The 72,089-nt window shown below is 44.6% G+C and overlaps 1 long non-coding RNA gene across 1 annotated transcript; it reads right to left on the reverse strand.

Moving 5' to 3' along the window:
- Positions 1–5,963: 5,963 nt before the first annotated feature.
- Positions 5,964–58,262, reverse strand: LOC135175732 (uncharacterized). Its single transcript, XR_010302463.1, has 5 exons — positions 58,183–58,262; positions 56,050–56,168; positions 38,784–38,884; positions 8,933–9,009; positions 5,964–6,076 (listed from the first exon to the last, which is right to left on the reverse strand). It is a non-coding gene; the product is annotated as an uncharacterized LOC135175732 (long non-coding RNA).
- Positions 58,263–72,089: the final 13,827 nt, after the last annotated feature.

A 72,089-nucleotide genomic window follows, 5' to 3' on the forward strand; every position in this document is an offset into this window, starting at 1 on the left:
TAAGAGAGAAAATTTGAAAAGAAATATTTGTTGGAATTTTTTTATTCTCGTTTTTAAAAGGTAAATCCCTATGAAATTCCTCAAAGTAAAACTGGCTATGCAACCTGATTTTAGTAAAATACCCCAATGCCCAAATTTTTGGCTTGTAGAAAAATAATTCATAGGATCATAGAATCAGCCAGGTTGGAAGAGACCTCCAAGATCATCCAGTCCAACCTAGCACCCAGCCCTATCCAATCAACCAGACCATGGCACTAAATGCCTCAGCCAGGCTTTGCTTGAACACCTCCAGGGACAGTGACTCCACCACCTCCCTGGGCAGCTCATTCCAATGCCAATCACTCTCTCTGTGAAGAACTTCCTCCCAACATCCAGCCTAGACCTTCCCCAGCACAATTGCAGATGCAGGAGCAGAACAAAGAAGGGGAAAGAAGGGGAAAGTAGGGGGAGGAAGAAAGAAAGAAAAGAAAGAAAAGAAAGAAAAGAAAGAAAAGAAAGAAAAGAAAGAAAAGAAAGAAAAGAAAGAAAAGAAAGAAAGAAAAGAAAGAAAGAAAGAAAGAAAGAAAGAAAGAAAGAAAGAAAGAAAGAAAGAAAGAAAGAAAGAAAGAAAGAAAGAAAGAAAGAAAGAAAGAGGAAGGAAGGAAGGAAGGAAGGAAGGAAGGAAGGAAGGAAGGAAGGAAGGAAGGAAGGAAGGAAGGAAGGAAGGAAGGAAGGAAGGAAGGAAGGAAGGAAGGAAGGAAGGAAGGAAGGAAGGAAGGAAGGAAGGAAGGAAGGAAGGAAGGAAGGCAACACAAACCCAAACAGAGCAGAAAACCAAATTCCCAAGTGTTAGTTCTATCAAAAGAGTTAGTTAACATCGCAGTTCCCAGTGATTATCTCATTAGAGCTCTGCATATTGCAAGTATTAAATAGAATCATAGAATCAGTAAGGATCAGAAGGGACCACAAAGATCATCTAGTTCAAAACCCCCTGCTATAGGCAGGAACACCCCAGCCTAAATCCGGCTGGCCAGAGCCTCATCCAGCCTGGCCTTAAACACCTCTAGGGATGGGAGGATAATTTACTATGGGAGGATAATTTACTATGTCACTTGATTTTGTTTCAAGCACTGGAGATTTCACCCTCTGAGCCTTTTCTTTTGAAACTGAAAACATCTTCTCCCCTGCAGCTGTAAGGTGCTTCCATCATCGATTGTCTCAGTGTGATGAGAAGCACTCACAGATAAAGCCCTGGGATTCTATCTGGTTGGTTTCCCACCTGTGGGTTTGGTTAACAGTACTCTGACCTCATCCATGTCAATATGTCCACAGTGATACTTGTACTAGAATGGGAGATTAATATTAGCAAAGAACTTGCTACTCAAGGGGGAAATCTCTCTTCAGATATGCACATATTAACATACTGGTTCTCAGTTTGTCCACAAGCCCTATTAATAGTTTTCAGATAACTTCTGAATGTTTAGTGCAGATGCTGACAGACAAAATTCTCTCTTTTTGTATTAATAAGACTCTCAGGGATTTGTCCCTTATACTGGAAAGTAAAATCAGAATCTAATGTGTTATCCAATGACTGTCAGAAGTTTACCCATGTAGTTTTTAGTGCATGTGGATTCATAAGCTTAGAAAGTATCCAACCCAAACTTCTCTGTGGAAAATGAAGGACTCCGTGATGTTTCTATATTAGGTTTATACCAGAACATTTTGTAACTGGAAGGAATAAAAAGTGTAAATATTATAATTAGAGATCTAAGTTTAGGACAGCTGCTTGACAGTACAGATGTGTAACTGAGTCATTTTAAACTCAAAGTTCTCATTGCTGTTAAATCTATACACTCATTTCATAGAATCATAGAATCAAGCAGGTGGGAAGAGACCTCCAAGCTCATCCAGTCCAACCTATCTCCAAGCCCTATCCAGTCAACTAGACCATGGCACTAAGTGCCTCATCTGCTTTCGCAACTAATCAAGTTGATATTTCATGTTGAAGCTTTGTACAGATCTGAAGTGTAGTTGCTGACTCCTTTAAAGGTACATTAGTTGTGAGTGTGATGAAATACTGCAGTTATGTTATTGTGTGTGTTTGAGGCTAATTGGAATATTGCAATGAGAGAAATTAGATTATTGGTTGTGGAAAAAAAAATAACCATAGGATCATAGAATCATAGAATCAAGCAGGTTGGAAGAGACCTCCAAGATCATCCAGTCCAACCTAGCATCCAGCCCTGTCCAATCAACTAGACCATGGCACTAAGTGCCTCATCCAGGCTTGGCTACAACACCTCCAGGGATGGTGACTCCACCACCTCCCTGGGCAGCCCATTCCAATGCAAATCACTCTCTCTGCCAACAACTTCCTCCTCACATCCAGCCTAAACCTCCTCCAGCACAACTTGAGACTGTGTCCCCTTGTTCTGTTGCTGATTGTCTGAGAGGAGATACCAACCCCACCTGGGTCCAACCTCCAGTCATTGGTTTGCTGAGAGGGATAAAAAGCCAAATGTCAACAATTTGTCCCACTCTGGTCTGGAATGCTGGATCTATTCACTTCCTTCTCACTCTGCTTTAGTACCTTTTCTACTAAGCTCAGCTAACAGAAAACAAAGTAAGCTTCATTGGTTGGTTTGTTTGTGTGGGAAAGCAGAGAGAGGAAGAGAATGTAGCTTTGAGCCCTTTTTGTCTGACTTTATTTGTCTGGGAGTGAGTTTAGATTTCTTATTTGTATATCATTGTAAATACTTGTAAATATGTTGTGTATATATAAATACTTGTAAATATATTGTGTATATATACACATAACTTTTGCTTTGCTGTAAATATAACTTCATCTCTACTTCCAAGTCACCTGAGCTAGTCTGGTAAATCCCATTAATGTGTATGAGGGAAGTTAGGAAGCCACCACAGCTATTAACACTGAAATGAATGATTACAGAAACACCAATAACACAAACTCAAAATGCAGAACTTTTTTAACATCTGCATGCAGCATTGGATGAAACAAAACTTTTTAGATATGAAAGCAACTCAGGTAAAATTTAATTGTAACAAAACTGCATTTTAATCCATACCACAACAGTTTGGTTCCTTTCCCTCTCTACTAACATATGGTATGACCATGAAATAGAATAATATCTGCAAAAAGAGTTTGATAGATCTTGTGTGACTGATACAGTTTTTAATCTTAAAGTTTCTATATAATGTATGCATCTAGGCCATGGCTATTTTTGCTCATTTATCTTTTAATTGGAAGAATAGGGAGGATCCTGACTGGTACTAAAGTTGTTCCATCTCAAGACTAGATATTTTTCAAGTGTAAAATTATCCTGTTGAAAGGTCTGTGTTTTGGACACAAGCAGAAAAACCTGAACATTTGCTTAGAATCATAGAATCATAGAATCATAGGATCATAGAATCAACCAGGTTGGAAGAGACCTCCAAGATCAGCCAGGCCAACCTAGCACCCAGCCCTATCCAGTCAACCAGACCATGGCACTAAGTGCCTCAGCCAGGCTTTGCTTGAACACCTCCAGGGTCAGTGACTCTACCATCACCCAGACTAGATTCAGATGATCTTGAAATTGATTGAAGCTTTATACTTACAGCTTAGCACAAGAGCCAAGCAGGTATTTACAATATCTATACAGCTAGAGACAGACATAGACAAGTTAAAAAGTAATACAGAAACACAACAGCCCTCACAGAAACCAGAGTGCCCAGGAGGGGCTGTCAACCACCCTTCCACCTTCTTCCCACCCCTCTACCTTACCCCAGACTTTGCCTTCTGTTCAATATGAGTTTGGAGGTTCAGACTGAGGGGTTAGGAAGCAGAAGGGTTAGCAACACAGACAGAAGGTTAGATTAGAGAGAAGTGCAGCCCCAAAGACAGAGAGCAAACTCTCTGTTATCTGTGTTTGTGTTCTTGTTACTATACATCTCAGCAAGCCTATGAGTGCAGCAGACATCACCACTGCTTCCTTTTCACAGCCTAGCATCTAATTCTTCTCACCCAAATATCCCAGCTGGGCTTAAACTAGCAGAATAGATTTTACAAGTATTTTTTAAGATATTTTTGGGGTTAATAAATTAATATTTTTAACTAATCCTTCTGCCAGTTATTAAATATTGATAATTCCATAACACTATCATAAGAGAATATGCATGTACAGTAGGCATAACTATTACTATTGTAAACCAAACATATTTTCTGACTAACTAGAAAAACATTCGTGAGCATATTTGATATTTAAGAAATATGATTGTGACAGCTATCCTAGTGTGTGGTAGGCCTGAATAGGCCAAAATAGGCTTATACATGTCCTGGCTTGCCCAGACATGGTTTTCTGCACTCCCTCCTTTTGTTTTGTGGAGAAGCAACCGTGGGAAAGAAGACAAAATAACCTGGAGCCACTGAGTCTAAGGACTCAGGCTTGCACAGACTTGTTTTACTCCTGTTTACATCCTGTGGTAAACCAGATACACACACTTGGCTTGTGATCTCTGACCTGATCCTGGTTCCTCTTGGCATGGAGGTTTGCAGGGGTTCAGGCAGGATCTCTTCCAGATGTACAGAGAGCACCGTGTTGGTGGCACTTTTCGCTACGTTGTGAGGCACTCAAATGCCTTCTCCTGGGAAACTTGAGGCAAAAAGGACTCTGTATTTCTTAATTTGATGAAAATCCTGTCCATACCATATCTACTGGGTTCAATAGCTCCAAGTGCTGGGTGCTGCACTTTGGCCACAACAACCCCATGCAGAGATACAGGCTGGGGTCGGAGTGGCTGAGAGCAGCCAGACAGAGAGGGATCTGGGGGTACTGATTGATACACTCCTGAACATGAGCCAGCAGTGTGCCCAGGTGGCCAAGAGAGCCAGTGGCATCCTGGCCTGCATCAGGAATGGTGTGGTCAGCAGGAGCAGGGAGGTCATTCTGCCCCTGTACTCTGCACTGGTTAGACCACACCTTGAGTACTGTGTTCAGTTCTGGGCTCCCCAGTTTAAAAGGGACGTTGAGATGCTTGAGCGTGTCCAGAGAAGGGCGACGAGGCTGGGGAGAGGCCTTGAGCACAGCCCTACAAGGAGAGGCTGAGGGAGCTGGGATTGGTTAGCCTGGAGAAGAGGAGGCTCAGGGGAGACCTTATTGCTGTCTACAACTACCTGAGGGGAGGTTGTGGCCAGGAGGAGGTTGCTCTCTTCTCTCAGGTGGCCAGCGCCAGAACAAGAGGACACAGCCTCAGGCTGCGCCAGGGGAGATTTAGGCTGGAGGTGAGGAGAAAGTTCTTCACTGAGAGAGTCATTGGACACTGGAATGGGCTGCCCGGGGAGGTGGTGGAGTCGCCGTCCCTGGGGCACTTTAAGGCAAGGTTGGACGTGGCACTTGGTGCCATGGTCTGGCCTTGAGCTCTGTGGTAAAGGGTTGGACTTGATGATCTGTGAGGTCTCTTCCAACCCTGATGATATTATGATACTGTGATACTATGATACTGTCTGAAAATAACAATAATTCTTTTGGGTTATTTCCAATATAGAGGAAGAAGCTCTCAATCAAAAATAGCAATCAGCAATGAATGAATAATCTGAACATTAACTCTGATTATCATTGATGTTCTTCAGTGGTACTCAGCTGCCACTGAAGTGTGTGGCAAATAAAGGACTTTCTATGAAAATAATCAGCCACAAATAGCTAAATAGATGATTCTGTGTCGATGTACAAATAAACCTCCCTTCTCTTGTCCAACTAATCAAGTTTGACTACTGGAAAACTATGAATGCAAAATGCTATTCTGATGGTTTGGGAGTTACCCACTCCTCCTGTCCCCCCACTCTTATGAAATCACCCAGACTAGACTCTGGAAATTAAGGAATGAAGCTTTATGTTCACAGCTTAGCACAATATCCAAGCAGATATTTACAATATGCATACAGCTATAGACAGAAATAGACAAGTAAAAAGCAATACAGAAACACAACAGCCTTCCCAGAAATCAGAGCCCCCAGGAGGGGCTCCCAACCACCTTTCCATCTTCTTTCCCACCTTATCCCAGACTTTGCCTTATGTGCAAGGTGAATTTGGAGAATTGGCTAGTGGGGGATAGAAGCAGAAGGATTAGTTAACACAAATCCAAGCAGAAGGGAAATACACACTCCCAGAGACAGACATACACTCTGTCATATCTATGTTTGTCTCCTTGTATTTATACATCTCAGCAAGCCTATAAGTGAAGCATACATCATCACTGTTTTCTTTTTTACAGCCTACTACCTAATTTCTCTCATTAAAATCTTCCAATTTGCCTCAAATTAATACACATATAAAAATAACTTTTTTTTCCAATATTAGTTTCTTGTTTTCATTTTGATTCGTCTTCTGGGCTGTGCAAGTTGGAACCCAGAAAATTCATGGTACAATCATAGAATCATAGAATCAAACAGGTTGGAAGATATCTTCAAGCTCATCCAATCTAACCTATCACCCAGCCCTGTCCAATCAATTGGACCAGGGGTCCTCAAACTTTTTAAACAGGGGGCTGGTCACTGTCCCTCAGACACTGTCAGGGGCCACACTATAGTTTGGTTCCAGCCCAGTAGTGTTGGGGGCTGGACTATAGTTTGGTTCCAGCCCAGCAGTGTCAGGGGCAGGACTATAGTTTGGTTCCAGCCCAGTAGTGTCAGGGGCAGGACTATAGTTTGATTCCAGCCCAGTAGTGTCAGGGGCAGGACTATAGTTTGGTTCCAGCCCAGTAGTGTCAGGGGCTGGACTATAGTTTGGTTCCAGCCCAGTAGTGTCAGGGGCAGGACTATAGTTTGATTCCAGCCCAGTAGTGTCAGGGGCAGGACTATAGTTTGATTCCAGCCCAGTAGTGTCAGGGGCAGGACTATAGTTTGGTTCCAGCCCAGCAGTGTCAGGGGCAGGACTATAGTTTGGTTCCAGCCCAGCAGTGTCAGGGGCTGGACTATAGTTTGGTTCCAGCCCAGCAGTGTCAGGGGCAGGACTATAGTTTGGTTCCAGCCCAGCAGTGTCAGGGGCAGGACTATAGTTTGGTTCCAGCCCAGCAGTGTCAGGGGCAGGACTATAGTTTGGTTCCAGCCCAGCAGTGTCAGGGGCTGGACTATAGTTTGGTTCCAGCCCAGCAGTGTCAGGGGCAGGACTATAGTTTGGTTCCAGCCCAGCAGTGTCAGGGGCTGGACTATAGTTTGGTTCCAGCCCAGTAGTGTCAGGGGCAGGACTATAGTTTGGTTCCAGCCCAGTCCTGGCGAGTGCTATCACCCAGCCCTATCCAGTTAACTAGAGCTATTTTTAAAGGAAAGTCTATATTTTTATACACTGATGGATTTCTTAAGGTTAAAAAGTAGAGGTTTACTTTTTGTTTTTTTGATATGAGAGATAAATAAATTTTCATGGTAAGATATTGAGTGCTGTGTCCAGTTCTGGGTTCCTCAATTCAAGAGAGATGTTGAGATACTGGAATGTGTTCAGAGAAGTGCGACGAAGCTGGTGAGAGGCCTGGGACACAAGCCCTACGAGGCTGAGGGATCTGGGGGTGTGCAGCCTGCAGAAGAGGAGGCTCAGGGCAGACCTCATTGCTGTCTACAACTCCCTGAAGGGAGGCTGTAGCCAGGTGGGTGTTGGCCTCTCCTGTCAGGCAACCAGCAATAGAACAAGGGGACACAGTCTCAAGCTGTGCCAGGGGAGGTCTAGGCTGGAGATTAGGAGGAAGTTGTTGTCAGAGAGAGTGATTGGGGTTGGAATGGGCTGCCCAGGGAGGTGGTGGAGGCACCATCCCTGGAGGTGTTCAAGCAAAGCCTGGCTGAGGCACTCAGTGCCATGGTCTAGTTGACTGGCTAGGGCTGGGTGCTAGGTTGGACTGGATGATCTTGGAGGTCTCTTCCAACCTGGCTGATTTTATAATTCTATGATATTCTGTCAGGTATCACTGCAATTTATATTGCTTAAATGAACATGATAGGAAAAAATAAAATAATTTTTTTTAAAAAGAGCCTATCTACACAACTGTAATTTAAGAGTTTTCTCTTCTGTCTGTGTGGAGCTCAATTACTTCTTAAAGACTTCATGGGCACCACCACACATTTCATGTGACCGTAACTGATGCAAGCTTATTTACACTGCCTGCTACAATATTACCATTTCCATGGATGCCAACATCAATTACCATCAGTGATTCTGAACAACATTGCAGTATTATCCAAATTACTTAGATTTACTGCAAGTCCAAGAGAAACATTAAGACAGAGGAGGTCTAGGCTGGATGTTAGGAGGAAGTTGTTGGCAGAGAGAGTGATTGGTATTGGAATGGGCTGCCCAGGGAGGTGGTGGAATCACCATCCCTGGAGGTGTTCAAGCAAAGCCTGTCTGAGGCACTTAGTGCCATGGTCTGGTTGATTGGAGAGTGCTGGGTGCTAGTTTGGACTGGATGATCTTGGAGGTCTCTTCCAGTGTCCAGCTTTTTTTTTTTTTTAATGACCATAACAATTTAGATGCTCCAACAGGAAGATAGGAGACAAAACAACTGCTTAAGGCAGTGGGCAGTTGAAGTCACTGTTTAGATAGGTCTTTTTGACTATAAGCAAAAAAATGGTGGTAGATAACATCTTGATAGATTGGATAATAAAAAGCAATTGGATGTTAATGAAAATTAGGTTAGTTAGGCAACATATAATAATTTACTTTAACAAGAATCCATTGCCAATAGATTTTAGTTCTAGAGAGAGGACTTCATTGTTTAAAGGCTGATTGGAAAACCTGTGCAGGAATACAGTAGAATAATATAACACATCATAGCTCTCCAGATAGAGAAATATTGCTAATAGTGAAACCCAAGTCTGATCATAGACACAGATGCCAAGATATTAAGCTTGCAGTTTTCATCCCCTATGAATGTTTGCATCTGAACAGATGATGTGTGATTTTGGACTCACCCTTTTGGCAGATCTGATCAGTAAAGATCTAAGAGACAGCTAGGCAATATTGTGCAAAGTGGTCTGGATGCAAATCCCTGTTAAAAGCAAATTGGAAAGAGTGGGTGAGTTGCAACAGAAAGTAATAATGATATTATTCTGCATGAGGTGTAGATACATTTTTTGCAACACACTGAAACACACAAACACATTTACCATTATCATTCTTCATTTATCATTAAAGAACTTGTGCTAGTTAGAGCCTAGCTGGGATGTTTTGATAAGAAGAATTAGATGCTAGGCTGTGAGAAGGAAATAGTGGTGATGTCTGCTGCACTCATAGGCTTGGTGAGATGGATAAATACAAGAACATAAACACAGATAACAGAGTTGCTCTCTGGTTTTGGCTGCCTCCCTTCTCTCCCTAACCTGCTGTCTGTGTGACTAATACCTCTTCTTCCTAATCCCCATAGTTTATCCTCCAAACTCACCTTGAACATAAGGTAAAGTCTGGGATAAAGTAGAGGGGTGGAAAGGAGAAAGAAGGGTGGTTGGGAGCCCCTCCTGGGCACTCTGGTTTCTGGGAGGGCTGTTGTGATTCTGTATTACTTTTCAGCTTGCATATTTCTGTCTAGAGCTGTATAGATATTGTAAATACCTGCTTGGATATGGTGCTAAGCTGTAAGTATAAAACTTCATTCTTAATCTCAGCTCAGCTGAGTCTAGTCTGGGTGATTTTCTTAAGTGGGAGAGGGGCAGATAATACCCAAACCATCACCATACTGTAGATACTTGCTTGTATATTGTGCTAAGCTGTGAATGTAGCTTCATTCCTTAATTTCCAGCTTGGCTGAGTCTAGTCTGGGTGATTTTCTTAAGTGTGGGGGGGGGGGGGGCAGGTACACCCAAACCATCACAGAAGTGATGTTCACTATTATGAAAATCATTTATGCATAGCTCTGACTTCAGTGTAAACCTGACCAAATAATGAAAAGAAATCTGTTCTTATTGTAAAAGAGCAGCGAATTGCTTACAGATATGTTAGAGTTTATTGGTGTTGCACAGATGTATATAATCACTGCTTTGCTCTGCTTGAAGAGCTGCCATCTGTCTTGGGATGTTTGCAGCATTGAATGGATACAACTCTATTTGTGTCTGAGAAACACTTACTCTTTCCCTGCCAATGTAAGCAGGATGGCATGACACATAATGAGATTCATCTTTTAATACCACTAATGTATTTATGTATTATAATTGCCTGTTCTGGGTTTGGCTGGGGTAGTGTTAGGTTTCCTGTTAGTAGCTGCTATGGTGTTGGGTTTTGGATCTGTGGTGAAAACAATGTTGATGTTACACTCAGGTTTTAACTATTGCTGAGCAATGTCTACACAGCATCAAGGCCTTTTCTGCCTATTCCCATGTTGCTCCACCAGTGAGGAACCTGAGTGCTCAAGAAGCTGGGAAGGGAAACATCTGGAACAGCTGACCCCAGGTGCACCAGGAGAGGTTCATAGAATCATAGACTCAGGCAGGGTTGGAAGGGACTATGCAAGACATTACAAAGTACTTCTTCACTGAGAGTGTTATCAAATGTTGGAATGATCTGTGCAGGGCAATGGTCGAGTCATTGTCCCTGGAGGTGTTTGAGTACCATATGGACTTGGCATTTAGGGACATAGTTTAATGTTGACCCTTTGGTGCTGTGTTGAGGGTTGAACTGGATGATCTTTGAGGTTTCTTCCAACTGGATGGACTCTGTGATCACAGAGAGATCCCCAAGCAGTGCTACAGTGGGTGTTGCAGCTGGGCTCCAACCCCAGCTCTTGAGTGTTATCTGCAGATAAGGGTCTCCCCTTCCCTGTCTGAGCTACAGTGCAAGCTAGGCCTTGACAGGCCCTGCTGAGCCAAGCCCCATTGTTGGGCTAGCCACTTGGCCTAACCTTCAACAGTCCTGTTTCCATGGCCCTGTATGACCATCTCAAGGCTATGTTTGACCCTAGTTTCCCTCACTGAGCTTGAATCTGAGCCCATAGCTCCCAGCACCTCAGACCTAGGGAGCTGCCAGCTCTGATGGTCTGCAAATTGAAAATATCATAGACTCACAGACTCATAGAATCAGTCAGGGTTGGAAGGGAGCGCAAGGATCAGCCAGTTTCAACCTCCTGCCTTGGCCAGGGACACCCTACCCTAGAGCAGGCTGCACACAGCCTCATCCAGCCTGGCCTCAAACACCTCCAGCCATGGGGCCTCAACCAGCTCCCTGGGCAACCCATTCCAGCCTCTCACCACTCTCATGATGAACAACTTCCTCCTCACAGCCACTCTGAATCTCCCCACCTTCAGCTTTGCTCCATTTCCCTCCAGTCCTCTCACTCCCTGACACCCTAAAAAGTCCCTCCCCAGCTTTTTTGTAGCCCCCTTCAGATCCTGGCAGGCCACGAGAAGGTCCCCTGGGAGCCTCCTCTTCTCCAGCCTGCACAGCCCCAACTCTTTCAGTCTGTGCTCACAGCAGAGCTGCTGCAGCCCTCTCAGCATCCTCCTGGCCCTGCTCTGGACACACTCCAGCATCTCCACATCCCTCTTGTAATGGGGGCTCCAGAACTGGATGCAGTACCCCAGGTGAGGTCTCAGCAGAGCACAGCAGAGGGGGAGAATCACCTCCCTCCACCTGCTGGCCACACTTCTCCTGATGCAGCCCAGCACCTGGTTGGCTCTCTGGGCTGCAAGTGCACACTGCTGGCTCAGTATATGTGTATGTATGAAAATGTATATGTGTGTATATATATATATATGTATATTTACAGGTACTATTTGATCTCCTGAACTGGATTTAAGTTCAGCTTGAAACTCAGACTTCACACAATCAGTGTTCTGCAATCTACTTAAGATACATGCAGATCTTCCTGACTGTACTTATTGTAGCAGTGCACATATTAAATGCTCTGTATGTTAATAAATTAAAATAGCTCACTTTTCATTACATCATAGTAGAACATTTTCTTGTGATTATCTCCTAAATCATGCAAACACATTTTATTCAATCTCTTGTGACAGAGGGATATTTTATTCATCATGAAGTCTATATGTAGCTTTTTTTCTCAGGTTTTAGTCACTCAAAATGCTCTTCTGAGAAACTACTTCTATTTGCCAACCACTTCACTGGAAAAAATATTTGCATGGATTAGGGGAAATCTTTCTTAAAGTTGCAATGTGAATTCTGATACTTAAAATTAAAAACTAAGATATTGAAATGGTCTCTTTATTATAACTTAAGCATCATTGTAAAGACTAAGAAATTGAAATTATCTTTTTATTATAACTCAAGCATCATTGTCAGAACCACTAATTTACAGGCTAATTGCCTACTGTATAAAACTAGTGTCCAACAGTCAGAAAATATCCTTAAAACCAAAATAAAAGACTAAGAAATTGAAATGATCTCTTTATTATAACTTAAGCATCATTGTCAGAACCACTAATTTACAGGCTAACTGCCTACAGTACAAAACTAATGTCCAATAGTCAGAAAATATCCTTAAAATCAAAATAAAAGATAAGAAATTGAAATTATCTTATTATAACTGAAGCATCATTGTCAGAACCACTAATTTACAGGCTAATTGTCTACTGTACAAAACTAGTGTCCAGTAGTCAGAAAATATCCTGAGCTTCTCTTGATCAAAATGATGCAATATGAGTCTACAACTACCTGAAAGCACATTGTAGCTAGGTGGGGGTTGGCCTCTTCTCCCAGGCAACCAGCAATAGAACAAGAGGACACAGTCTCAAGTTGTGCCGGGGTAGGTCTAGGCTGGATGTTAGGAGGAAGTTGTTGGCAGAGAGAGTGATTGGCATTGGAATGGGCTGCCCAGCGAGGTGGTGGAGGCACCGATGCTGGAGGTCTTCAAGAAAAGACTGGATGAGGCACTTAGTGCCATGGTCTGGTTGATTGGCTAGGGCTGGGTGCTAGGTTGGACTGGATGATCTTGGAGGTCTCTTCCAACCTGGTTGATTCTATGAGAGAAAAATTCCATCTTAGTTACAGGATGTCTGTCATTCAGGAATCTGGATGTCAGGAGCAACATCTCATGATCTTCGAAATCAAACTGGGAGGCAAGTGGATGAAGACTTAGTCGATGAGTATATATATTGGCAGCTGTGGAAATTCAAACACCCACTACACATGAAAGAAACTAAATTTAGATGAATTAATGAGGAAGTCAATGGCATCTCTAGGGAAACAGTAACCATGGTCTGCTGTGATGACATCCCAGAGGACTTCAGTGATTGCTTTTTCCTTGTAAAGTCATGCTAGATCTTACACTGAAGGGGTTGGAGATAACTTTATTAGTAAATATGCAGACTAGAGAGAGAGAAGAAATCCATAAGCCAGTCAAAGCTTCTCTCCCCATTGTGCCCTAGCTGTGAGACAGCGCAAAGGAGTATTTCAATCAACCACTTCTCTCCGAGCAACCAGGGGTATTAGAAGACAAATGTGCTGTTCCTCATAACTTTCTGGTTTTCTTTAAGAATTGGTGAGCCTTTGCTGTGTCCCAGCAATCTCACACTGATGTCTCCCCCTGTTCCACTCTGCTGACACCTCACCTGGAGTACTGTCTCCAGTTCTGGAGCCCCTATTACAGGAAAGATATGGACACCCTGGGAGTGTATCCAGAGAAGGGCCACAAAGATGATCAGAGTGCTGGAGCACCTCTCCTATGAAGATAGGCTGATACAGTTGGGGCTGTTCAGTCTGGAGAAGAGAAGGCTTCAAGGAGACCTTATTGTGGCCTTTTGGTATCTGAAAGGGGCCTACAAGAAAACTGGTGAGGGACTTTTTAGGCTATCAGGGAGTGACAGGACTAAGGGGAATGGAGCAAACCTAGAAGTGGGTAGATTCAGATTGAATGTTAGGAAGAAGATCTTCAGCACGAGAGTGGTGAGATCCTGGAATGGGTTGCCCAGGGAAGTGGCCAAAGCCTCATCCCTGGAGGTGTTTAAGGCCAGGCTGGCTGAGGCTGTGTGCAGCCTGCTCTAGGGTAGGGTGTCCCTGCCCATGGCAGGGGGGTTGGAACTGGCTGATCCTTGTGGTCCCTTCCACCCCTGACTGATTCTATGACTCTATCTCCATCTCCTTCAATATCCAAACTAGGATATCTATTGCACCTATTGTGATCCTTTCTTAGGCATCAGATTCCATTTTATTTTTTCCTGGAGGGACCTGAGTAAAAGCTGAGGCCTTTTCTCAGAGTATGGTCAGGATGTAGTTAAACACCTAGGGAACAAGAGGTCACACACCCTACCTTGCAGCGCACATATAACCAGCATGAAATAGGTTTGGCATTTAAATAGATAAAGCATCCTTGTGTGTGTGTGTGTGTGTGTGTGTGTTTCTGTCATCCTTTCACTTAAAGTATCAAAAATACTGAATACATTTCAGGCTTCCACTGTTATAAGGAGGTATTATGTTAATTTTTTAATCTGGGGTTTGGATGCCTTTCACCTGATTATTATGTACCTGTGACAGGTGAAAAGAGAGGAAGAAAAGTGAAATACAGAGATTAAAAGAGATGATTAAGACCTTTTTTCTTTCAGGCTTGATTCAATAGCTCTGGGGAATCTGGTGCTTTTCTAATGAGTGCTGCTCTCAGCCATCTTACTCCTGTCTAATAAGACAAACAGGTCCAGAGAGATCATGTCAAAGATAAATGGTTCAGAGGGAGATTGTATTTAAAACAGTTCTCCACACAGCTTCCCTGCTCTGTCTCCATTATTTCTTCTGTGTTATAGTGTTCTTGAGCATAAACTGTAGGAAAGGCATGAAAGTAACATTTATGTTAGGCAGAGAAATACTTCTTTGGATGGTTCTCTGCACTTAATATCTCTCACCATGTGTGGGAAGCTTTCTCCTGCAGCGGAGCATGAAATGTAAACATCAGGCCCTGTGATGGGAAGTGTCCTTGGGTCTTACTGATTCCCAGGGGCCTAAGCTGGCAACCATGAGCAACCCACGCACAGCTGTCAGGGGGTGGAATCTGCCGGCCCCTGGGGCGGACGCAGCCCCAAGGGGGCTGACCCTGGCCAGCCCCCCTGGGTGGTACTCACAGGTTGTTTACCACAGGTAACCTATCTCTGCCTTACACATAACTTGGGGCCAATCTGTACTGTCCACTTCTGCCAGCCCCAGGCTGGCTGGAAACACCTCCTCTGAGCACTATATAAGATGCTGCACTACCCTAATAAAGCTGTACTGATGTACTGATGCACAGATGCCTGGAAGCTGCTGTCTCGAGTCGTCAGTACCCCGATCTCGCCTCTCGCCAGCCTCCGTACCCCGACAACCATGTTTAATGCCTCTCAATAGCATCCTGGCCTGCATCAGGGGCAGTGTGGCCAGTAGGACAAGAGAGGTTATTCTTCCTCTGTACTGCTCACGCCACACCTTGAGTGCTGTGTCCAGTTCTGGGCTCCTCAATTCAAGAGAGATGCTGAGGTGCTGGAAGGTGTCCAGAGAAGGGTGACAAAGCTGGTGAGGGGCCTGGAGCACAAACCCTGTGAGGAGAGGCTGAGGGAGCTGGGGGTGTGCAGCCTGCAGAAGAGGAGCCCATTCCAATGCAAATCACTCTCTCTGCCAACAACTTCCTCCTAACATCTAGCCTAGACCTGTCCTGGCACAACTTGAGACTGTGTTCCCTTGTTCTGTTCCTGGTTGCCTGGCAAAAGAGACCAACCCCCACCTGGCTACAGCCTCCCTTCAGGTAGTTGCAGACAGCAATGAGCTCTGCCCTGAGCCTCCTCTTCTTCAGGCTGCACACCCCCAGCTCCCTCAGCCTCTCCTCACAGGGAAGGTTTAGATTTGAAAGCTTTCTTTTGTTTTCTGTCAAAGGGAATCATGTGCTCTTGTTACATACTAAATCGTGATTCATCCAGAGACATTCATTAGCCTCACTTTTTCCTGGCATATACTGACCTACAGGTGTATTGATAATTTCATTAGCTGGGAGTTTGTCTGCATGAGAGGGCAAAGTTTTACCTTTCTTTCAGGATTCCTGTAAGTGATGCTTTCAGTGTACAGTAATTCTGGAAACGGCATTTTTTTAGGCAGAAAATGCTGATCTACTGTCTCCTATAAAATAATTCTTCAAAGTGCTGCTTGAAAAAGTCCTGGCTTGTGGGAATGACTGATTAATTGTAGGATTTAAGAAGATAGCATGAACAGAACCTGAACTATGCAAAAGGTTAGCTCTTAGAAAGCTTTGGATTGACCATAAAATGCCATATGCCTAGTCTTATCTTGCATAATAACATCACTTATCAAAGTATGATTATGTCTGAGACTGCTAAAACTTCTAGAGATTATTGATGGGGAGGGACTTCTTAGGCTCACAGGGAATGACAGGACTGGGGGGAATGGAGCAAAGCTGGAGGTGGGGAGAGTCAGAGTGGACATGAGGAGGAAGTTGTTGAGCATGAGAGTGGTGAGAGGCTGGACTGGGTTGCCCAGGGAGGTGGTTGAGGCCCCATGGCTGGAGGTGTTTAAGGCCAGGCTGGCTGAGGCTGTGTGCAGCCTGCTCTAGGGTAGGGTGTCCCTGGGCATGGCAGGGGGCTTGGAACTAGATGATCCTTGTGGTCCCTTCCAACCCTGACTGATTCTATGATTGTATTCTATAAAGAATTCTAAGATGCAGAGATATATAATGTAGTCGTTCAGGACTAGGGGGAATGGAGCAAAGGTGGAGGTGAGTAGGTTCAGACTGGACCTTCCTCCTACTGAAGAGGAAGTTGTTCAGCATGAGAGTGGTGAGAGCCTGGAATGGGTTGCCCAGGGAGGTGGTTGAGGCCCCATCCCTGGAGGTGTTTAAGGCCAGGCTGAATGAGGCTGTGGGCAGCCTGCTCTAGGGTAGGGTGTCTCTGCCCATGGTAGGGAGGTTGGAACTGGCTGATCCTTGTGGTGCCTTCCAACCCTGACTGATTCTATGATTCTATTGGATGGGACAGGAGGAGTGACACAGATCTATTCATTAACAAGTAAAAACTGATTTGTGATGTAATGGAACACTTGTGAAATGATGAAGTGACTGGGGCTTGTTTAGCCAACACAAGAGGCATTTGCAGGAGAAACTGACATCAGCTATGGATTTCAAGATATATTGTTGGTGTACTGAACCATAGAATAGAATCATACAATCAACCAGGTTGGGAGAGACCCCCAACATCATCATACCTGCTTGGATCTTGTGCTAAGCTGTAAATAGAAAGCTTCATTCTGTAATTTCCAGCTGCTGAGTCTAATCTGAGTGATTTTCTTAAGTGTGGGGCAGCAGGTAACACACAAACCATCACACCATGCAGGCTAAATTATCACTGAAATCCATCAAGGTCACTTTGGCATTGTCACTGTTAAGATTCCTATGAAAATTAGTTCAGACAGTTTGGGGTAGAGCAGAGTTAGGGTTTTCTTCCCTTATTCAGTGTCCTCTAACAAGAAGAGACATTCACTCTGTACTTAGTGATTTACTTACCCTCCAGAAACACAACAGGATTATTTTGTTGGAAGAGGAAAAAAAATGAAAGCTGAGTGCCCTTAAGGCCACACTCTTTCAGGGCTGCCAATATGCCAAACTGGGAGTCTGCAAAGGATTTGATCTTCTATTAAATGTAATGAGAATTACTATTTAATGTATGGATTTTTTTAGTTTAACAGGATCAGGGAATGTTAGGGGTTGGAAGGAACTCAAGGAGATCAAGGCCAACTCCCCTGCCAGAGCAGGACAATGCTATCTAACACAGAGCACACAGGAACACATCCAGACAGGGCTTGAAAGGCTCTAGTGAAGGAGACTCCACAACCTCTCTGGGCAGCCTGTGCCAGTGCTCTGTGACCTTTACAGTAAAGAAGTTCCCCCTTGTGTTGAGGTGGAACCTCTTTTGCTGCAGCTTACACCCATTGCTCCTTGTCCTATCCCAGGGAGCAGTGAGCAGAGCCTGTGTCCCCCCTCCTGGCAGCCTTCAGATACTTATAGACATTTATCAAATCCCCTCTCAGTCTTCTCTTCTCCAGACTAAGCAGCCCCAGGTCCCTCAGCCTCTCCTCATCAGCCATGCCCTCCTGTCCCCTCACCATCCTCCTAGCCCTCTGCTGGACCCTCTCCAGCAGTTCCCTGTCCCTTTTCAACTGGGGAGCCCAAAACTGAGCATAGTATTCAATATGAGGTCTCAGCAGGGCAGAACAGAGGGGCAGGAGAACCTCCCTTGATCTGCTGGACACACTGCTCCTAATACACCCCAGGATCCCTTTGGCCTTCTTGGCCAGCAGGGCACATTGCTGTGCCATGGGTAACTTGTTAGCCACCAGGACCCCCAAGTCCCTCTCCACAGAGCTGCTCTCCAGAAGATCACCTCCCAGCCTGTACTGCTGCAGTTTATTATTCCTCCCCAGGTGCAGGACTCTGCACTTGTCCTTGCTGAACCTCATCTGGTTCCTCTGTGCCCAGGTTTATTTGGTTTGTTGGTTTTTGATTGGTTGTTTAACTTCAGTGACAGCAACATCCAGAGCTGGATGAAATATAAGTCCAGACTGCTAAACTGAATCTCCATACCTAGATGTTTCCAGAATCCTTCAGGCTTGAAAACATTGATTCCTGATCTTGTATATCAAAATATAAGTTTTAAAGACAACTATTGAACTCTCTTATTATCACCAGCAGGCCTTTACAGATGTATTGTCTGACTACCATTATGTGGGATGCAGGGGAGCACAGGAGAGAGAGTGACATCAATTCAGCATTTACAGCAGATGGGAATCAAATGAGACTGGGGAAAGTTGCTTACTGAGTGGGGATTTATGTCATAGCTGCGTAAGCCTGCAAGGGACCTGGGGGTAGTGGTAGATAGTAGCTGAACATGAGCCAGCAGTGTGCCCCTGGCACAACTTGAGACTGTGTCCCCTTGTTCTGTTGCTTCTTGCCTGGCAGAAGAGACCAACCCCACCTGGCTACAGCCTCCCTTCAGGTAGTTGCAGACAACAATGAGGTCTGCCCTGAGCCTCCTCTTCTGCAGGCTGCACACCCCCAGCTCCCTCAGCCTCTCCTCACAGGGCTGTGCTCCAGGACCCTCACCAGCTTCATCACCCTTCTCTGGGCACCTTCCAGCACCTCAACATCTCTCTGGAATTGAGGAGCCCAGAACTGGACACAGCACTCAAGGTGTGGCCTGAGCAGTGCTGAGTACAGGGGAAGATTAACCTCCCTTGTCCTGCTGGCCACACTCTTCCTGATACAGGCCAGGATGCCATTGGCTCTCTTGCCCACCTGGGCACACTGCTGGCTCATCTTCAGCTACTCTCTACCAGCACCCTCAGCTCCCTCTCTGCCTGGCTGCTCTCAGCCACTCTGTCCCCAGCCTGTAGTGCTGCTTGATGTTGTTGTGGCCAAAGTACAGAACCCTGCATTTGGCCTTGTTCAGTCTCATCCCATTGTCCTCTCTCCTCTCATCCCTCTGTCCATCCAGCCCTCTGCAGGGCTTTCCTACAAGCAGATGATAAAATTGGGGAAAAAAACTATATCCCATTATGGCTTTTCTATATAATCAATCAGCCTGCAGCATGTACATGTAGATCCAGGAATGCTAAAAGTGTCTTATGTCTCTGGATATAGATGTAACCTTATTCATGAGTCTTAGAGGAATGAATGAGTTTTATTTAGAGACCTGTGTTATTGAACTTAGAGTAAAATCTATGCCACTATCTTAAACTAGACACTTTTATTTCAAAGGGCTAAATGTTTATGGGATCGACTTGATTTTCATTCTCAGACAGATCTGAATTAATTAATCTGGAAGTTAATTAAATAATCAAACCATTTAATTTGGGAACACCATGCAAACAGCTATGCCTGAATACATTTAGTTGGTTTGGAGACCCATTATTTCCACAGTCTCTTCAGTATGACACCAAAAAGATTATGCAAAGCATCTATTCAAAGTCTTCACTTTTCTACTTTACTATGCAGTGCTCAACATTGTTCCAAGGGCTGCTCAAGTGTGGCAGTAGCCAAACCACAGTAAGCTGCTACCTCACACTCCTCTGCATGGCAATTTGTGTTTCAGCAGCTGATTGCAGAGTATGTACCAAACAAAAAGCTGCATGTTTTACACACAGCTGAATGGACAAGCATGGTGCACAATTATAGCCATTAGCAGCTTTGTAGCATTTATTTTCTTTATTATATGTTGGGAATTGGCTGAAGGGGAGGGGACACGAGTCCCTAGAAGCTTGTACAATCAGGCCCTTGATGTGAGGTCTGAGTGTATTGAAACGCAGCTGCAGTAGTGGATGTCCAGAGAAGGGCAACAAAGCTGGTGAGGGGCCTGGAGCACAAATCCTATGAGGAGAGGTTGAGGGAGCTGGGCCTGTTTAGCCTGGAGAGGAGGAGGCTCAGGGGTGATCTTATTACTGTCTACAACTACCTGAAGGGGCATTGTAGCCAGGTGGGGGGTGGCCTCTTCTCCCAGGCAACCAGCAATAGAACAAGGGGACACAGTCTCAAGTTGTGCCAGGGTAGGTCTAGGCTGGATGTTAGGAAGAAGTTCTTCACAGAGAGAGTGATTGGCATTGGAATGGGCTGCCCAGGGAGGTGGTGGAGGCACCGTCCCTGGGGGTCTTCAAGAAAAGACTGGATGAGGCACTCAGTGCCATGGTCTGGTTGATTGAATAGGGCTGGGTGCTAGGTTGGACTGGATGATCTTGGAGGTCTCTTCCAACCTGGCTGATTCTATGATTCTATGATTCTTTGTGAAGAAGCTCAAAGGCATTTGTCCTTGAGCCTTCTGATAAACAACTTCTGTGGGTCTGTGTCCAGTTTAGGAGGGAAGTTAACTTCAGCAGGAAACACAAGTAGGAGGAACATGCAAATTCCAGTCTTTAGATGTGCCAATTGCTAATTAACAATGCTGCACTGCATGATGGGTTTGCACTAACTGGGGTCACACCAACCTGAAAGTTGATGCTCTGAAACTTGAAGCCTGATGCTGTCAATAAACCTCAGATTGTCTCGAAGCTAGCTCATATTGAGTCATCTCCTGACTTTCCTGACCCCTCAGTTATATGCTGTGAGAAGGCAGAGAGCCTGGGAAGTTTGAGCAGAGCTATAGACTGCTAGCACAACAGAACAAATCAAGTAGGTTGAAAGCTATAAATGCCCAGTTTCTGAACATGTGTGCTAGGTTGAAGCTAGCTAGAATGTTTTAGTGAGAAGAATTAGGTTACAGGCTGTGAAAAGGAAACAATGGTGATGTCTGCTGCACTCATAGGCTTGCTGAGATGGATAAGAACAAGAACACAAATATAGATAAGAGAGTCTCTCTCTGGGCTTTGTGGGCTGCACTTCTCTCTCTAACCTAACCTGCCATCTGTGTGACTAATCCATCTGCTTCCTAACCCACCCTGGCTGATCCTCCAAGCTACCTTGAGCATAAGGCAAAGTCTGGGGTAAGGTAGAGGGGTGGGAGGAAGGTGGAAGGGTGGTTGGGAGCCCCTGCTGGGGACTGACTTCTGGGAAGGCTGTTGTGTTTCTGTATTACTTTTTAACAGATGTATATATTCTGCATATAACTGTATATACTGTAACTATCTGCTTGTATATTGTGCTAAGCTCTAAGTATAAAGCCTCCTTCAATTTCCAGAGCTGCTGAGTCTAGGCTAGCTGATTTTCCACTGTGGAGGGTAGGTGACACCCAGACCATCACAACATGGAATCTCTTCAGTCAGTGTAGAAATATTGGATGCTTCTGCCTGTCAGGGTGAAACTTTTCTAAGCATTTATGGAAAGAGAAAGTCTGCTGCCTAAGGCAATTCACAATGAAAGCTTCAGACTTCTATAGAGCTTAATCTCCTACATTAACAGATGTTTTACAGGATTCCAGGCTTGGTCTGAGATATTTAAATAAGATAATACCACATTTCTGATAAACTCCTGCTTCCAGACACCCCACTGATATTTTTAATCTCTTGCCCAGCAAAACTGGGGGGTGGGGGTTCAGGGTTTGGGTTTCTCTTGTGCTGACTTATTAGAATTATTATTCCTCTTCTACTAATCCTATCTTTAGTTATTTTTAATTGTCTCCAGAAACACAGTAGAAATATATAAGCAATGATAAGAAGCTGAATGCTGATTAAACCAAATGGGGATTGAAATATCCCTGCTGTTATAATCCTGTGCTGTATAAGCAATCTGAAGGAATGAAAGACATGGAAGCATGGTCAGCTTCAAACTATTTTGAGGTTTATGCCAGTTTAAGAGTGATATTTAAGCTTCAGCAACCACACCTGTTTGATAACTACATAAGCTTGTAATAGACTAAAGACATAATACATTTTATTCAGGAGAAAATCTCAGTATGTGTAATGACTTACAGAAAATGAGACCTCACAACAGGCAGAGTGTTATCAGGTAAGGCATGTTTAATCAGCGCTGGGTGGCAAGGGGAGGTCCTCCTCCAAAGCCCTTGCACATCTTCACCTGGCTCAGGTAGAATGTTTATGCTACAAGATCATACCTATTCAGTACAGGGGTAAGGTTATTACAATTAGATCTGGGAATAGGTGGAGTTATTACAATCAGATCCTGGAACTCATTTCCATACTGTTCCATCTCTTGACACATGTTCATTGCCACCTGGTGGTCGCCTTTTGGGGTCTTTGGGAGGAAGGCTGACGTTCTCCTCAGTCTGACCTCTCTACCTTTCATCCACCTGCCATCAGTTGTGGGGCACTTTCTTGGCTGGAGTATCCAATGTTCTCATCTTCAAATACAGTATTCTTCTTCTCCACGAGAGTGTTTCAAGACCCTCCCAAGCTTAACTGCCCTCCTTTGTGTTTATCTATGTGCTAGTTTGTAGCTAGCTACAATGTTTTGGTGAGAAGAACTAGATTACAGGCTGTGAAAGAGAAACAAGGGTGATATCTACTTCACTCATAGGCTTGCTGAGATGTATAAGAACAAGAGTACAAACATAGATAAGGCATTTGGGCACTGCCTGGGCTCTGGGCTTCATTTCTCTCTAACCTCACTTACCATATCTCTGATTAATCCATCTGCTTCCTAACCCCCCTGGCCGAACCTCCATTCTTCCTTGGGGCACAAGGCAATGTCTAGGGTAAGGTTGAGGGGTGGGAGAAGGTGGAAGGGTGGTTGGGAGCCCCTCCTGGGGACTCAGGTTTCTGGGAGGGCTGCTGTGTTTCTGTATTACCTTTTCCCTTGTCTATTTCTGTCTATAACTGTATACACTGTAAATATCTGCTTGTGTATTGTGCTAGCTGTAAATATAAGCTTCATTCAATTTCCAGAGCTGGCTGAGTCTAGTCTGGGTGATTTCCAAAGTGGGGGGGACAGGGAACACCCAAACCACCACAATCTGATTGATGATGCTTCATATCAGTGTTCACACAGTTAATGATTTAACTAGCTTTCTATACTCTATGTTCTCTATCCCTTTTCCCATATCAGTAGGATGCTACAACTTTCTCTGCTTCCAGCTCTGTAATGGGTTGACCTTGGCTTCATGTGAGATGCCCATCAAATGTCCTCTATTGGTCCTGCTCCTGAGTTGGGCAGAGAACAGAAAATACAACTAAAGGCTTAAGGGTCAAGATAAAGACAGATATTGGTCAAAACAAGACCAATTACTCTCGCATGCAAACCAGACTTGACTTGGGGAAATTAGTTTAATTTATTGCCAATGAAATCAGAATAGGATAATAAAACCCAAACTCAAATCTTAAAACACATTTCTCCCATCCCTCCATTCCTCCCAGGCCTAACTTTACTTCCAAATTCTGTACCTCTTCTTTCTGTTGCACTGCAGGGAACAGGGAAGAGGGGCTGCAGTTAGTTTATCATGTGTTGTTTCTGCTGCTCCTTCTTCCTCAGATGGTGGACTTCTCACACTCCTCCCTGGCTCTAGTATGGTGAGTCTCCCACGGAAGGCGGTCAGTCCGTCGTAAGATGGCAGTCTTATGGCAGCCTCTCACCACTCTCATGCTGAACAACTTCCTCCTCACATCCAATCTGAATCTCCCCTGCTCCAGCTTTGCTCCATTCCCCCCAGTCCTGTCACTCCCTCACAGCCTGAAAAGTCCCTCCCCAGCTTTTGTGTAGCCCACTTCAGATCCTGGAAGGCCACAAGAAGGTCACCTGAGAGCCTCCTCTTCTGCAGCCTGCACAGCCCCAACTCTTTCAGTCTGTGCTCACAGCAGAGCTGCTGCAGCTCTCTGAGCATCCTCCTGGCCCTTCTCTGGACAGGCTCCAACATCTCCACATCCCTCTAGCCATAGGGGCTCCAGAACTGGATGCAGTGCAGTAGCAAGCAAAGGAGCAGATTCTGAGCATGCTTATTCACAGGGCTTTATTTAACAGAGTAAACAGTGAGTCTGACTTCATTCTTCTGAAGCAAGACTAAGGCTCTGAAATTAGAGACTCGGTCTCTAATGTTTTTCATATGTGATCTCCACATTGAAATCAATTAGAGACAATTTCCCTGCTCTTCCTACTGCCTATTACTAGGTTACTAGCACAATTTTGTTTGCAATCTACTTTAAATTTGGAATGCAAATTTGTTCTTGGCATTATATACCTTCCCATCCTTAGCCCAGCACTCTTCCTTTGCTAACACTCATCTTCCTTCCTCTCTGATGTTAACTCTGCAACTATACTTACAGACAGAAGTAATTTCCTTTCCACCTTGTTTTTATTGTTTCAGTAACACAAGTGTGATTTGGGCCATGGCTTTTTCTGCAATGGATGATGCAGAAAGCTCTGGAATTGTTATGGACTGAAATTTCTCCAGAATGAAAGATCACAGGAAAATAGAGTTGGAAAGGGTCTTCTGAAGGTCATCTGGACCTCTCCTAATGCAGACTGTTAAGGATGATGCCCAGGTGGATTTTGAATGTGCCCAAGGAGGGAGACTCCACAACATGTTTGGGCAATATTTGCCTTTCTACTCCTCACGTCACTTCATTAATGAGTAAGTGCACAGATAGGCCAGCTGACCCCAGCTGAGTGAAGGGATATCACATACTGTACAACACTGTGCTTAGCAATAAAAGCTGGGGGAAGAAAGAGGAAGGACAGGATGTTTGGTGCTATGGAACTAGTCTTTCCAAGAAACCATTACATGCAGTGGAGCACTGCTTTCCTAGAGATGGTTAAACATCTGCCTGTCAGTGGGAACTAGTGACCCAGTTCCTTATTTTGCTGTATTTTAGCACACAGCTTTCTTTTTACCTGCTAGATTGGCTTTATCTCATCCCACAAATTCTCTCACTTTTACCCTTTACCCCTTTCTTCCATGTCCAAGGGCAATGAAAGGGAGTGATGGGGAGTGAGTGATTTGCTGCATGGGGCCTTGCTGCCTAATGGAGTAGGCATGATTTACTGGAGTAAATCATGAGGTTTTGGTTAAATTAGATGAATTGCAGAATGCCAGTTTGTATTCATTACCTTCTTATGCACCAATACTTTCTTCAGAAAAGGACAAACATTTGTGGTCTGGATTTTTGGGTGTTTGAAGAGACCTGTTCTGCTTAGAAAACTGTGCTAGTTTGAAGCTAGCTGGAATATTTGGGTGAGAGAAATTAGATGATAGACTATGAAAAGGAAACAATGGTGATGGCTGCTGCACTCATAGGCTTGCTGGGATGGATAAATACAAGAACATAACAGATAACAGAGTTGCTGTGTGTCTCTGGCTGCCTGCACTCTTCTCCCTAACCTGCTGTCTGTGTAACTAATCTGTCTGCTTCCTAACCCCCCTGGCTGATTTGCCAAACTCACCTTGAACAAAAGGCAAAGTCTGAGATAAGGTAGAGGGGTGGAAGGGTGGCTGGGAGCCCCTCCTGGGGACTCTGGCTTCTGGGCTGTTGTGTTTCTGTATTACCTTTCTAACTTGTCTATTTCTGTCTCTAGCTGTATAGATATTGTAAATAACTGCTTGTATAATGTGCTAAGCTGTAAACATAGCTTCATTCCTTCATTTTCAGCTCGTCTGAGACTAGTCTGGGTGATCTCTTAAGTGGGGGCTAACTGTGGATGGATTTCTTGCTGACAGAAGACATGATTCAATAAACATGAGCAACCTGTGCTGCAAAGAGTGTCCTTGAGCCCATCTCGAAGGCAGGAACTAAGGCAATGAAACAAACCCCCACGTCCAGCTGCAAGGGGGTAGGATCTGCTGGCCGCAGGAGCCTGATCCGTAAATGTTTGTTTAAGCTTTAACTTATCTGTGCCTTACTCATAGCCTTAAGCCTATCTGTGCCTTCCAAATGTACCAATCTTAACCAAGCTAGCTGAATATGCCTCTTCCAAGTTTGGCATAAAGGACACTGTATCACTGCAACAAAGTGAGCACAACTTTAACCTCATTGGTATGGCATCGTGACTCTGGCTGCCTTCCCACCAACAGGTGACACCCAAACCATCACAGGAACTAAAGGGTAATAAAAGGATAGATGTGAGATTTCTGTGGGTGGAAGAGGATGGAAGACATGAGAGAAAGACTTGTTGCACTGGAGTATCAAGCAAGACTTTAAACACAAAAATTGAGTGATGGATAGAAACCAAAACTGTAAACCAAAATAATATTATCATTAAAAATACAAAGAGTTGTTCATCCCTGAGAGGAAAGCTAAGGGGATTTATTAGATGTTTGTTTGTGCTAATAAATTGACTGAGAAGAAAAAAAAATAAAAGACATTTCACCTTTGGTGGCTTCTCTGACTGGGAGAAGTGAAATCAGCAGAAGCTGAGAGTGCTATGATAAGATCCTCTTAGAGTCCCTTCAGTGACCTCTGCAAAATTAACTACAAGCTTTGGGCTTCATCTAGGGAAGAGGTGGGAGGGAAATAATGCCTTCTTCAGTAATCACTTAATCTATATGTAAGCATATTCAAAATGCAGTGGATTAAGAAACTCTTTGCAGCTGAGAAGGCCTGAAAGAGTCATCAAGCATAAGTATCCTAAATTTAGAATAAAAGGATATTGAAAGTTTGCCCTCTGAAGGAAGAGGCAATTCCTAACACTTATTTAAAAGGGAATGGTCCTGATAGAGGAGGCATAGCTTATGTTAATCAAAGCATTGCTCATTCCATGCAAGTCTGTGTCTATTCCTCTGGGAGAGGAGGACTCAATGCAAAATAATTTCTTCACTCCTCATCACTTTCCTGGCCCTCTTAAGAATTCTCTCTAGAGTCCCTTGAAGTAGCCTCTTGACACTTCTTTTAAGTGAATCTTGATCTTCGGATCACTGAGTATCATTTAATGTGATTGCAGCATCTTATCACACAAAGACATGATTCCATAGTGCAGATGTGATTGATTGATTTATTTTTAGTACACTGTTTCCTCTTGTGCTACTTTGAAGCTAGCTGGAATGTTTTGGTGAGAAGAACTAGATTACAGGCTGTGAAAGAGAAACAGTGGTGATGTCTACTTCACTCACAGGCTTGCTGAGAGATATAAGAACATGACTGTAAATATAGATAAGGTAGTGGCTCTCTGTCTGGGCTGTAGGCTGCATTTTTGTCTCTCTAATCTAACCTGATTAATCTACCTGCTTCCTAACCCCCCTGGCCAAACCTCCATTCTTCCTTGGACACAAGGCAATGTCTGGGGTAAGGTAGAGAGGGGTGGGAGGAAGTGGAAAGGTGGTTGGGAGCCCCTCCTGGGGACTCAGGTTTCTGGCAGGGCTGTTGTGTTTCTGTATTCCCTTTTACCTTGTCTATTTCTGTCTATAACTGTATATACTGTAAATATCTGCTTGTATGTTGTGCCAGCTGTAAATATAAGCTTCATTCAATTTCCAGAGCTGGCTGAGTCTAGTCTGGGTGATTTCCAAAGTGTGTGTGTGTGGGGGGGAAACACCCAAACCATCACACTGGATCAGAGCAGTTATGACTATTCAGATGATTATGAGATGTTTTAAACTTGCAAATATTTAACTTACTGACTTGTTCTGTTTTCATGGGTTTGATTTAGAAGCTGAAATTTCAGTGATGTGTCATGCACTTCAAACAATGCTGTATGGAGTCCAAGTGATCAATTTGTGAAGAGTTTATGAGTAGCCCAAGGAACAACTGTTCTCATACAGTTTGAATGTCAGTGAACAAAAGACATCACAAGCTTAAGGTCTAACTTGTGCATTGAAGTCATACATAATTTTAAACTGCTTAATTCACTTCTATTACTTGAACATGAGAAGGGCGACGAAGCTGGCGAGGGGCCTGGAGCACAAACCCTATGAGGAGAGGCTGAGGGAGCTGGGGGTGTGCAGCCTGCAGAAGAGGAGGCTCAGGGCAGAGATCATTGCTGTCTACAGCTACCTGCAGGGAGGCTGTAGCCAGGTGGGGTTGGGCTCTTCTGCCAGGCACCCAGCAACAGAACAAGGGGACACAGTCTCAAGTTGTGCTGGGGAAGGTCTAGGCTGGATGTTAGGAGGAAGTTGTTGTCAGAGAGAGTGATTGGCATTGGAATGGGCTGCCCAAGGAGGTGGTGGAGTCACCGTGCCTGAAGGTGTTCAAGCAAAGCCTGGCTGAGGCACTTAGTGCCATGGTCTGATTGATTGGCCAGGGCTGGGTGCTAGGTTGGCCTGGATGATCTTGGAGGTCTCTTCCAACCTGCTAGATTCTATGATTCTACACTAAAACAGTTTTAATTGCAAGGAAATTGGCTTGTGTTTGTTTAGTTTGGGTTTTATGCAGGAAGAGAACCTATTTAACTTTTTTTTTCAGATCAAAACATCAATTGATGTTTGCCTTTCATTTTTCAAGGATTGTTTGTTGCTGTCTGTTTTATCCCTGGTGCATTCTCTCTTCCCCAGCATCCTAGGATAGGTTCTTTTTTCATTTAAATGGAGAAGATAGTGAAATCTATTGTGGTAGTTTGAAGCTAGCTGGGATATTTGGGTGAGCAGAATTAGATGCTAGGCTGTGAAAAGGAAATAGTGGTGATGTCTGCTGCACTCATAGGCTTGCTGAGATGGATAAAAACAAGAACACAAACATAGATAACAGAGTTGCTGTGTGTCTCTGGCCAATGGGGATAAATCTCTGTACACAGGCCAAGTAGTCGAAGCATATCACAATATAAATAATATTTAAGCTATTTAAAAGCTTATGAAGAGAAGTTATAGACTTTATGTTAGCTTGTTCATAAAATATGTGAAAAATATAAATATCCCCACATACAAATGGCTGAGGCACTTAGTGCCATGGTCTAGTTGATTGGACAGGGCAGGGTTATAGGTTGGACTGGATGATCTTGGAGGTCTCTTCCAACCTGGTTGATTCTATTCTGTGGTTCTAAATGGGAAAAGTCACATATGACAGCTCCCCTCCATCATCTGGCTGATCTGCCTGTCCAGTAGTAGAGTTGTCTTGAAGAGAAGTGGTATCTCTCTTCAAAGAGGAAAGTCTCCATACATCACCCTCAGAGGAGCCCCTGATCCACAGGCAATGTTTCTGACACTGTGTCAGAGAGACCCTGGGGTTGAGTATGGATTACCACACACTCATTGGATGTGTTGTTGTTGCACAGTTTTAGAATCACAGAATCATGGAATCAACCCGGCTGGAAGTAACCAAGTAACCTCCAAGCTCATCCAGGCCAACCTAGCACCCAGCCCTGGCCAATCAGCCAGACCATGGCACTAAGTGCCTCAGCCAGGCTTGGCTTCAACACCTCCAGGGACAGCAACTCCACCACCTCCCTGGGCAGCCCATTCCAATGCCAATCACTCTCTCTGCCAACAACTTCCTCCTAACATCCAGCCTAGACCTCCCCCAACACAACTTGAGACTGTGTCCCCTTGTTCTGTTGCTGGTTGCCTGGCAGAAGAGCCCAACCCCACCTGGCTACAACCTCCCTTCAGGTAGTAGTAGACAGCACCTAGTGTAAACCTTGTGTGCAAGTGTCTCACTACTCTTTGTCTGTACAGTGCAGGCTTGAGATCTTGTCATGGAGGCTTCTGCTCAGGCAATTCTTGCAGCAAATGTCTTATACTCTGCTTTTTTCTGTACAGTGAGTCCTGTTGTCTTATACCTTGACCGTACGCCAATTTTGTATCAGTGAGTGTCAACAGGCCTGAAAGTAGTGAAGATGATGTGTCTGCAAATAACTCAGAGAAAACAGCACCACTGCTAGGAAATTGTTCTTCCTTCTGATCGTGCTGCAGTCCTTCACCCAGCTGAGTTTTAGTATGAATTTTAAAATCACGTAGCATGAGTAACTTCCAAAAATAGAGAAAGGCATAAACAGAAGTGCCAGCCAGTGCTTGCAGCTCTTGATAGACAGTCTGAAGTAAAGCAAGAGACTCTGTAAAGTATGAAGACTGCCTGAGGAAGGAAATGTCAGAATGAATGTCACAGGAGAGCACAGTTTGCTAGTACTTGCAAGACCAATTTGTATCTCACAAAGGAATAAGCTACAGAAGAGAGCGACTCTGATGGAGGTCAGTACAAGATGCTTTTATTGGGAAGTAAGTAGTAATAGCAGTGAAGCCACAGCCCTACTCCTGACTGTGTTACAGCCTTTAACATGAGACAAAAGAATATCTAAACTATTGCTAACGTTAAAAGCATTTGAGAGTGCTTCCAGCTACAAGGGTCTGAAATAAAGGGCAACAAGGCTGGTGAAGGGCCTGGAACACAAACCCTATGAGGAGAGGCTGAGGGAGCTGGGGGTGTGCAGCCTGCAGAAGAGGAGGCTCAGGGCAGAGCTCATTGCTGTCTGCAACTACCTGAAGGGAGGCTGTAGCCAGGTGGGGTTGGTCTCTTCTCCCAGACAACCAGCAACAGAACAAGGGGACACAGTCTCAAGTTGTGCCAGGGGAGGTCTAGGCTGGATGTTAGGAGGAAGTTGTTGGCAGAGAGAGTGATTGGCATTGGAATGGGCTGCCCAGGGAGGTGGTGGAGTCACCGTCCCTGGAGGTGTTGAAGCAAAGCCTGGCTGAGGCACTTAGTGCCATGGTCTGGTTGACTGGATAGGGCTGAATGCTAGGTTGGACTGGCTGAGCTTGGAGGTCTCTTCCAAGCTGTTTGATTCTATGATTCTATGACTATGTCACCTGAAACTTCACAGTCTGCAGTGCTGCCAGGTACCAGTAAGCTAATGCCCTATATGGGCAAGCAAATTCTCAAACTGAACTAACTCCATTTATCACAAAATACAGCTTCTTTCATTATCAATCAACACCACCACTAAAAATGAGTGTACATCAGTTATGTAGGGTATCAGTAACTCAGCCAGAATTATAAATTAAGGGAATATGTGTGTAGCCTTCCTTGTGTTTAAATACTGATGCAAGCTATTGATCCATATCCTCAGCTAGGATAATTAACTTGCCTGCCCTGAATTTCTGTGACCTATGATTATTTACACAAGCCACATCTCTGGCTCACTGTATAGACAGATGTGGTCTGGGCTAAAATAGAGACTGTAAAATTCTTTGCTGATTTAAGCATTGCACTCTCATGAATCAAGTGGTGGTTTTGTGGATCATTTGGGAACATAAATTCAAGATTCATTTTCATTAACTTACATACATCATGAAATGTTATTGCTATAATCTTCACAAAAAGGGCCTGTTCTATATCTTATGTAGTCTCCCATCGCCTTCTGTAGTCTCTCGTTGATATTAATGGGTCTTGTAGCCTGAAGGGAAAGAACATAGTCCTGCATGAAGTGAAAAATTCAGGCTTATATTTTATGGACCCAGAAATGTATACAGTAACTTACTAAGTTATTTGCTATCATTGATAGATATATAATATGGAATCATAGAATCGAGCATGTTGGAAGAGACCTCCAAGCTCATCCAGTCCAACCTAGTATCCAGCCCTGTCCAATCAACTAGACCATGGCACTAAGTGCCTCAGCCAGGCTTTTCTTCAACACCAGACTAACTTGGACAGCTGGAATGTAAGGAATGAAGTTTTATATTTACAGCTTAGCACAATTTACAGCCAAATATATACAAAATATTACAGATATTTACAACTATATACAGTAATATACAAGTTAAAGGTAATACAGAGAAAGAAACCCCCCTTCCAGAAGCCAGACTGTCCAGCCAACTCCCCTCCTTCTTTCCAACCCCTCCCTGATCTCAGAATCTCCTTTACATGCAGGGTGAGATGGGAAGGTCAGGGAGACATATTAGAAGAATGACTAGTAGGGAACATGCAAGTTCAGGCAGGAAAGTTAATAGGGCAACAACCAGGCTTAGACTGACTTTATCTGTTTATGTTCTTGTTTTTATATAGCTCAGCAGAATCATAGAATCAACCAGCTTGGAAGAGACCTCCAAGATCATCCAGTCCAACCTAGCATCCAGCCCTATCCAGCCAACCAGACCATGGCACTAAGTGCCACAACCAGGCTTTGCTTCAACACCTCCAGGGACAGTGACTCCACCACGTCCCTGGGCAGCCCATTCCAATGCCAATCACTCTCTCTGACAAAAACTTCCTCCTAACATCCAGCCTAGACCTCACCTGGCACAGCTTGAGACTGTGTCCCCTTGTTCTGTTGTTGCTTGCCTGGGAGAAGAGACCAACTCCCACCTGGCTACAGCCTCCCTTCAGGTAGTTGTAGACTTATGTTTGTGATAGTGTAGAGTTGTTTTATTTAAAGAACTACTTTCTTTGTTTCTCTTTTTATTTCAATTTATCTGAGATATCCATTTTCCCACATGTATTGCCTTTGGAATGGGCTGCCCAGGGAGGTGGTAGAGTCACCATCCCTGAAGATGTTCAAGAAAAGCCTGGCTGAGGCACTTAGTGCCATGGTCTGGTTGATTGGACAGGGCTGGGTGCTAGGTTGAACTGGATGATCTTGGAAATCTCTTCCAACCTGCTTGATTCTATGATTCTATTTGAAGCCTGACATTGGATTTTCTTAACATGAGCAAAGAAACTGCAAATGTTTCAGCCTTACAAAATTTAATGGAATCTATTTTTGAATCTTAGCTTTACTGTGTAGTGCTCAGAGGAAACACAGAAATATCTTTAAGTGACCTAAAACAGTATTTCTATTTGTACAAATATCACTGCTTTACAGTCCAGTATCTCATAGCTCCGCAGGCTAAAAGTTACTGTGAGTCTCAAGGGGACAATCTGTTTCCCAGTTAAACAAAATGCTGTTCTATGGCCTAAAAGAATCAAAAGCTATAAATGTCCTACCTTAAGAAAACAAGCAAACCAACAAAGAAGGGAAGGAGAGCTATAACAAAAACTAGGTATCAATTTTACTTGTCCAAATATTAAAACAGACGTGACAAAAAAATAGGGATTGCTTTTTGGCACCAAATTAAAGTTCCTTTGAGAAAGTGATCATGGTTCTACAAACAAGATAAATCTGGAGGTCTGAGGTGTGATATCAAAAAGAGATGACAAAGAGTTTAGAGGAATGTACAAGGTTAACCCTCCAGGGGGAGTAACCTTGAACCTGACCCTAGGTGGTCATGAGCCCTCCCCAGGGGTGGGTCTGAACACCACCAGGTGATTCATGGTTAGCTCACTCTCCCTTCCTGTCTAAAGGTCTATGAAAGCAGGGGGACTGCCTGTTCTCTCTCTCTGTGCTCCCTGACTCCCTGCTTACCAGCATCACCGTCCTGCTCCTGGTTCTCTTTGTTTTACCACACGGCCATCACCCACGAGGCAGACAAACCCTTACCATCAAAATCTGGTTGCATTTAAACATTTTCTATTTGTTTTCCCATCCCTATACCTTTGTAACTTCCCTACCTCAGATACCTTTTTAATTTACTGTTAAACTTCTCTTTATAACTTCCAAATCAGAGTGAGATAACTTTTCAGTGTGCATAACTTTTCCTCTCTCTACATCTAATTCCTTTCTTTTGAGAAAGAGGGAAGGGCACTCTACAAATTGTTATTTGGTTCTATCAAATATATTTCAGTCTCTGGGAATTTAAATTAAAACCAAGACAGAGGAAAAAAGGGGTTAGGTGGATTAGGGAGTTAAAAGGCAGAGTCAACCACACAGACCAGACCACCAGAAAGAAGGCACAGCCCCAAGTGAAAGCTAAGACGTGAGAAGTGCCTGTCTTACCTGTATTTTGATAAGTTGTGTTTCTCAGCAGATATAGATTACTGTTTCCTTTTCTTCTCACAGCTAAGGATTTCATTTCTCTCAGTAAAAATTAATCATAGAATCATAGAATCAACCAAGTTGGAAGAGACCTCCAAGATCATCCAGTCCAAGTTAGCCTCAAACCAGCACAGGAAATCTGTGCTAAGCAAGGTCCTAAAAGTGTTGAGGTGTTGGTGTCAACAGAACATTTGCAGGAGTGAAATTGAACACTCATGCCCTCACTAAGTGCTGTCCCATCTTCTGAGGACACTTCCAAAACTCCAAAGGCTAGCAGTTAACTTCCCTCCAGCTCCTCTTTCATATGTTACAAACCAATGATTGTTTGTGTTCTCAAGCTAGGATTATGCAGTAGGTCAGGAGTCATGAGGACCTCAGCTCTTCCAAGCCCTGAAGGCAGAACAAGGAGATTCTTTTCCCATGCCCAAGTAATCTAACGCTTTGCACAGCATTTTGGTTTGATTTAAGAACTGTACTACTTAGTCTCAGAGGTCAACTGTGTTGTTAATTTCCTTTTTTAGGCAAGTGTGTCCAATAATCCCTTCTGGTGATCTGAGCTCTGCTTTTTATGAAACTGATTTCTGCAACAGGGAGATAATTTGTGGCTGATGCCTTAGGCTACAAAAGGCCAAAATATGTTTTGTTGGGTCTGTAGTGCAGTAGCAAAAGTGCAGTGCCTGTAGCCATTACTCCTTTCCATCTGTCCTGTCTTCTTGATATGTTTGTGAGTCATATTGAAGTCTCAGAAGTGCTTGGTGTCTTCAGTCAGCTGAAGAAAGTTTTGTTTGGTGTCCAGATGTTACATTTCTTTTTCACTGGAGGAAACTCAGCTTGTCAATCCTGATAGTAGAGTAGAATAGAATAGAATAAAAGTAGAGTAGAATAGAATAGAATAGAATAGAATAGAATAGAATAGAATAGAATAGAATAGAATAGAATAGAATAGAATAGAATAGAATAGACCAGGTTGGAAGACACCTCCAAGATTATCCAGTCCTTCATGACTGAGTGGTGTATCTTTCTGCTTAAGGGGCAGAAAGCTAAAGGGACAGAAAGTTAAAGGGGCAGACTTAAGCTTAAGGGGCAGAAAGTTAAAGTGGCAGACAAGTGGAAAAAGAAAAGAAAATGAAAAGAAAAGCCCCAATGACCTTTATGTAATACACTAAACCTAAGTTAATTTTCACAAGGACTGTTTGTCTCATTTACTGGAAACAAAAATAATTAATATGAACACATCTCTAATTCCACTGGGGTTCTTTTTGCTTTTTCTGTCTTATACATCCCTTTGCTCTGTTGCTGCTTGCCTGGCAGAAGAGACTGATCCCCACCTGGCTACAGCCTCCCTTCAGGTAGTTATAGGCAGCAATGAGGTCTGCCCTGAGCCTCCTCATCTGCAGGCTGCACACCCCCAGCTCCCTCAGGTTCTCCCCATAGAGTTTGTGTTCCAGGCCCCTCACCAGCTTTGTTGCCCTTCTCTGGACACTTTCCATCACCTCAACATTTCTCTTGAATTGAGGGGCCCAGAACTGGACACAGCACTCAAGGTGTGGCCTGAGCAGTGCTGAGTAAAAATGCATTTAAAAGTCATTTGAATGTGGTGCTTGAAGATATGATTTAAGGGTGAAATTTGTAGAGCAGGGATAACTGTTGGACTTGATGTTCCTGGAGGACTTTTCCAACCAGATTTTTTCTGTGATTCTGTATTTGAAAAAAAAAAAAAAAAAAAAAAAAAAAAGGAAAATATCTTCCTTTTAAATGGCTCTTTGAAGACTTTCTGGTTTGCCTTCGTTTTGTTTGCTTCTGCAAGCAGAAGAGTAACTTAAATAGGAAGGGTCTCAGTAAATACAGCAGCTCTGGCAAGTCTGTGTCTCTTCTAATGTTTCATGATGACAGTTTATAATGACATACACTGTTTTGTTGCCAGCTCTCATTAGAATAAGATAGCAGAAAGTTAGTGCTGTCATTTTCTTGAGCCTCCCTATTTTTGTTATGGCATGACATTACATCCTTGTTTTAAATCAAACATCTGCTCTTTGCACCTCCAACCAAGTTCAAGAATGATGGTTATGTAGTATAGCAAGTTGCTAAGAAAATAATAACTCTTTTCAGTGTTAATGTCCATAGTGAGCATTTTTCTGGTATTTAAAACTCTCTATTGTATACAATAATTAAATGGTTTAATAACTAACAAATTCACTATAACATATGAAAAGAAAGGGAGGTTATTCTGCCCCTGTACTCAATGCTGGTCAGGCCACACCTTGAGTGCTGTGTCCAGTTCTGGACTTCTCAATTCAGGAGAGATGTTGAGATGCTGGAAGGTGTCCAGAGAAGGGCAACAAATCTGGTGAGGCGCCTGGAACACAAACCCTGTGAGGAGAGGCTGAGGGAGCTGGGGGTGTGCAGCCTGGAGAAGAGGAGGCTCAGGGCAGAGCTCATTGCTGTCTACAACTACCTGAAGGGAGGCTGTAGCCAGGTGGGGGTTGGTCTCTTCTGCCAGACAAGCAGTGACAGAACAAGGGGACACAGTCTCAAGCTGTGCCAGGGCAGGTCTAGGCTGGATGTTAGGAGGAAGTTGTTGGCAGAGAGAGAGATTGACATTGGAATGGGCTGCCCAGGGAGGTGGTGGAGGCACCGTGCCTGGAGGTGTTCAAGAAAAGCCTGGCTGGGGCACTTAGTGCCATGGTCTGGTTGACTGGCTAGGGCTGGATGCTAGGTTGGACTGGATGATCTTGGAGGTCTCTTCCAACCTGCTTGATGCTATGAATTAGAGAATATCTCAAGTTGGAAGGGACCCATATGGATCATTGAGTCTAACTCCTTGCTCCTTACAGTTCTACCTAAAACTAAACCATTATGACTAAGAAATTCATTTTGATAATCACTGAACTCTGGCAGGTTTGGTGCTGTGCCTACTTCCCTGAGGAGCCTGCTTCAGTGACCAACCTCTCTTTCAGTAAAAAAGTCTAAGAAAAAAAAAGGAAAAAGAAGAGAATGGATAAGCACTTCACCTCTTGCTGCCTCTCGTCAGAAACCCGTAGACTGTGATGAGGTCACCCCTCAGCCTTATCTTCAAGCTTAAAAAACAAGTGACTTCAGTTGTTCCTCATAAATCTTGCCCTTGAGGGAATGTGATTTTCATTTGACCTGTTTTTTTTCTTCTTAATTGTGATGGTTTGGGTGTTCCCTGCCCCCCACCCCTTAAGAAAGTCACCCAGACTAGACTCAGTGGCTGGAAATTAAAGAAATGAAGCTGTATTCTCAGCTTAGCACAAGATCCAAGCAGGTATTGACAATATCTATACAGCTAGAGACAGACAAGTTAAAAAGTAATACAGATACACAACAGCCCTCCCAGAAACCAAAGTCCCCAGGGGTACCTTTCATCCTCTCTATCCCTCTACCTTATCCCAGACTTTGCCTTATGTTCAATGTGAGTTTGGAGGGTCGGCCAGGAGGATTAGGAAGCAGATGGATTAGTTAGATAGCAGGTTAGGGAGAGAAGTGTATGCATCCAGAGCCAAGGAGAGCAACTCTATTATCTATATCTATGTTCTTGTTTTTATCCATCTCAGCAAGCCTATGAGTGCAGCAGACATCACCATTGTTTCCTTTTCACAGCCTAGCATCTAATTCTTCTTACCAAAACATTCTATCTAGATTCAAACTAGCACATTAATCCCCCTATGAAAATGGATTAACTGCTTATGTCCATCTAGAAATATAGAAAGACTAAATAGTTTCCTCATTCAAGTGTTTCCATGGTTCTCTATAACAGTATGATGAGGGGACTGGAGGGCATGGCTTATGAGGAGAGGCTGAGGGACCTGGGGCTGTTTAGCCTGGAGAAGAGAAGACTTAGAGGGGATTTGAGAAATGTTTGTAAGTATCTGAAGGCTGCCAGGAAGTAAGCTGGAAGCATTCCACTCTCAAACCAAGATGGTGCTGAAGTAGGCTGGAAGCATTCTACTCTCAAACCAAGATGATGCTGAAGTAGGCTGGAAGCATTCCACTCCCAAACCAAGGTGGTGCTGAAGTAGGCTGGAAGCATTCCACTCCCAAACCAAGGTGGTGCTGAAGTGTATTTGCCTCCCATTTATACCTCACTCACTCAGCAGTGATGCCAAACTTGAGCAAGTATTTACAGAAAACTGTCAAAGCAAGGCAAGTTCTAGAATCCTCCACCTATCCATAGAATCATGAAATCATAGAATCAACCAGGTTGGAAGAGACCACCAAGATCATCCAGTCCAACCTAGCACCAGACCTAGCCAATCAACCAGACCATGGCACTAAGTGCCTCAGCCAGTCTCTTCTTCAACACCTTCAGGGATGGTGACTCCACCACCTCCCTGGGCAGCCCATTCCAATGGCAACTGAAAATTCTGACTACATTTTTGAACTAAATAGATCTGAAACTATTTGAAATATTAATAAGAAGACTTTGAAACAGAAAATAAGTTATGACTACAAAATACCACAGAGTGGGACTTACCAGCAAAAGTACACTGTGAAACATCAGCTGCCTGCATTAAATGAGAAAGATCTCACATATATCTCACACAATATACTTCTTCACCTGGTTTTTATCCTAGGAGCTTTGGTTCTCCTAAAAGCTGTTATGAAGAGCTTTCTTTTTGTATCACTGTCCTAGGTATATGATGACTTTTAAAATGTGTCTAAGATCAAAGAGGAAAAAAATCACTACCAACCTGATATCAAGAATCTCAGCATCCTGGTGCCTTGTCATAATTACTCCTTGGCCCACTTTTTCTTGAAGAGCAAAGCTGTAGACTTTATGACTCAGAGGAACCTTGGAAATACAAATGTGACACTAAAGAACACAGCTCTAGTGGATATAATACTCATGCATTGCATTGTATTACTGAGTTTAAGTTATAATAATCATTCCTTGCTGTTAGACTCCAAAGGTCTTAATTAGACTAATAAAAAAGTATTGATTGCACATATAAAATAAAGCCTGCTTCTTTGTACTCATAAAAAGATGTTGAGTGGAACAAGGAAGGAAGGAGAATTTTACAAGTGGAGATGCAGGAGAAATTAGTTCCCTATTATCCTGTTTATCATTAAGTTTTCCTGTCTACATGTGATGGTTTGGGTGTTACCCACCCCTCAGCACTTTGGAAGATTACCCAGACTAGACTCAGCAGCTCTGGAAATTGAATGAAGGTTTATATTTACAGCTTAGCACTAGATCCAAGCAGGTATTGACAATATCTCTATAGCTAGAGACAGACATAGACAAGGAAAAAAGTAATGCAGAAATACAACAGCCCTGCCAGAAACCAGAGTGCCCTGGAGGGGCTCCCAACCACCCTTCCACCTTCCTCCCACCCCTCTACCTTATCCCAGACTTTGCCTTTTGCTCAAGGTAGTTTAGAGAATCAGCCTGGGGCGTTAGGAAGCAGATGGATTAGTCACACAGATGGCAGGTTAGGTTAGAGAAAGAAGTTCAGCCCAAAGCCCAGAGAGAGACTCTCTTATCTATGTTTGGATTCTTGCTCTTATCCATCTCAGCAAGCCTATGAGTGCAGCAGCCATCACCATTGCTTCCTTTTCACAGCCTAGCATCTAATTCCTCCCACTAAAATATTCCAGCTATGCTCAAACTAGCACACTACATGATGAGGATTTTGTCTCACTCCATTCTTAATATTAATCCTCTCCATACCATAGTTTAAGGTTTCTTGAGCTGTTTTGCAGAAAGCAGCAACTTATCATCCTTATCAAACCAATGGAGAATATCAAACCAATCATCTTGCAGCCAGAGCTTTGATTTCTAGGGCACTGAGCTATATGCTAAAAATGGAATTAAAAGGGATTCTCTGGGCAATGGAATTGTTTATGAAAGACAGATCTTTTTTATTTATCCCATTCATATGCTAAGTGCTTTACACAGACACATCTCTGTCTATCTGAATTAAAATGGGAAAATATTCTCTGAGTATGTAAAATTAGCATTTGCCAATAAAGGGATTTCTTTTAAATCACATCTCTTTAAATTCAGTGCCTGTATTTCATAGAATCGTAGAATCAAACAGGTTAGAAGAGACCTCCAAGATCATCCAGGCCAAACTAGCATCCAGCCCTGTCCAATCAACCAGACCATGGCACTAAGTGCCCCAGCCAGGCTTGGCTACAACACCTCCAGGGATGGTGACTCCACCACCTCCCTGGGCAGCCCATTCCAATGCCAATCACTCTCTCTGCCAACAACTTCCTCCTAACATCCAGCCTAGACCTCCCCCACCACAACTTGAGACTGTGTCCCCTTGTTCTGTTGCTGGTTGCCTGGCAGAAGACACCAACCCCACCTGGCTACAGCCTCCCTTCAGGTAGTTGTAGACAGCAACGAGGTCACCCCTCAGCCTCCTCTTCTGCAGGCTGCACACCCCCAGCTCCCTCAGCCTCTCCTCACAGGGCTCTGCTCCAGTCTTTGTCGCCCTTCTCTGGACACCTTCCAGCATCTCAACATCTCTCTTGAATTATGGAGCCCAGAATTGGACACAGCACTCAAGGTGTGTCCTGGCCAGTGATGAGTACAGGGGAACAATAACCTCCCTTGTCCTACTGACCACACTGCTCCTGATACAGGTCAAGATCCGAAATGCCATTGGCTCTCCTGGCCACCTGGGCACACTGCTGGCTCATCTTCTGCTACTACCAGCACCTCCAGGTCCCTTTCTTCCTGGCTGCTCTCAGCCAATCTGTCCCCAGACTATAGCTCTGCTTGGGGTTGTTGTGGCCAAAGTGTAGAACCCTGCACTTGGCCTTGTTCAGTCTCATCCCATTGACCTCTGCCCACTCATCCAGCCTGGCCAGGTCCCTCTGCAGGACTCTCCTACCCTCCAACAGATCCACACCTGCTCCTAGCTTGGTGTCATCTGCAAACTTGCTGACGCTGGACTCAATCCCCTTGTCCAGATCATCAGTAAACATAGTGAACAGGACTGTGCCTATCACTGATCCTTGGGGCACACCACTGGTGCCAGCTGCCAACTGTTTGTGGCACCATTCACCACCACTATCTGGGCCCAGCCCTCCTCAATTCACAGATCATCAGGGTGAGAATCATGAAGTCTCCTGCCCTGTCCCTTACTGTTCAGCCATCAGTTGAATTACTCTGATATTTGTTGTGCAAGTTTTAGCCTGAGGAATCGTTGCTGCCCTGTGCAGCAGACACAGAAGCAGATGCTGGATTTGATTTGGTGGCATGCATCCAAAAAAACTTGAATGCAAACAAAAACGTTTTCTGGACTATTAGCAAGTGGCCCCACTTTTTCTTCTGCTGGAAAGGCTTTAATTTGTAATCACTTTTGAAAGCTGCTTTTTGAGCCTTTGCAGACAAACTTCTTTGCTAACACTTGACTGACTTGCACCCAAACTTAATTGTGGCAGCTCTCTAAGGTTAGGCTACCTTCTCAAGTATTGTTAGGACTTCTTACAAGCAAGATTGAGAACTACTTTAAATGAGTGTCCAGTGAACCTGGCTGACACCTATGATAAGCATGACAAGAGATGCAAGGCCATGCTTGCAGGACACAGCAGCATAAGCTTCCTCCTTCGGCAAAGAGTCACACAAGCAACTTCAGCAATGACATTGCAGGGTGCCCAGAAGGCCAACAGCATCCTGGCCTGTGTCTAGTCCCTAGAGGATTTTTAACCCTGTAGTTCCCAACCTGGGACAATATCCCTTAGGACAGTGAACTGCACTAGTACATGATCCTCCTGCTTTGACATCCCTGATAGCTTCACTTCTATTTGTGACCAACAGGTCCAATAGCACATCCCCTTGTGTATGGCTGTTAATGTCTTGTCTTAAGAGGTTGTCACCTAGGCACTCCAGAATCAGCTCATCGAAAGGAGAGCAATTACATGTTTGTCTGAAAAAGGAATTAATATATTGACTTTAAAGCTCCCAAGGGTTGTGATTTAGTTTAGATTCCTTCAAAAAGATTTCTTCTAGAATCACAGAATGGTTTAGCTTGGAAGAGGCAACAAAGATCACCTAGTTCCAGTCCCCTGCCATAGGCAGGGACACCTCCCACTAGAGCAGGTTGCTGAAGGCCTCACCCAATCTAGACATGAACACCTCCAAGAAGGGAGCAGCCACAACCTCCCTGGGCAACCTGTGCCAGTGTCTCACCACCCTCACTGCAAAGAACCCTTTCCTAACATCTAATTTGGATCTCCCCTCTGCCAGTTTAAACCCACAACCCCTTGTCCTGCCATTACAGAGCCTTGTCAGTAGTCCCTCCCCAGCCTTCCTGTAGCCCCTTTCAGGCTGAAGAGTCCCAACCCTCATAGCCTGTCCTCATAGCAGAGCTGCTGCAGCCCTCTGAGCATCTTCATGGTTCTCCTCTGGACTGGCTCTACCAGTTCCATGTCTGTCTTGTGTTGGAGGCTCCACAACTGGATGCAGTACTCTAGGTGGGGCCTCACAAGAGCAGAGTAAGAGGCAAAATCCCCTCCCTTGCCCTGCTGGCTTCACTTCTCTTGATACAGCCCAGCACACTGTTGGCTGTCTGGGCTGCATGTGCACATTGCCAGCTCATGTTGAGCTTTTCATCAACCCAGACCCCCAGGTCCTTTTTCTCAGGGCTACTCTCAGCCATTCACCACCCAAGCTGTATTTGTGCCCTCCAGCTCCTCCTTCAGGTGGCCCAGTGACCATTCCTTTCATGCCATCTAGATAAATGTTTACAACTCATATCTATAATGCAAGCACCACATGACACACAATGTTAGAAAAAAACCAAACCAATAACAAGTATTCACACTGGGAATAAGGAGAGGGGTTTTTTAACTGTCTAGGACCTGGAGTTTAGGTGAATTCTCCCTCCCTTTCAGTAGGACTGAGTGCTTTCCATAGAAAGATCACTATAGCTTTCCCACCAGCAGACAGCTGATGGCATTTTCTGTCCTAGATTTCAGAGAGGAGGTAAGAGACAATGTTTTGGGGTTTTTTTGACCTAATTTATGTTGATGCAGATGCATAAGAAAGTACTGATAACAAAATTGCCTTTTCTGTTACAGAATAGAGTCTCTTTTCTTGAGGGTGCAATCCACTCACCACTTCTTAGTGTCTGGCAAAGGCAGAGTGGTGACAACAAAGTAGAAGTCATGATTCTCACCACAAATGTGAAAACTATGGTGATAGAATGCCCTCCTGCCCAGTAGGAGTTATCCACTGTAGGAGTCTCACCTGTACCTACACACAACAAAATGAAAAGACAGATTTCTAAGCACTTCAGTGACAGTGGGCAATACAAATGAGAGTAACCTGCTTTCATGCTGGAATGTCAAGGCAATGCCAAGCACAAATCCAGGCTGGGCAGTGAGTGGCTGGAGAGCAGCCCTGAGGAGAGGGATTTGGGGGTGCTGATGGACGAGAAGCTCAACAGGAGCCAGCAGTGTGCACTTGCAGCCCAGAGAGCCAAGCAGAGCCTGGGCTGCAGCAGCAGAAGTGTGGCCAGCAGGTGGAGGGAGGGGATTCTCCTCCTCTGCTGTGTTCTGCTGAGACCCCACCTGGAGTCCTGCATCCAGTTCTGGAGCCCCTGGGACAAGAGGGATGTGGAGATGCTGGAGTGTGTCCAGAGAAGGGGCACGAAGATGACCAGAGGGATCTGGAGCAGCTCTGCTGTGAGGACAGACTGAAAGAGTTGGGGCTGTTGAGTCTGGAGAAGAGGAGGCTCCCAGGTGACCTTCTTGTGGCCTTCCAGCAGCTGAAGTGGGCTACAAAAAAGCTGGGGAGGGACTTTTTAGGCTCTCAGGGAGTGACAGGACTGGGGGGAATGGAGCAAAGCTGGAGGTGGGGAGATTCAGCCTGGATGTGAGGAGGAAGTTGTTGAGCATGAGAGTGGTGAGAGGCTGGACTGGGTTGCCCAGGGAGGTGGTTGAGGCCCCATGGCTGGAGGTGTTTGAGGCCAGGCTGGCTGAGGCTGTGTGCAGCCTGATCTAGGGTAGAGTGTCCCTGGGCATGGCAGGGGGGTTGGAGCTGGCTGTTCCTTGTGGTCCCTTCCAACCCTGACTGATTCTATGAATCTCTGATTATAAACATGGCATTACTGCTGGTAAATACATAATGGGTCCATCAGATTCTGTTTGCATTCCCTCACTAATGCTGAATTTCACCCTGCTAAACATTTCAATGTCCTTCTTTGGTATTAATCTGTTCTCTAAAGATGGATTAGCTTTGCAAATTATAAACTATATTTCTCTTAAAACTGATAAAGCATCCACAAAGAACAGTTCCTCAGAGCTGATACTTCTGCCACATTCATAAAGGAGCACAAAATAGGAAAGAATTTGTCTTACCAACCATTTGTCCTTCAGAATACCTCAGAGGAGCAAGTGCCTCATATTTCTTCAGTAGTACTACACACTGCTAAATTTTGATCACTAAAGAAGCTCTTCACATTATTGAAGTGCAGAGAGCTCTTCACAGTTATGATTTTTTTGTCCCCTCAGGGATTAGTAGTCTTCTAATTCATGGCCAGATAGACCATTCTTGACTGTCTACCATTCCTACTGCCTTTGTAATACCCTACATTTCCAGTCTGTTTTTTGAAGGATTAATCTCCACTTGCTGCAAGGACACAAGTGGTAACAATGGCAATGTGAAGTTTCTCATTCAATGGACTCTTGCACTTTCTCTTCTCCAGTCTAGCATCACTGAAGGGAGACTGGGTGGTGACAGGCACACAGAGTCACATTGCACTGGTTTTAGCTAGGGTACAGTTCATCTTGTCACTGTAGCTAGTAGGGGCTATGGTTTGGATTTGTGATCAATTGAGTGCTGATAACACAACAGTTATTTAATTAGAGTTGAAGCCTTCTCTACTTCTCACATCATGCACTGAGATACACTGAGCATGCACTAGAACTTGAGATGGGATAGATCTGGGATGTGTGATCCCAGCTGACCAAAGGGATATTCCATACCATATGACACTGTGCTCAGTAATAAAAGCTGGAAGAAGGAGCAAAAGGGAATGTTTGGAATTATGACACTAACATTTCCAAAGAGTCATAGAATCACAGAATCAAGCAGGTTGGAAGAGTACTCTCAGATCATCCAGTCCAACCTAGCACAACCCTGTCCTATCAACCAGACCATGGCACTAAGTGCCTCATCCAGGCTTTGCTTGAACACCTCCAGGGACGGTGCCTCCACCACCTCCCTGGGCAGCCCATTCCAATGCCAATCACTCTCTCTGGCAACAACTTCCTCCTAACATCCAGCTTAGACCTTCCCTGGTATAGTAAAAGTAAAGTAACTGTTAAGCATGACAGAGCCCTGCTTTCCTGGAGGGGGCTAAACACCTGCTTGACAATATGAAGTGGTGAATTAATTTGTTGGTTTGCTTTGCCTACTAAACTGTATTTATCTCAACTCAGGAGTGTTTTGGTATTTTTGCTTTTCTTACTATCTTCCTACTTCCTCTTTGTGGGAATAAATGTGGACTGTGTAGGGGTTAGCTTTCTCACAGGGCTAAATCACAACACACATAAATCAGCATGAAGAGACTCTGCAGAGACAATAGCCTGAGTCATGTGCTATAAAGAACAAACCACAGCTAGAGACCACACTGAAGAATGCACTAGGGACAGTGATGAGGAAGGCAGCAAGGTGAGGACTCATTCTTCACCTTGCATGTCTGCAGCTTCATAGAAGATATATCACCCTAGAAAAGGTGAGGTGGAACAGCTCTGTGAATGGAGAGTATCTGCACCAAATGTGACGGCAGACAGGAGTGACTGAATATGTCCTGCTGGGGAAGGGATCAACCATCTGTCAACCTGATTTGATGTTCAAGGAGTTTGGCTTTTGGTGGGTGCTCAAATGTGGGCTGCTCCTGAGAAGTCTAAGATCTTGTCTGGCAGGAACAGTGTCCCAAACAGGACTACAGCCCTGGATTTCAGAAGGGTCAACTTTGGCCTTTTCAAGCAATTGCTGGGGGAAATCTCATAGGACAGGGTACTAGAAAGCAAAGGGAACCCTGACAGTCCATTATCATTTAAGGACCTCTTCTTCCAAGCTCAAGATAGAGGATCTCAGCAAATAGGAAATCAAGAAAGGGAGCCATGAGACCCACATGGTAAGTGTGATGCTTTGGGTGTTCCCTGCCACCCCACACACACACTTTGGAAATCACCCAGACTAGACTCAGCTGGCTCTGGCTTATATTTACAGCTAGCACAATATACAAGCAGATATTTACAGTATATACAGTTATAGACAGAAATAGACAAGGTAAAAGGTGATACAGAAACACAACAGCCCTCCCAGAAACCTGAGTCCCCAGGAGGGGCTCTCAACCACCCCTGCACCTTCCCCCTGCCCCTCTCAACCTTATCCCAGTCCCAAGGAAGAATGGAGGTTTGGCCAGGGGGTTAGGAAGCAAAGTGGATTAGTACCAAATGGAGGGTGAGGATAGAGAGTAAGATGCAGCTCAGCCAGCAGCCCCAGCACAAGCAAGAAGAGAATCCCTTATCTATGTTTTGTTTTTATTTTTCATACATGTCAGCAAACCTATGAGTGAAGCAGACATCACCATTGTTTTGCTTCCACAGCCTGTAGTCTAGTCCTTCTCACCAAAACATTCTAGCTAGCTTCAAACTAGCACAGTTAGGTAAGGAACTGCTGAGCAAACTTAAGTGGAAGAAGAGAGTCTACAGACCATGGAAGGTGGGGCTGGCCACTTGGGAGGAGTATAGGACTGCTGTCAGAGGGTGTAGGGAGGCAACTAGGAAATCTAAGGTCCCCTTGGAACTCAACCTTGCAAGGGAGGTCACTTTTTTTTTTAAGTGAAGCTCCTCTCACAGTGATAGTTCACAAGACAGAACTCTCAGAAGGCTGACTGCAAATAAGAAAGTACTTCTTTGTCATGAGGACAATAAAGCTCAGGAACAGGCTGCATGGAGAGACTGTGGAGAAATATTTAAAGCTCCAATTTAGACAAGGTCCAGAAGACCCTAGCAGAATTAGATAAGATTTGAAGAGGGCATTAGAATTAATGATCTCCAGATGCCCTCCCCAACACAAATTGTTCTGCAATTCTATGCTGCTGTCAGAATTATACAGCACTTACAGGTGTTACTGCGGGCAGCAGACAGGCTGGAGGGCAGAGATGCCATCCAGAGGCACCTGGGCAGGCTGGAGAGGTAGGCACAAGCCAACCTCAGGAGGTACAACAAGAACAAGTGCAATGTCCTGCATCTGAGTGGAGGCAGTGCCAAGCACAACTCCAGGCTGGGCAGTGAGTGACTGGAGAGCAACCCTGAGGAGAGGGACTTGGGGGTGCTGGTGGATGAGAAGCTCAACAGGAGCCAGCAGTGTGCACTTGCAGCCCAGAAAGCCAAGCAGAGCCTGGGCTGCTTTAGAAGAAGTGTGGCCAGCAAGTGGAGGGAGGTGATTCTCCCCCTCTACTGTGCTCTGCTGAGACCCCATCTGGAGTATTGCATCCAGTTCTGAAGTCCCTATTCCAAGAGGGATATGGAGATGCTGGAGTGTGTCCAGAGAAGGGCCAGGAGGATGCTCAGAGGGTTGCAGCAGCTCTGCTGTGAGGACAGACTGAAAGAGTTGGGGCTGTGCAGTCTGCAGAAGAGGAGGCTCCCAGGTGACCTTCTTGTGGCCTTCCAGTTTCTGAAGGGGCCTACTAAAAATCTGGGCAGGGACTTTCTAGGCTTTCACCACTCTCATGGTGAAGACCTGTCCAGGTCCCTGTGGATGATATTCCTTCCCTGTGTAATGTGGATGGTGGTCTCTTCTTCCTAGCAAAAAGTGGCAGGACAAGAGGTATAATGACATTCAAGTTGCACCAGTGGAGATTTTAGTTTGGGTATCAGAAAAAGATTGTTCACTAAAATTGTTGTCAGACATTAGAAAAGGTGGCCCAGTGAAGTGTTTGAATTACCCTTCCTGGTGTGTTTCAAGTGCACATAGGGATGTGCATAGGGATGTGATGGGCTTGACAGGGTTAGGCTTACTGTTGGACTCAATGTCCTTAAAGGTGTTTTCCAGCCTAAATGATTCCATGATTCTGTTTTGGCTCTGTGGTCTATCTGCTGACACCTGCATCGTGCTACCTGAAGTGACTCAAGGCTAAAAAAAGACTTGCCATTGGAATGGGCTGCCCAGGGAGGTGGTGGAGTCACCATCCCTGGAGGTGTTCAAGCAAAGCCTGGCTGAGGCACTTAGTGCCATGGTCTAGATGACTGGATAGGGCTGGGTGCTAGGTTGGACTGGATGATCTTGGAGGTCTCTTCCAACCTGGTTGATTCTATGATTCTCTCTGCCTGTTTAAAGAGAGGCAGATAAAGAGCATACAGAAGGCCTTGGGGCACTGCAAATGGCACTAGGTTTGCATTTAAATAGCTGAATTTATGCCAACGTGCTGACCACTTAATTTTAAATGGCTTAATTTGAAACTCATTCCCAGTTCTAAAACAGAGTAATTATAGCCTGCCTTTAATCATTTTTTTCCTTTTCTCATTTTATTCTGAGGATTCCACACTCTTTGGGCATTTGTTTCCAAATTCTCTGATGGTTGCTGTTCCTTTCTAAATTACAGAAGATTGGTTCACATTTTAACTATTTCAAAGGCATACTTGGTAAACATATTCTTCAGTTCACATAAGCTATTAAGCATTCACAAACATAAATATCACTCTGGTCCCTTTTTTGTTTGGTCCTATTTTGTATCCAATTTATAGTTAGTGTGGAATGCTTATTATCTATTAGGCAATGAAGTTCTAAATTAAATTTGTTTTTCCTGTAGGCCATGTACTTTTCCTTTTAAACAATATTAATTGGTGACCTTGAACTCATACCCTCTTCAGGCACATCTTTCCTAAGAACAGATGAATTTTATACTGCCAGAATGAAGTCTGAACTCCTGAAAGTTTGGACCTTGACATCTCAGAAGGATTTCTTGAAGCAGACAGGCTGGAGGGCAGGGATCCATCCAGAGGGACCTGGACAGGCTGCAGAGGAGGGCACAAGCCAGGCTCGGGAGCTTCAATAAGAACAAGTGCAAGGTCCTGCATCTGGGTAGAGGCAATGCCAAGCACAACTCCAGACTGGGCAGTAAGTAGCTGGAGAGCAGCCCTGAGGAGAGGGACTTGGGGGTGCTGCTGGATGAGAAGCTCCACAGAAGCCAGCAGTGTGCACTTGCAGCTCAGAAAGCCAAGCAGAGCCTGGGCTGCATCAGGAGAAGTGTGGCCAGCAAGTGGAGGGAGGTGATTCTCCCCCTCTACTGTGCTCTGGTAAGACCCCACCTGGAGTCCTGCATCCAGTTCTGGAGCCCCCATTACAAGAGGGGTGTGGAGATGCTGGAGCATGTCCAGAGAAGGACCATGAGGACGCTGAGAGGGCTGCAGCAGCTCTGCTGTGAGGACAGACTGAAAGAGTTGGGGCTGTTGAGTCTGGAGCAGAGGAGGCTCCCAGATGACCTTGTGGCATTTCAGTATCCGAAGGAGGCTAGAAAAAAGCTTGGGAGGGACTTTTTAGACTCTCAAGGAGTGACAGGACTGGGGGGAATGGAGCAAAGCTGGAGGTAGGGAGAGTCAGAGTGGCTGTGAGGAGGAAATTGTTGAGCCTGAGAGTGATGAGAGGCTGGCATGGGTTGCCCAGGGAGGTGGTTGAGGCCCCATGGCTGGAGGTGTTTAAGGCCAGGCTGGATGAGGCTGCGAGCAGCCTGCTCTAGGCTAGGGTGTCCCTGACCACGGCAGGGGAGCTGGAACTGGCTGCTCCTTGTGGTCCCTTCCAACCCTGACTGATTCTGTGTTTCTATGAATACAGAAACAGAACTAACTCTCCACTGTGAGAATGAACTGAAATGTCATCAGTAGCTGTAAGCCTATTCTAGAGCTACAGAATCTTAAGACACAAAATATGATAAGGAAATAAGCTTAAATTTTTAATGTCCCCTGTGCAGATGGTAGTTGCTGGTGTGTACTGAAGCACAGAAGTAATAATCACAGAATCATAGAATCAGTCAGGGTTGGAAGGGACCCCAAGGATCATCTAGTTCCAACCCCCCTGCCATGGGCAGGACACCCTACCCTAGAGCAGGAGAAGAGTTGGGGTCAGAAATAATTTTGTGGTTCTGCATTATTTTTTAACTTGGAGTTGTTCTAAAACAGAAGTGAAATGTTCCCATTAGGAAGGTTTTGTAATGTTTGGTTCTTTTTCAGGCTAAGTATAGCTGCCTAAAAAGACGACAGGCTTTTGGACATGCAAGCCCTTGGTTGGGTTTAAAATAGAAACAGCAGCCTTCAAGCTAAATACTGGGTAAGAGACATTGCACTGCCTTTAACTTCATTATGTTAATGCTTCAGACAAACTGAAGCAAAGCACACAGCACCAGTGGAGCTCAGAGAGATGTGGGTGAGATTTGAAGTTCCTACATGAAAGAGAAAGTCAGTTAATTATTACTTTTGGTAGAGTGAAGAGGAGGATGAGTGCTGGGAAAAATCAGTATGCTTTCAAAGTGGTACCTCTATTGAGTTACATTTTCAGTACCAAGCAGAACTTTAACTTAATTCACAGGTTTGAGAATCCTGCATGCAGCACTTTGGAATCCAGATTTGGAGGGCAGAAGGGCAGGTCTCCTAGTTGTAATTGTTTGAAATTCTTCTTTACAGTTTGGCATGGGTTTTAACAAGAGCCAACAGAAATGAAACTCTCAAATGAATTGGAGGAAAAAAAAAAACCACAAAATTGTTTTTGGAGAGAGAGAGATACAGAAAAGAAATTACAAAGCAGATACAACATCCATGGCAAACCCCCTTGGATTTTCTCCCAGGCCAAAACTAAAGCTATAATTTCCAGTGGTCCATCTCCTCCCCACCCAACACCTCTGCCATCCAAGAAGTCTAAACACAAGACTTTGGAGGCCCCAAAACAGGCCTACTGCTTGCACGTTTGTCCCAATGAAAGCAGCTCCCACCCAACACAGGGCAAGAGGAGGGAGAGGAGAACAAGCTGCCCTTGACATGAGTTTATAAGGAGATAGCAGAATTCTGGGGTTGAATGACAATCTTCTAGTCCCCAGAGGATTTTTTTCAACCCTATAGTTCTCAACCTGGGACACAGTGTGATTTGCTCAGTTTGTTATGAAGGGGAAATTAATTGATGTGAGATGATATTTTTTCCAAAATTAACATTGTTGATTGATGTTGCTATTCAGAACTCTCACCACCCCCAACCACTAATTGTAATGATACTTAGGTTCTTACATGGTCATGGAAACATTCTATAGATAATATCTAGGTCTAGTAATAACCAGCAAAATATATAAACATTAATTGAACTGGAAGGGCAGATTCCTGCTGTCAAATGCTGCTTGCAGTCAATACACCACTTGCCCTCTAGGTGGACTCAAGGAGCTCTTTCTGCCTATAGCAGAAGGCAATGGAGAATTACAAAGAGGCTTTAAGTATTTACTCACAAAATTATCATTACCCAACTTGTGGGGGCTAGCCAGAGTCCAGACAGTGCCCAAATGCTTTCAGGGGATTCTGTCTTGTCGGCAGCTGAGACTTGATTCTTCCCAGGCTTCTGGGGAAAGGAGGCAGACAATCTCTGACCTTGTCTCCTGGCTCCTCTGGATGATCTGTGTATGTCCAGGACTTCTACATGATTTAAACATCAGAGATTTCATGCAGGCACTTGGCATGGGCAATTAAGTGAGAAATAAGGACATGTTTGTGTAGGATCTGTGGATTCTTGGCCTTATGGCTAAGATCAAGTGTAGTACTATGAATCTATGATTTTATTCTGCTTCTGTTGTGGGTGAGTTGAGACTTTTCAGTCTGGAAAAGAAAATACTTAGAGGGGATTTGATAAATGTTTATAAGTACCTGAGGGCTGACCAGGAACGGGGGGACAGGCTCTGCTCACTGCTCCCTGGGATAGGACAAGGAGCAATGGGTGGAAGCTGCAGCAAAAGAGGTTCTGCCTCAACACAAGGGGGATCTTCTTTACTGTAAGGGTCACAGAGCACTGGCACAGGCTGCCCAGAGAGGTTGTGGAGTCTCCTTCTCTGGAGCCTTTCCAGGCCTGTCTGGATGTGTTCCTGTGTGCTCTGTGTTAGATAGCATTGTCCTGCTCTGGCAGGGGGAATGGACTCAATGATCTCCTTGAGTTCCTTCCAACCCCTGACATCCTGTGAGCCTGTGAAGGAGTCTGCAATGGAAAAGCATGTGAGAGAATTCCTCTTGAGAAAGGATTGGAAACTAAAAATTCTAGGAGGATAAAAGTTCTCTTGGTAGTACTGGGCCATGCAGGTTAGTTGTAACACTCCAGGAATCTCTATTTCTTGGTTTACTTGTAGGATTTCAGAATATGGGTTAAATGAGTATAACAACCTGTGGCTCAGTCTGAACATAGTGTGAATTTTCCACAAAATCCAGAGTTCAGACTAGCATTTAAAGTCTGTGGTAAGCACAACTAAAGGTTTATGACCCTCATCATATATATCATAGAATTGTAGAATCACAGAATGGTTTAGGTTGGAAGGGACATTAAAGATCAGCCAGTTCCAATCCCCTGCCATAGGCAGGGACACCTCCCACTAGAGCAGGTTGCTCAAGGTCTCATCCAACCTGGCCTTGAACACCTCCAGGGAGGTTGTGGAGCACAGAAGCCCAGAATGTGCTTCGATCGCATTCTGTGCTTCTGTGCTCCACAACCTCCCCGGGCAACCTGTGCCAATGTCTCACCACCCTAACTGGAAAGAACCCTTTCCTTTGCAGTGGCAGGGGGACCTCAAGGTGGCAACTCTCAAGGTGGGACTCTTGCTCTATTTATCCTTTATCTAGACAAAGTGTCCACTTACCATTTATACTGGTTGCCAAAACCCAGGCAAGCACCAGCCCGGTTCCAGTGTAGGCTTCCACACGGGTCAGCCCACGGGCAGGACGTCACCTTTTGCTGCCCCCTTCAAGCCCACAGGGCAGGGAGGGGGAAGCAGCATTCACACCTTCTTCTCCCTTTCAAACCTGCAGAGTGGGAGGGAGAAGAAAGGAATTTGGGGTACCCCTGGACACTACCAATTTAAGAAAGAAAATGGAAGTGTTTTGGCATACTTGAAAGTAGCAATGACTGGAATGGAACGGGAATGAGCTTATAAAAAAGTAAAAGGAGGAAAACAGATCACTTGTTAGAGATTTAGTTTTCATTTTAATGTTTTTAATGTAATCTAATTTTATTTTATTTTATTTTAATCCACATGTGAATTTGGGAATAGAGTGACTCATGTAAAGGTGTATCTACACTTTATGCTATTCTGTGTCCTTTTGGTCATGCAATGAAAGTGGAAATCTTCTTCATCTCAAGATGTACGCAGAGGAGTTGCTGAAGGAGTTAGTTACCCAACCTCACATCAGCTGTGAGATATAGGCTATGCCACACTAAAATATGTCATCTGAGTGGTGTGGCTCAGCAGCAGCAGAGCAGGGACACAGTCTTTCAATCAAAGCACTGAGAAATGGAAAAGGGAACCAAACCCACTAGCACCTGGAAGTTAGTATCTAGAGGGTGGAAACAGATGTCCAAAAAGATTGGTTGTTTTTATGTTGCCATCAACAAAAGGGGATGAGAGTGGAGTTAGTGAACACAGTAACCTCAACAGATGGTCCTGTTACACAAATTAAGTTTCTTTTTGCTGTAGCAGCTAAACAAGATATGCATAATTCAAGTATCAGAGCATCATGAATAATGAAAGAAATTCCCATACACAACCCTAGTGACGGTTTTTAATCTTTATTTTTGTGAGTTGTTTTGTTGGTAGAGCTGTGGGTGGGTTTTGTCTGGTTGTTGTTGTTTATTTTGTGGTGGATTTTGTTGTGGTTTGTTTTGTATTGCATGGTTTGGGGGGGAGTGCAGATTTTATTTTGAGGTATTTGTATGTTTAATAGATAAACTACAGGAGGCTGCTTACCCTCATGAATGAATCAATATAAAGCTGAAGAGAAGTGCAATAAAAGAGTTCATAATTATGAGGTCATAGAATCAAAAAATCATACAATTAAGCAGGTTGGAAGAGACCTCCAAGATCATCCAGTCCAACCTAGCACCCAGCCCTGGCCAATCAACCAGACCATGGCACTAAGTGCCTCAGCCAGGCTTGGCTTCAACACCTCCAGGGATGGCGACTCCACCACCTCCCTGGGCAGCCCATTCCAATGCCAATCACTCTCTCTCCCAACAACTTCCTCCTAACATCCAGCCTAGACCTCCCCCACCACAGCTTGAGACTGTGTCCCCTTGTTCTGTTGCTGCTTGCCTGGCAGAAGAGACCAACCCCCACCTGGCTGCATTCTGCAGCCTCCCCTCCCTTGAAGTGCATGTTTGATGAAATAATCAAGTGATTTAAGTGATCAGGAAGCTGATTACTAAAATCAATTAAAACATTGCATAATTTATTTCTCAGCAGCAATCCTCAGCTTTAGATTTCAATTAATATTTTATTTCCATTCCGTTGCTACTATTGTAGAAAATAGTGGCAAAGGATATAAAGGATATACATTTATTTATTTGTCTTTCAGATGCTGTACCAAAATGCTGGGTTCTGGCATTACAGCAGACTTCTCCAGACCTTTCTTGCATCATCATTAAAGCTCTTTCTGGATACTGAATGGAGCCTCTTCAAAATTTGCTCTGAAATCAATCTTCAGATGTGCCAGGGAACACTTTGTTCTCTCACTTATCCCAAATGTACAGAATATTACAATGCCAACATTTTGGAACAAAAAATATCATTATGCTTCTGGTGTTTTGCCAGTTTGAAATCAGCTGTCCCCAAAACAACAGCTGAGTAATGTACATTAACAGAAAACTAAGCAACACACAGAATCACAGAATCACAGCATTGTTAGATTGCAAAAGACCTTCAAGATCATTGAGTCCAATCATTAGTTTCACACTGACAAGTCCTTCGCTAATCCAAAGCCCTCAGCACAACATCTAAGCAGTAGGAATCACTATGGTTGGAAAGGACCACCAGCATCATCCAATCCAACCTTCATCCCAGCAGCCTTCATCACCAGACCATAGCCTCAAGCACCACATCCACTCTCCTTTTAAACACCTCCAGGGATGGTGACTCCACCACCTCCCTGGGCAGCCTGTGCCAGTGTCTGACCACCTGCTCAGGAAAGAACTTCCTCCCAACAGCCAACCTAAAGATCCCTTGATGCAGCTTGAGGCCATTTCCTCTTGTTCTATCATTAGTAATGTGGGAGAAGAGACCAGCTCCAGCCTCACTACAACCTCCTTTTAGGTATCTGTAGAGGGCAGTAAGGTCATCTCTCAGCCTCCTCTTCTCCAGACTGAACAACCCCAGCTCCCTCAGCTGCTCCTCATAGGCCTTATGTTTTGCAGACCTCTCCCCAGCCTCATCGCCCTTCTCTGCACCTGCTCCAGCACCTCAATGTCCCTCCTGTACTGTGGCACAGTACTCGAGGTATAATCTCATGAGTGCTGAGTACAGGGGCATGATCACCTCCCTACTCCTGCAGGTAGGTACACAGGAAAATCTCTCTTCACCCTTCTCTGCACCCTCTCCAGCACATCAAGATATGACTTTACACATCGTGAACATAAACTGTTCCTAGTTTTGTCTGTGCAGAGGAAAAGAAGAAACAACATTAAAATGAATTAGATATTAGGTTGGGGTTGAACATTAGGAACTAAAAATAGATATAGCAAATGTTAGAGAAGTTAGCTTCTAAACAGCAATGTTGATGGTCTACAGTTACTGTTTTGTGTATGGTCACACTCTGAAAACCAATCAAAGCCATGTTTCACCAGCTTGGAGATCAGGATGTTGTGCAGGACAGTGTCAAAGGCTTTGCTCAGGTACAGGTAAATGACATCAGTTGCTTGCCTCTCATCTATTAATGTTGTAACCTGATCATAGAAGGCCACCAAATATAATGCAAAGTTACCTTGCTGTTGATGCAAAGAATAGCACAAATGTATTTCAAAGGGTTGCCAAGCGTTTCATTCATAGATGTCAAAGAGCAGCATGTTAGCAACCTGGAGCAAAGGTCTTGTGCTATTTTATCTGAAGAAACAAAGAAATTGTCAAGAACTACCAAGAAATGTCAAGAAATTAAAAATTACCCAGATACATTTTATTTATTTACCTTTAACTTCCTATTAATTATCCCCCCCTTCCCTTACCACTGATGAAGGATAAGATGTAGACTGCTGTCAGAGATGTAAATAAAAGTCAAAAGAGGCCAGAGATAACTTCCATAAGGCTGACTTGATTTATTCCATGCAGACTTTTTTCCATATGCTTTATTCTATGTTTGCTCTTTTTCCTACTTGCTTTCCATATGGCAATTCCTCCTCCCCAAACCTGTTTCCTTCATGCAGCAGCATCCAAGGAACCAAAAAATGCACACTTGTATCCATCTCTAAATCTAGTTAGATATGGCTTCTTTTTAGCAGGTTATAAAATGGTTATCATCCTCTTTGAATACCAAGTTCTTTATTTACTGATTCAGTTTCTAAATTGACTCTTAGATTTACTGCTGCATCTTCTGTGTTGTATTTTCTGATTTGACCTCAGTCTGTTATTCTGCCTCAAAGACTGAAAAATTCCAGCATGACATCTTTAAATGCATATCATATAAATCATCTCAGTGTGATGGTTTGGGTGTTACCCACCCTCCCACTCTTATGAAATCACCCAGACTAGACTCAGCTGAGCTGGAAATTAGAATGGAGATTTATATTTACAGCTTAGCACTAGATCCAAGCAGATATTTACAGTATCTATAACTATAGAGAGAAATAGACAAGGTAAAAAGTAATACAGAAACACAACAGCCCTGCCAGAAACCAGAGTGCCCAGGAGGGGCTCCCAACCACCTTTCCACCTCCCTTCCACCCCTCTACCTTATCCCAGATTTGCCTTCTCTTCAATATGAGTTTAGAGAATCTGCCAGGGGGGTTATGGAAACAGATGGATTAGTTACACAGACAGCAGGTTAGAGAGAGAAGGGAGGCAGCCAGAGCCAGAGGGTAACTCTGTTATCTACGTTTATGTTCTTGTTTTTAATCCATCTCAGTAAGCCTATGAGTGCAGCAGACATCACCACTGTTTCCTTTTCACAGCCTGGCATCTAATTCCTCCACTAAAATATCCCAGCTAGGCTCACACTAGCACACTCAGATATTTTACATCTTCACACATGCACCTAAAATGTTGTTCTCCTTTGAGATCACTCTGTTAATCCTACTTTTCCTTCCTCTATTCCTAGTTTCCTTTGCTCATACCATTTTTTCCCCTGGTTTTCTCACCATGATGTATTCCACAGTGTGTATGGCATGAAAGAGACTGCATACTTCCACATTAAACTATCTCTGCCCAAGAATCATTTAGTGTGTCTAAAATTGACCTTTGAGCAAAGTTTTTTTTCCAGCATACAAATATTCCTTCCCCTCTCCCCCATGCTTTTTCTTTTCCTTTTGTGACTGAATTTTTCTAGGTATATACACAGCTGGAACAATGCAAAATTTATCTTAATGCTTCAAAATGCATTGATCATCTATTTGGAATAAAAGTAGTTTTTTTTTTCCATGCTTCAAATACTATTTGATAATTTTATATTTAGAGCATGGATTACTCAGGGAGGTGGTGGAGTTGCCATCCCTGGAGGTGTTCAAGCAGAGCCTGGCTGAGGCACTTAGTGGCATGGTCTAGTTGATTGGACAGGGCTGGGTGCTAGGTTGGGCTGGATGATGCTGGAAGTCTTTTCCAACCTGGTTGATTCTATGATTTGCACTATAACTAGTTTTGAACTGGCTCTTTTCTTTGGCAGCCCATTCCAATGCCAATCACTCTCTCTGACAACAACTTCCTCCTAACATCCAGCATAGACCTGCCCCAGCACAACTTGAGACTGTGTCCACTTCTTCTGTTGCTGGTTGCCTGGCAGAAGAGACCAACCCCCAGCTGGCTACAGCCTCCCTTCAGTACTGACTTGGAAATGGAAAAAATAATCAGAGCTATTTTTGAGGCTTAAAATAAACCTATTTTATTCAACCCACACACTGTGTTTATGTACCTGTTTTAGTTGGTGGAAATAAAAATCCACTTCAAGATGACAATGCATTTTACATATTTCAGGATGTGATGAACTGCCCTGGAGGGAAAAAATTATGCCTGTCTTCAGTGCAAGTTAACCTCGACAAATTACTTACATGATACCCCTGCCTGCTTCTTAATGCCTGAAGTTTAGGTAAGATGAGCTCAACAATGTGAGTAAAATTCTGGAGAACTCTCAAGTATCACATGAAAGTAATTTTTGCAATGAAAATGGATGGTTTTAAATCAAGAGTAGCAAACCCAAAAATGCCACAGAATCACAGAACTGCTTAGATTAGAAAAGATCTCCAAGATCACTGAGTCTGTTCATTAGCCTAATACTGACAAGTCCTCAACTAAACCATACCCTTAAGCAGTACATCTACATGATAATAAATTACCTTCAGGGATGGGGACTTGTGCTTCACTTCATATAAGTGAAGGAAAGTAATATACACACAAAAAATACACCCCAACAGCAACAGATCCCCCAAACTAACCAAACAACCAAACAAAACCTTCTGATTGAGATAAAGAGTTGAAATGAGGGTTTAATATAAATGAGATAACATAATGGCCAATTACCTTAGCTTATATGCAGAAAAAGCACAGCAGAAAGCAGCAGCAAGCAGAGAGCAGCGAGCTAAAATCCCAAGCCAGGGAGCCACTCCTCCATCCCTCACCATCTGGCTGCCATCCTAGTGAAAGAAAGCTAACATCCAAAACCTGGAACACAAAAGCAGCAACCAGAACAGGAAGCCTCTCGTGTTAAAATCTGGACTTCAAACCCCACAATACTTTGCTCTATCCAGCTCTTCTATTTTGTAACTGGTAGGAGGTAGGATGCTATGAATAGCAGCAGATTAATGCTCAGCCTATGGCATGACTCCACCACTTCCCTGGGCAAACAATTCCAGTGCCTGATAACCCTCTCTGTAAAGACCTTCTTCCCAATATCCAGTCTAAACTTCTCTTGATCACGGGCTCACAGGATGTCAGGGGTTGGAATGGATCCAAATTGATCATAGAGTCCAAGCCCCCTGCCAGAGCAGGACCATACAATCTAGCTGAGGTCACAGAAGACTGCATTTACATGGGCCTCAAAAGTCTCCAGAGAAGGATACTTCACAACCTCTCTGGGGAGCCTGTTCCTGTGTTCTGTGACCCTTACAGTAAAGAAGTTTACATTATGTTGAGGTGCAACCTGCTGTGCTGCAACTTGCATCCATTGCTCCTTGTCCTGTCACAGGGAACAAGAAGAGCCTGGCCCCTTCCTCCTGACCCCCAGCCCTCAGATATCTATAAATATTTATCAAATCCCCTCTCAGTGTTCTCTTCTCCAGCCTAGGCAGCCCCAGGTCTCTCAGCCTCTCATAGAATCATAGAATGAACCAGGTTGGAAGAGACTTCCAAGATCATCCAGGCCAACCTAGCACCCAGCCCTAGCCAATCAACCAGACCATGGCACTAAGTGCCTCAGCCAGGCTTTGCTTGAACACCTCCAGGGACAGCGACTCCACCACCTCCCTGGGCAGCCCATTCCAATGCCAATCACTCTCTCTGACAACAACTTCCTCCTAGCATCCAGCCTAGATCTTTTCCAGCACAACTTGAGACTGTGTACACTTGTTCTATTGCTGGTTGCCTGGCAGAAGAGACCAACCCCACCTGGCTACAGCCTCCCTTCAGGTAGTTGTAGACAGCAATGAGCTCTGCCCTGAGCATCCTCTTCTGCAGGCTGCACACCCCCAGCTCCCTTAGCCTCTCCTCATAGGGTTTGTGTTCCAGGCCCTTCGCCAGCTTTGTTGCTCTCCTCATCAGGCAGTGCTCCAGTCCCCTGATCATCCTTGTAGCCCTCCCACTAGAACAGGTTGCTTAAGGCCTCAACTGAGCTGAAAGTACTATGGAGATGCAGTTCAGGATGTTAGAATACTTCTTTTTAAAGACAAACACACACTGTAACCTGAAAATCATCCCTAGAAACCACATGCATTCAACATCTCTGGCTACAAGGCAAAAGGGTTTCAAACAAACAAAACCAGTTCAACACATCTTGGGGTTTAGCCGAGGTTACAGCTGCACATACTACAGTATCAGAAGAGACAGATTTTGTGAAATATTCCTTTGGCATAAAATTAGGTCTTTCCTATACCAGCTGTAGTTACTCCTCTGGGTGCAGCGAACTCTGGCTCAGGGCTTTAATAAGGCTGCAGCGGTTTGAGCCGCACCACAGACATACCGCACCCAGCTGCGAGCACTGCTTTCGGCGTGACAGAAGGGAGCACTGCCAGGATCTGTGAGGCTGGCAGGATGTTACCTAGTCTGCAAAGTTCTTTGTTCCAGACTGAGGGCTGGGCTTTCTCTTGCTGGTTCTCATTTTCTTGCCAAGACTTAGTGTGGGTACCTGTAAGAAAGCAGTTGGGTGTTTTCCTTTTATCTCCCCCCTGTCTCTTCTGGTGTAATCAGATATCCTTGGGATAGAGTAGTAAATCATAGTGCATCTCATCTAAAACTTCACCTCCCTTCTGTTATTTCCCATCAGTGGGGAAGAGACATAAAGAGGAAGGGGGAGTGGGAGAAGGGAAGATTATATTAACCCCTTACAAAGCCATATAACATATGGTGAGAAAAATCATTATCATCTAACTGACTTGCTAAGTGATTAGATTTTTTTCAGGTAGAAAATGCTCTGTTTCATATAGGATCAATCACATTGCTCATATTCAATAATTGCAGTGCACTTTTCCTGTTACAGTGCAACTCTATTTCTAGTCCTCTTTAATTATTCAGACCTTAAGAGCTGATATTATGCATTATTTTTGAAGTAATGTCAAGGGATAATTGACTGACACTGATATAATAGAATACCATCAATATTGCAGTTCTAAATAGAATCATACTCAAATTACATTCATCAGTTGAAACACAGGAGAATAATCCTGAAATTGGTTTAGATAAAAATGGCCAGTAGGACAAGGGAGGTTATTCTTCCCCTCTGCTCAGCACTGGTCAGGCCACACCTTGAGTGATGTGTCCAGTTCTGGGCTCCTCAGTTCAAGAGAGATGTTGAGGTGCTGGAAGGTGTCCAGAGAAGGGTGATGAAGCTGGTGAGGGGCCTGGAGCACAGCCCTGTGAGGAGAGGCTGAGGGCGCTGGGGGTGTGCAGCCTGCAGAAGAGGAGGTTTAGGGCAGACCTCATTGCTATCTACAACTACTTGAGAGGAGGCTGTAGCCAGGTGGGGTTGGTGTCTTCTGCCAGGCACTCAGCAACAGAACAAGGGGACACAGTCTCAAGTTGTGCCAAGGGAGGTCTAGGCTGGATGTTAGGAGGAAGTTGTTGTCAGAGAGAGTGATTGGCATTGGAATGGGCTGCCCAGGGACGTGGTGGAGTCTCTGTGGCTGGAGGTGTTGAAACCAAGCCTGGCTGAGGCACTTAGTGCCATGGTCTGGTTGATTGGCCAGGGCTGGGAGATAGTTTGGACTGGATGATCTTGGAGGTCTCTTCCAACCTGGTTGATTCTATGGTTCTATGATTCTAAGGCTGAGGTGCTCAATGACTACTTTGTTCACCAGTAAGAGCTCTAGCTGCACCACCCAAGCTCCAGAAAAAAAAAGGTGGGGAGTGGGAAAAAGGAAGATCCACCCACAGTAAGTGAAGATCAGGTTTAGGATCACCTAAAGGTGCACAATTCCATGGGCTGCAATGAGATCCACTCAAACCTCCTGTGGGAATGGGCAGATGAGAGAACTTTCCAAACCACTGTCCATCATATTAGGAGTCATTGCAATCTGGTGAAGTCCCTGCCTAAAGTAACAAGGAAAACATAACCTCAATCTTCAAAAAGGGAAAAAGGAATACCCTGGAACCTATAGGTCAAAAAGTCTCACTTCTGTGCCTGACAAGAGCACATCCTGCTGAAAGCCTTGCTAAGGCACAGGGAAAATGAAGAAGTGATGGGTGGTAATCGACATGGCTTCACCAAGGGCAAATCATGCCTGGAAAACTTAGTGGCTTTCTAAGATGGAGTTCTCCTCTCTGCCCTTTTTAAAAGTAGGTGTAATCTTTCTCTATTTCCAGCCACCAGGGACTCACCTGGCTGCCATGACTCTTCAGACATGAGAAGTGGCTCGGTGTGCTAGTTTGAAGCAGGCTAGAATGTTTGGGTGAGAAGAACTAGATTACAGGCTGTGAAAGGGAAACAGTGGTGATGTCTACTGCACTCATTGGCCTGCTGAGAAGTATAGGAACAAGAACTGAAAACACAGATAACCACTCTCACTTGGGCTGCTGCTGGGGAACTGGCTGAGCTGCATCCTACTCTCTAACCTCACCCTCCAATTCAGACTAATCCACTTTGCTTCCTAACCCCCTGGCCAAACCTCCATTCTTCCTCGGGACTGGGGTAAGGTTGAGAGGGGTAGGGGGAAGGTGCAGGGGTGGTTGGGAGCCCCTCCTGGGGACTCAGGTTTCTGGGAGGGCTGTTGTGTTTCTGTATCACCTTTTACCTTGTCTATTTCTGTCTATAACTGTATAGACTGTAAATATCTGCTTGTGTATTGTGCTAGCTGTAAATATAAGCTTCATTCAATTTCCAGAGCTGGCTGAGTCTAGTCTGGGTGATTTCCAAAGTGGGGGTGGGGGGGGGGGTGGGGGTGGACAAGGAGGCAAGGAACATCCAAGCCATCACACTTGGCAACTACATTAGCCGATTTCCTCAGGACTCTGGGAGGCATCTCATCAGGACTTGTATTTGTTCAGCTTTCTCCAGCAGCCACAGACTTCACTTATGGTAATAGGGACTTTGTCTTCCTAGTCCCTGTCTTGTGGTTCTTCAAATCAGGAGGAGTGAGGACATAGGTTGCAAATGAAGATTGAGGCAAAAATGTTGTTAACCTCAGCCACCTCAGCTGGTTGGGGTACATTTACTTTCCTTTTCTGGTTGGCATACCTGCAGAAGCTCTTCATGTTGTTCTCAGCATCCCTTGACATGCTCAGCCCTGCTTGTACCCTGGCCTTCTTTGCCTCGACCCTATACAAGCAAGGAGCATCTCTACATTCCTCCCAAGGTACCTGTCCCTGCTTGAACTGTCTGTGTAGTTCATTCTTGCCTTTTAATTTGACCATCAGGTCTTGATTCAGCCTTGCTGATCTATTCCTTTCCTTGCCTGGTATCCTATACCTGGGGACAGTGCTCTCATGCTCTGTGAGAAATGTGCTTAAAGATCTCACAGTTCTGTTCTGCTCCACAGTCCCTGAAGACCATTTCCCAGGGGGTCATATTAATTAACTCCTTGAAGAGCTGGAATTCTGCTTCAGGATCCCAACAATGCTTGTCCTTGTCTGACTGAACATCTCTTAGGACTGTGAACTCCACCAGTGCATGATCACTACAGCCCAGGCTCCCTTAATCTTGATGTTCCTGATAGCTTCCCTGCACTGGCAACAAACAACTCTAGTGTTGCCTCCTCTCAGGTAGGGCTGCCTATTTCCTGTCTAAGAAGTTATCACTGAGACACTCCAAAAGTCTCCTGGACTGCCTACAGTTTCCCATGTTAATTTTCCATCATAAGTCAAGTTGGTTGAAATCCCTCAAAGCAGGATGAGCCTGTGAGTGTGATGCCTTCTGGAGCTTGAATAAGAAGTCAGCAGGCTCCCCCTGGTCAGGTAGTAGATACCAGCCACAATGTTCCCCTTGATGTCTTGATCTCTAATTCCTACTCATAAGCTTTTAACTTGCTTGTGGTTATACTTTAGGGACAATTCTTCACACTTTATCCATTTCTTAACACAGAGGGCAACACCCATTCCCCTCCTGTCCCTTCTGAACATCTTGTAGCCATGAATAGTGACACTCCAGTCATAGGATTCTTCCCACTCACTTTTAGTGATGGCTACTATACAATCACTTTCCAGCAGGACAGTAGCTTCCAACTCCTCCTGGTTTTGCTCATGCTGTGTGAGTACATGGAGAAGCACTTCAGCTGGCCTGTTGACCATGTCACCTTAGAGAAACACTCCTCAATTCCCTTAGGGCTTTCCACTGACCTTTTCCTTGTTGGCTTCTACTACCTGGGACCCCCCAGCTGATCTCCATAAGACTTTGATTGTGCTGCAATGTCCCCTGCATGCCTTAAGACAACAGATTGAAGGCTCTTACTAGCACAAAGCTGAGTCAATCTGCCCAGGGCCATGGTGGATTTGCTGTCCCTGAGGGTGTTCATTCAAGCATCCTGTGGACAGCTGCTTCGGGACACAATTTAGTGTTGACCCTTATGTGATGGGTTGAAGCTTGGACTGGATGATCTCGAGGTCTCTTCCAAACAGATATATTCTGTGAGTCTCCACTACTCACAAAATACAAGAAGAAAAGCATTTAATAGCTTTAGAAAGTAGCATTGTCTATTTCCAATGAGGTAATTCAGACATTTTAGTACCATGCTCTCTTTGCTGTAGAAAGGTCTTTCTGGATGGTGCAGCACAAGAACAAGAGGACACAGCCTCAAGCTACGTCAGGGGAAATTTAGGCTGGAGGTGAGGAGAAAGTTCTTCCCTGAGAGAGTCATTGGACACTGGAATGGGCTGCCCGGGGAGGTGGTGGAGTCGCTGTCCCTGGGGCACTTCAAGGCAAGGTTGGACGTGGCACTTGGTGCCATGGTCTAGCCTTGAGCTCTGTGGTAAAGGGTTGGACTTGATGATCTATGAGGTCTCTTCCAACCTTGGTGATACTGTGTGATAGATGCCACATATGGCAAATGGGAGGCAGGCATAAAGCAAATTTGGAGTTAGGATAAATAATACCTCACTCATAAGCCTGAGTGCTGTTGAAAAGCCTTGTTTGGACTTTAGGACATGCATTAGTTCAGAGATGGCTTTACACAAGAGTTAGAAAGAAGGGAAATACAGCAACATTATTACAAACTAGCAACAGGTGGAGATGTTGGCTGGGTAGGCTATCGCAGGTTAATGGCCAGGGTGAAAATATAACAGCTGTGTTTTGCTTTGAATGGAGGAGAGTCTGCAATGTAAATATATAAATGTTACTCTCTACATTTCTGTTAAACTCTAATGTGAGTTATACAGGTGCCCTGGAGCCTTGTAACCATCTGGGTACTATGCTAGCTTGACAGGCTATGGACAGAAACAACAGTCCTGCCAAGAAAAATAACTGAAAGCAATCTGTGGTTTGCCAGCCTGAGAAAATAGCATAGCTGAGTTTTCAAGTGCAACCCTCAGTTTATTCTAACATGCTATTGCTTAGCTTTATTATCTGACTCCCTGTAAAGCAACCAATTAAAGAAACTAGTTAGCAGTCCTGTGTACACCAGCTTCAGGCAGTAATTTGTCCTAGAAATCAGAGAGAAACTGATGTAAACTCATACGTACACAATCACATCTCTTCCACTGGCTGCTCTTCCTAAAGTCTCTTTCTTTGTCTGTAAAGACCAAGTGGGATGTGGTCATTATGTTTATTTTTCTGATGACTTAAATGCACCTCTGCTAAACTATTTTCATTTTCAGGAGCAGAATATGTGTCTTAAGGCTGTCAGTTTAATTCTTGCCCAGTATAAACAGCCATAGTTACACCAGTTTAAATCTTTCTCCTATTTTTTCTTGCCTCTCTATAGATGGAATATTTTTCATTTGTTTTTTATGACCCTCCTGCCATTTCATTTCTGCTACAATGAAATTCAAATATCTCTTTCTGAAAGACACAGCCTTCCCTACAAGCAACACAAACTCAAGATGCCATCCAGAGGGACCTGGACAGGCTGGAGAGGTGAGCACAAGCCAACTTTATGAGGTTCAACAAGACCAAGAGCAACATCCTGCAGCTGGGTTGAGGCAATGCCAAGCACAACTCCAGGCTGGGCAGTGAGTGGCTGGAGAGCAGCCCTGAGGAGAGGGACTTGGGGGTGCTGGTGGACAAGAAGCTCAACAAGAGCCAACAGTGTGCACTTGCAGCCCAGAAAGCCAAGCAGCTGCTGGGTTGCATCAGGAGCAGTGTGGCCAGCAGGTGGAGGGAGGTGATTCTCCCCCTCTGCTGTGCTCTGCTGAGACCCCACCTGGAGTACTGTGTCCAGTTCTGGAGCCCCTGGGACAAGAGGGATCTGGAGATACTGGAGAGTGTCCAGAGAAGGACCAGGAGGATGCTCAGAGGCTGCAGCAGCTCTGCTGTGAGCACAGACTCAAAGAGTTGGGGCTGTTGAGTCTGGAGCAGAGGAGGCTCCCAGGAGACCTTCTTGCGGCCTTCCAGGATCTGAAGTGGGCTACAAAAAAGCTGGGGAGGGACTTTTGAGGCTGTGAGGGAGTGACAGGACTGGGAGGAATGGAGCAAAGCTGGAGGTGGGGAGATTCAGAGTGGATGTGAGAAGGAAGTTATTGAGCATGAGAGTGGTGAGAGGCTGGACTGGGTTGCCCAGGGAGGTGGTTGAGGCCCCATCCCTGGAGGTCTTTCAGGCCAGGCTGGCTGAGGCTGTGTGCAGCCTGCTCTAGGGTAGGGTGTCCCTGGGCATGGCAGGGAGGTTGGAACTGGCTGATCTTCGTGGTCCCTTCCAACCCTGACTGATTCTATGATTCCACGATTCTAAGATTTGTTTTGGTCCTGTAGTCACACAATTACACTTTAAACAATCTTGACTGTGCTTTGATCCCTTTGAACATTCAGGAAAATCAGGCTCCTGCCAAAAAATAATTTAAAAATATAAATCTTACAGATATTACAGAAAAGCATATCTCTAGTTACAGAGGGGACAGAGAGACAGCCCTCTGAAAAGACAATGACCAGGCACATTTCAGAATCTTAGCTGATTTCCCCAAGTATAAAGAAAAGTGTTCATTTTTTTGGGGGGGAGTCTATTTAAATAAGAAATCTGAATAGCAAAAGTGTACATCTTCAAGGTGACATATGACTATTTTTACTACAAGTTTTCTTCATGCTTCAATAGACATTTTGAGTCCTACAGATTTGAGATTGTCTCTACATTATGTAATAAAGTTCTCACAGTCCTGCTAAATTAAGTCAATACAAGTTCTTCCAGTCCATAGAATCATAGAATCAGCCAGGTTGGAAGAGACCTCCAAGATCAGTCAGTCCAACCTAGCACCCAGCCCTGTCTAGTGAAATAGACCATGGCACTAAGTGCCAGGTTTTGCTTCAACACCTCTGGTGGATGGCTACACCACCACCTCCCTGGGCAGCCCATTCCAATGCCAATCACTCTCTCTGCCAACAACTTCCTCCTAACATCCAGCCTAGACCTGCCCTAGCACAGCTTGAGACTGTGTCCCCTTGTTCTGTTGCTGCTTGCCTGGGAGAAGAGTCTGTAGCCTCCCTTCAGGTAGCTGTAGGCAGCAATGAGGTCTGCCCTGAGCCTCCTCTTCTGCAGGCTGCACACCCCCAGCTCCCTCAGCCTCTCCTCACAGGGCTGTGCTCCAGGACCCTCACCAGCTTCGTTGCCCTTCTCTGGACACCTTCCAGCACCTCAACATCTCTCTTGAATTGAGGAGCCCAGAACTGGACACAGCACTCAAGGTGTGGCCTGAGCAGTGCTGAGTACAGGGGAACAATAACCTCCCTTGTCCTACTGGCCACACTGCTCCTGAGCCAGGTCAGGATGCCATTGGCTTTCTTGGCCACCTGGGCACACTGCTGGCTCATCTTTAGCTGCTATCCACCAGCAGCCCCAGGTCCCTTTCTTCCTGGCTGCTCTCAGCCACTCTGTCCCCAGCCTGTAGTTTGTACACTTATTAGATGTTTGCAACACTTTATTTTTCAAAGCTTATAAAGAGGTGACTTGAATGTCCTTTCTTATTAGCAGTACAGAAAAGATTCATTAGATCTGCTGCAGGTTCTGTAACATGTCTACAACAGCACAGCTGATACAAGTGGGTTGAGAGGAGGATGAAACAATTAAATTACAGTAGGCAGTTGAGACATGTCATAACTGGAGAGCTGAAGTTGCTATCAATGATGTACTGCATTTAACTGAAATATTGAACAAATCAGTGTAGATAATCAGAATATTATTAGACAGAAGAAATATTCTAAATTGTAAGATTAGAGAATAAATGTAAGAAAAAAAGGGTTGTAGAAATATCATTTTGGTACTCTCTATTGGTCTCCTAACTTAAGCATTAAGCAATTGTAAATCTGTTTTAATAATTGATGTTTGGTAGCAACGAGCAGCTTTCCAGAGAGCTGATTAGTTACCTCTACTGACAACAATATCTCTACTGAGGTTGCAGTGCTACTTACAGGTTCTATCAAAAATCACACTGAACCAAACATTATGTCAATATATAGAGTGACAATTCAAAGATTCTAGGGATCCTCATAAAAAACTGCTGACTTCTTTAAGCTTATCAGCCTGAAATATGTGATTCCTTGCCTTAGATTAATTCAGAGCAAATATCCTGCATTGTGTGTTCTGTATTATTTATTGCAATAGCCTTTTCTCTACAGGCTCTGAAGATAAGCTAAACTGCTAAGTCTGAACTTACATGATTTTTATCTCATTTCATGAGGTGCTTCTATTGAGAGTGGGAATGAAATATGCTGAAGAAGCATATAGCCTGGAGATTAGGAGGCTCAGGGCAGACCTCATTGCTGTCTACAACTACCTGAAGGGAGGCTGTAGCCAGGTGGGGTTGGTCTCTTCTCCCAGGCAACCAGCAACAGAACAAGGGGACACAGTCTCAAGTTGTGTCAGGGAAGGTCTAGGCTGGATGTTAGGAGGAAGTTGTTGGCAGAGAGAGTGATTGGCATTGGAATGGGCTGCCCAGGGAGGTGGTGGAGTTGCTGTCCCTGGAGGTGTTGAAGCAAAGCCTGGCCGAGGCAATTAGTGCCATGGTCTGGTTGGCTGGATAGGGCTGGGTGCTAGGTTGGACTGGCTGATCTTGGAGGTCTCTTCCAACCTGGTTGATTCTATGATTCTAAGATGTTCTTGCACAACCATGGAAGTGTTTATGTTTGTAAAGCAATCTGTATACATTATTCCACAGATATTCCACACAATATCAAACTCTCCAACTTGTACTAAACCACTCTTTCACTCTCACCGCTCTTGCCATGGTTTGGGTGTTATTTGCCCCCCTCCCCCCCCCCACACTCCGCTTAAGAAAATCTCCCAAACTAGACTCAGCCGAGCTGGGAATTAAGAAATGAAGCTATATGTACAGCTTAGCACAACATACAGGCAGATATACACAAATACATACAGTTATATACACATGAAAAGTAGCACAGAAACACAACACCCCTCCCAGAAACAATCAAAGTCCCCAGGAGGGCTCCCAAGCCAACCCCCTTTCCCCTTCCCTCTTTCCTTCCCTTCAGAAATAACCAGATCAACCCTCATATATCTCATGTGATAAACCTGGAGATCTGAGGTGAGATGTCAAAGAAAGAGATGAGAAGGAGGTTAGAGGAAAATGGGGTTAGGTGGATTAGAGAGTTAAAGGCAGAGTCAGCCACAGAGACCAGACTGCCAGAAAAAAAGGCAGAGCCAGAAGGAGAGCTGAGCAGTGTGTGAGAAGTGCCTCTCTTACCTGTATTTTGACCAGTTGAGTTTCACAGTATCACAGTATCATCAGGGTTGGAAGAGACCTCACAGATCATCAAGTCCAACCCTTTAGCACAGAGCTCAAGGCTAGACCATGGCACCAAGTGCCACGTCTAATCCTGCCTTGAACAGCTCCAGGGACGGCGACTCCACCACCTCCCCAGGCAGCCCATTCCAGTGTCCAATGACTCTCTCAGTGAAGAACTTTCTCCTCACCTCCAGCCTAAATTTCCCCTGATGTAGCTTGAGGCTGTGTCCTCTCGTTCTGGTGCTGGCCACCTGAGAGAAGAGAGTAACCTCTTCCTGGCCACAACCTCCCCTCAGGTAGTTGTAGACACCAATGAGGTCACCCCTGAGCCTTCTCATCAGAAGAGTGGTGCTACAGGACACATGGTGGTTTTCTTCTTTCTTCTCACAGCTAAGGATTTAATTTCTCTCAGTAAAATGAGCCTCAAACCAATACGGGTCCATGGAGTGTCCTCCAGGAGACTGCAGCAGTCTCATACAAAATCCAAATGCAATGTTGCAATTTATATTTAGATGCAGTGATGTCCTGAATGAGATTGAATCTGTAATGGGGAAACAATATGTTTTATTATCCCAACTAACACAGGGAATGCTGACACATTCTCAGATATGCTGGATTTATTTTCCCCCCAAATTACAGTACTATTTCATGGTCTGAAGACAATTAGACTTAATCAAACTAATTTCCAGAGCTGCTTATGCCTCAAAAAGATTGGGCTGTGAAAAGTCTCCCTTTCATTTTATCTACTGAGCCATTAATTGCTGTGGGAAAGAAGCAGCATGTGGCAGGAGGAAAGAAACATTGAAACAAAAAGCAAAAAAGACAACCTCAGGAAACCTTCATCAACTCAAGAATTATTCAGATAGAATTGTCCAGGAGGCATGGAAAATGAGCACTCAGAAAGGTAAATCTGGATGAAGGCTATCCTGGTCTTCCACAGAAATCCTGCAACCCATGCAAAGCTTTCTCACCTGAATTTTTTACTTGAAATCAACCATTAGTGAGAAAGACAAAAGACAGGAGGAGTCCATTCCCCATGGGAAATATGATTTATTTCAGGAAGTTTTAGTCTGTGACATGTGGGATGGTTTTTTGTTTACTGGAAGAGGGATGTACCCCAATGATTTTAATTAAATTCTTCTCTGGGAGGGATTTGAGACTGTGTCTTTGCATCAGTCTGTAAACAGGGATGGCTAAGTGTGTGCATTCCACGGGAGTAAAATAAACTCTGAGAACAAGGAGAAACAAGGAGTAGTGTGGCCAGCAGGTGGAGGGAGGTGATTCTCCCCCTCTACTCTGCTCTGGTAAGACCCCACCTGGAGTACTGAATCTGGTTCTAGACCCCTCTTTACAAGAGAAATGTGGAGGTGCTGGAGTGTGTCCAGAGAAGGACCATGAGGATGCTGAGAGGGCTGCAGCAGCTCTGCTGTGAGCACAGACTGAAAGAGTTGGGGCTGTGCAGGCTGGAGAAGGCTCTGAGGTGACAACCTTGTGGCCTCCCAGTATCTGAAAGGGGCCTACAAAAAAGCTGGGGAGGGACTTTTTGGGCTATCAGGAATTGACAGGACTGGGGGGAATGGAGCAAAGCTGGAGGTGGAGAGATTCAGAGTGGGGGTGAGGAGGAAGTTGTTGAGCATGAGAGTGGTGAGAGGCTGGACTGGGTTGCCCAGGGAGGTGGTTGAGGCCCCATGGCTGGAGGTGTTTAAGGCCAGGCTGGATGGGGCTGTAGCCAACCTGTTCGAGTCCAATCATTAGTTTCATACTGACAAGTCCTTGACTAAACCAAATCCCTCAGCACAACATCTCATCACTGTGAACCACTATGGTTGGAAAGGACCACCAGCATCAGCCAGTCCAACCTTCATCCCAGCAGCCTTCATCACCAGACCATAGCCTCGAGCACCACATCCACTCTCCTTTTAAACACCTCCATTGATGGTGACTCCACCACCTCCCTGGGCAGCCTGTGCCAGTGTCTGACCACCTGCTCAGGAAAGAACTTCCTCTCAACAGCCAACCTAAACCTCCCCTGATGCAACTTGAGGCCATTTCCTCTTGTCCTAGCATTAGTAATGTGGGAGAAAAGACCAGCTCCAGGCTCACTACAACCTCCTTTTAGGTAGCTGTAGAGGGCAATAAGGTCCCCTCTCAGCCTCCTCTTCTCCAGGCTAAACACACCCAGCTCCCTCAGCTGCTCCTCACAGGTCCTATTTGCCAGACCTCTCCCCAGCCTCGTCACCCCTCTTTGCATTTGCTCCAGTTCCTCAGTGTCCCTCCTGTGCTGTGGTGACCAAAACT

Source organism: Pogoniulus pusillus, chromosome 5 (assembly GCF_015220805.1).
Source record: "Pogoniulus pusillus isolate bPogPus1 chromosome 5, bPogPus1.pri, whole genome shotgun sequence".
Taxonomy (NCBI): domain Eukaryota; kingdom Metazoa; phylum Chordata; class Aves; order Piciformes; family Lybiidae; genus Pogoniulus; species Pogoniulus pusillus.